We start from the raw sequence: 72,089 nt of genomic DNA, 5'->3' as shown, positions 1-72,089 counted from the left end.
AAGGCAGAGGCACACAGGATACACTGACATATCTCAGTCAATTCTTCTAGAATACTACATATACGTTTGATTGTCATATTATAAAAATATAAATGCTGCCACTTTTGTGATATGGCCCCCCACTTTCAGAATATTATGGAATAATATTCCAAACAAAAAATGTGACATGCAGGCCGATACAACGCATGAACATTCAATATACAATAAGTACATAACAAAACTAAAGTTCAGACAACATAGAGGAGCATAACCCAATATTCCATGATGCATGCAAGATCGTATGAACCCTACAGTCGACTAAGGTAGTCTGACGCGAGGAGCAAACTCTAGCGAAGAACTCAGCTGTTCAGTTGTCTACTTTTCTGCATATATGCCAGCGGCTGATGATCTGTCTGAATGAGAAATTCAACACCATACAGGTATGTCGAGAACTGTTGAACTCCCCCAGACCAAAGCGAGGCACTCTCGTTCGATAGTGCTGTAGGCAACCTCCCTAGCGAGTAACTTTTGGCTCGCATACACGATAGGATGCAGCGTTCCCTCGTATGGCTACAGGAGCACAGTGCCTAAGCTAGTGTCGGAAGCGTCGGTGCGCAGTACGAAGGACTTATTGAAGTTCGGCAGCCGCAAAATAGGGGGATTAGATATACAGAACTCGAGCTTGCGGAAGGCTTCCTCATGCACGGGTTCCCATTTCACAGCGTTATGCCCACCCTTCCGGGTCAGCTGGGTGAGGGGTGCACTTATCTCCGCATAGTTGGGGATAAACTCCCTGTAATAGCCAGTCAATCCCAGAAAAGCTCGCGCTTGGTCCTTGGTGGCTCGGCCGCTTGTATCTTGTCCAGAGTTTTTCCCAGGGTGCCAGCTTGCCTGCTCAGATTCGGTGACCAAGGAAATCAATTTCCGTCATCCCAAGTTCACACTTGCTGGTTCGCACTATAAGCCCGGCCACTTTGATTTTTGCAAAAAGCTGTTGCAGTGTAGCAACATGTTCTTCCCAGGTTGCGCTAGTTATCAGTATGTCATCGTAGTAGTGCTCTACTCTGCGAATGCCGCCGACCACCTTGCGCATCAGTTTGGCGAAAACTGCGGGCGCTGTCTTGATGCCGAACGGCATGAAGCGAAACTGGTAGAGTCCGGAAGTAGTGGAAAACACCGTCTTAGCCTTGGCGTCGTGACCCAGCGGGATCTGCCAATATCCCTTCACGAAGTCCACTTTTGAAAAATCTCTCTTGTTTCCCGCCGTGGCAAAAACAGTATCGGCTCTGGGCATGGGCTCTGAGTCTCCGAACAGAACATCATTTAGCCTCTGAAAGTCGATGCAAAGGCGATTACTTCCATCCGGCTTTTGCACCAGGAGTAAGTGGGAGTTATATGGGGAGACTGACTTTTCAACAATTCCCAGCCTCTCCATTTCTTGCACTTCGCTCTCGATACCTTGCAGTGTTGCGAATGGTAGCAGGTAGTGCTTAACGTGAACGGGTGCGGTTGTCGTGAGCAGGAGATTACATTCGATGGATGAATGGATCCATCCATTGTTTTGCCGGGGACATTCGAAAAAATAGCTGCGTGCCTCTCCATCATGGATAAAAGGACCTGTTTCTTCGCGGCATCAAGATGTAGTGATAATTTCACTTCCACTCCTTATTTCTCAAAATCTGGAACCCGCAGCTTACTGTCCTCATCAGTTTAAATCATGCTGCTGATCACCAGGCACTGTCTGTTGGCAGGTACGTCTCCCCTCTCTTCGTATTTTTTTTCAGCATGTTTGAGTGAAAAATCTCACCCGCTGGCTGTCTCGATGACGTAATCGGCATCCCCTTTCCTGGCGGTGATCTCAAATGGGCCTTTCCACTGCAGCACCAGCTTGTTGCTATCAGCTGGCCACAACAACTGATAGTGACCTGGTGGCCAGGTTCGAGGTTTCGGTCCTTTGCCTTGCTGTCATAGAACTTCTTGTAACGGATTCCTGCCTTTTCAAGTTCTTCATGTGCTAAACAACATGTCTCTTCCAATCTCTTTCTGAGATCGAGTGCGTGCTCGTAAGTGGTCTCCTCTTCGTCTAGACTCGTTCGTCCACACGTCCTTTAAGATGGCCAGTGGCCCACGCACGTGTCGACCGTAGAGGAGCTCAAACGGCGAGAAACCTAGGCTGGATTGGAGAATCTCCCGGTAGGCAAAGAGAAGAGGGGCTAGGTACCGATCCCAGTCTTTTGGCTTCTCAGCACACATTCGCTTCAACTTGCCGTTTAATTTCTCCAACAGCCCGTTAGCCATGGGATAGTATGGAGTGGTGTGCGGCTGGCAGATGGAGAGCAGTCGTGCCACTTCTTTCATCAATTCTGAGGTGAAACTTGAGTCATGATCGCTAAGTACCTCGTGCGGGACACCGAATCTCAAAAACATTGCCACCAAAGCTTCAGCAACATGCTTGGATTCTATGCTTGGCAAGGCCACTGCATCCGGGTAACATGTGGCATAGTCTATCAGTGTCAAGATGTACCTGTTGCCCTGTTTGGACGGGGGAGATTGACCGAACGATGTCAATGGCCACCCATTTGAAGGGGGTGTCAATGACTGGCACCTTCCCCAGGGGCATGCGTGGCACTCTCTCCTTCGGCGTGGTACGCTTACAGATATCGCATGATGCCACAAACCTTTTCACATCTGCAGTGATGCCAGGCCAGAAAAACTCTTCGAAAACCCGCTCTTGTTTTCTGGGCCCCCAGATGTCCTGCCATTCATCCGTCATGCGCCATCTTGAGCACCGTTTCTCGGTGCCATTTCGGAATGACTAGCTGTCGCACCTGCCGTCCATCCTTTTCTGTGTAGCACCGGTACAAAAGACTGCCTTCCTTCTTGAGCAAGATGTCGCTCTCACCATCCCGACACTAAATTCTTGCCAATTTGTGTGAAGCATAAGCGCAATGATTGACTGCTTAGCTTTCTCTATCCCCTAATTGTCGTTCAGCGTCAGGAGTGCAAAGTTTCTGGAACTTCTAAGGCCCCTTTGCGACCTGAGCGCAAGTTACTACGGCGGCAGTGGTTTCGGCGACTAGATCCGTTATCATAGTGGTCCCTTTGACTATTTCAAATGGGATCATCAGGAGCCGTGGCACCCTCCATATAACCCAGGATCAGGTCATATATTGGATCCTGCATGCACAGTGCTACAAGATTTCCGCTGTAACACGGGGTCTGGACCTGCACCTGCGCTTCTGGGAGCATCTTCACTGTTCCGTCGACCAGGTATATGGGATTACTCGTCCCCGTTAGCTGGTCATCTGCTACCAAATCCCTCCGGATAATCACGGTGTTGCAACCGGTGTCACGCAACATGGTGATTGTTTAACCGTCCAAACTTCCCACAACTGCGGGTAACTTTTCCACTAAAAACTTCTGTCCCGCCATTCGCACTGTGCTGACAATTGGAATACGGCTACGATTCGTCAACTCAACGTAGCCGTTGCAAATGTTCTTTTCTACTTCCCTCGGAGGGGAATACACACAGGCTGCCTGGGTTTTGTCAGGTGCCCCTTGCCGACATGCATTCGATTTGTGCCCTCTTTGGCCACATTTGAAGCAGTGGGGGATAGGCAGAGTCGCTGCTCCGGCAGTGCGCGGCATTGTGCCCCGCCCAGCCGCAGGGGTAACATCTCAACGCTCCCCTCTTGCCGGCCTTCCTTTCGTAGCCTCCCGCTTTGTTCGCTTCCTCCCGGCTTTCTTTCCTTCCCCTCGCTAAGTTGACACCGCCTTGCACATCCAAGAATTGATCAGCTAGGTTTATTATGTCTTCCAATTTTTCTGCCTTCTGTTCCTTTAAATAAACAACATTCTGGTGTAGCTCACAAAGCAGCTTGTATCCTAAGGGAATTTCGGGCGGCGCTGCGTATCGTGCAGCTGTCTCGCCGTCGGCTGGTTTGCCACCCTGGAATTTCTCTCGGAACCCCTCGACAGTAAATCTGAATCGCTCCAAGAGCGCCTCCTTGACCTTGTAATTGAAGGCGTCTTCCGGCGTGAGTCGCCTGAAACCATTCAACGCCTCACCACTTAGGCATGAGCTTAATGCCATTGCCCATTGGTCTTCAGGCCACTTCTGGCTATGGGCTATGCCCTCAAACCGCCTGATGTAGGCATCTAGGTTGTCCTTTCGTCAAAGGAAACAAGCATCCTGCTGCGATTCAGTCGGAAACTGGGTTCTGCTATCACGTCGTGACCATCAGCCCTTGCTACGGACTCATCCCCCGCCTGTCGAAGTTCTAATATTAGCTGAAGAACCCTGGCTTCGAGCTCACTAGCCTCTTTTGCTGCTGCGTGTTCCTGTTCTGCGGTTTGCCATATCGTGCCACATATATATGCTATCCTATGATATATGACTTGACATTGTAGCCTTAAATGTGTTAAACATAATTACCTAATTAAAGGCAATTAACAAAGACTGGTAATCAGTGTATTGAAATCATGATGGGTATAAGCTATCCTGTGATCTATGACGACAGCCTAAATTTCAAGTGTTAATCACAATTATCTAATTAACAGTCATTAACTATTAACTAAAGTTCAAATGTTCATAACTATTAACTACCCCGCCCAGGTGGCACACTGGTTACGGTGCTCGACTGCTGCTCCCAAGGATGTGGGAGCGAATCCCGGCCTCGGCGGCAGCTTTTCGTTGGAGGTGAAAAGCAAGGCATCTGTGTGCTGTGCGATGTCAGTGCACGTTAAACCCAAGGTGGTCGAAATTTACGAAGTCCTCTACAGCGTCTCTCATAGCCTGATTCACGTTGGGATGTTAAACGCCACAAACCAACCAATAGCAATTAACTAGTTAACAGTTCTTAACTAAACCGGCAATTAGTGTAGTGAAAACGTGCTCTGTATAAGCTACCCAATGATACATGACTTGATACTATAGTCTGAAGTTAAATCGTTAATCAATTAATTAAACAACAGCAATTAAAATGACCAGAAATTAGTGAATTGCAATCGTGCAACATATAAGCTATCCTATGATTTGATTTGACATTGTAGTCATAAGTTCAACTGTTAATCATAATTATGTAATGGTGACTAACTAAAATTAACTAAAGTTCGAATGTTAATCACTATTAACTCGTTAACAGTTCTTAATAAAAACTGCAATTAGTGCAGTTCAAACATGCTCTGCATAGCTATCCAATGATATATGACGATGATATAATCTGGTTAAATATTTATTCACAGTTAATTAAATAACAGCAATTAGTGTATTGCAATCGTGCTAGATACAAGCTATCCTGTGATATGACTTGGCGTTCTAGCCTAAATTAGCAAGTGGTGATCACAGATCACAATTATCTAATTAATGGTGATTAAAGTTAAAATGTTATTCACAGTTAACTAGTTCAAAGGTTTTAACTAAACCAGTAATTAGTGTAGTGCAAACGTGCTCTGTATAGCTATCCAATGATATATGACTTGATGCTATAGTCTGAAGTTACACTTTTAATCATAGTTCATTACATAACAACAATTAACAAATAGTGGCAATCAGCTAGTGTATTGCAATCATGCTAGATATAAGCTATCCAGATATATGACTTGGCATTGTAGCCTAAAGTTGGAGTGATAGTCACAATTAGCTAATTAATGATTAACTAAAATTAACTAATGGAGAGTTCAAATGTTAATCACAATTAACTAGTTAACAGTTCTTAACTAAACTGACAATTAGTGTAGTGCAAACATTCTCTGTATAAGCTATCCAATGATATATGACTTGATGCTATAGGTTGTATTCACCGTCGGCTGGCGCGTGGGGGACGACGGGAAAAATGAAGCTTTTCCGCTTTCGGTCCGTCATAGCCTTGGTCGTCTGTTGAGGTTTCGTTTGGCTAGTTCGGAAGATCCAAGGTGCTGTGCTGTAACTCTTTAATTTGCTATAATAATGGTCAATTGCGCTGTCTATGGATGCGGCAAATGGTCCTGCAAGTGTAAAAATCAGAGAACAGCACGGCTGTCAACTTTTTGGGGTAGATGCCGGCTGTGGCGGGTCTTGCACTGTTGCTTCTGCTGCATCGTTTTGCTAAAGCATTGCTGTGCTGGCTGTCCCACTTGATGCGATATAAATGCGGTTGTGTATGAGCAAGTGATCGCACTTACTCAATAACAACTTCATAAACATGCTACTTTCAACCCTTGGAGAACCTTTCGGACTGCTGCCCTTGTGCTCCCAGTACGTGTATGCAGCGTAACTGCAAGCCGTTGCACGTTACTAATTAGCTCTTGCTAGCTTTTCCCTGTGACTGTGGGTACCAGACCAGATGCTGACCAGACTGCACGCACTACAAGCGTCGGGCTAAGATGATCGGGATACAGAACAGTGCGACGCCCGTTCGTGCCTGCTTTGCGGCTGTACTAGTCAGTCCCTCAAAGCCCGCTTTCCTTTGGCGTTTTAGTAGAATACATGTTACGCTGTACATGCTTGGGCACCAGGGTATGGCTGGAATGCTTTCTGCTACAAAAAATAAAAACAAAAGGAAAGTGTCATTCGTGCATGAATTCGAACTGCGAAAATGCTGCTTGCAGACGGAAGCAAAGCGGTGGAAATCGCCGACTTAAGGGTCACGTCTACAGTATGCAAGAATATTCTAGTTCACTATAGTCACACAATGCCAGATCGCGATAGTGCTTCACAATTTTGTCCGTTGTGTGACTCCACCACCCGTCAACTTTGGGATGCGACGACCGGGATGCGACGACGACCGTGACCAAAATAATGGCGGACAGCGCTCGTGCGATGACATTATGGTACGATGACATGTGAAATGAAGCTATGGTCAGAATTTCTATTTTTAATAACAGTTAATTAATGAATGCCAAGTAATTAACAATTGTAAATAGTCAAGTGCAATTATAGTCAACACAAGGTATCCAACGAAATATTACTTGATATTGTAGCGCGAAGTTTTTTTATTCCCAATTAACTAATTAACTAGTGTACCTACAATAATTTTATTGCTATTATACTCCCCATAAGCTTTCAAGTTATAGAGCAGCTGTGGTATTGTAGTTAGAATAAAACACAACTACACAGTGCCCATGGACACTACCTATACATAAGGTACACAATGCTCATCAACCAAGTAATGATACACATTGAAACAAAGCGTCGGCTAACCATATTTTCTACCAAGGAATGCCATTTTGGTTTAATTACCAAGCTGTGATCTCCACAAAAATCCACGTGATGTTCCTTATCAGTTAATTCGGCCAATTTCTTCTCTTAGCTCACCCTAGTTCTACATATACAAAGCGTGCCACTTCTAAGCTGGGGACTGAAAATGCCAGGTGCCACAGCGGAACATGTAGGGGAGAGTGCACCAGTCACGTGATATTCTGCATTTTGCGGCTATTTATTGAAGATTGGAAAAAATACATGTGAGGCTCTCTTTATCGCAAATAAATTAAATGGGTGTTTCTAAAGGTGCTGTCAAGTTTGCAAATTGCATTTAATGTATAAAGTGAGTGTTAAATAATTTAGAGAATTATAATTGCAAAACAAAAAATTGCCTGCAGTGTGCAAGATGAGTGGAAGCTCTATGGAACTGGTTATTCTGACCTACAACAAGTTTTTATTTTTTAACCCTTAGCTAAAGTTAGCTTGGATACAAGAGCTTGCTTACTTTATAACGTCGCGTGTGCATACTTGCTTCACAATTAAATTTCATGTCTCAAACGATACAATTATCGCTGTACAAACAGTACACTAAAATATTCCTCAGTTGTCTTTATGGTCGTGAATTTATTAAAATATGTTGAGGAGGTTCGTGAGTGCCAAAGAGTACACCCGTGCTGACATAAACAAGCTTCCTTCGAAGGCAAACTTTTAGTTTGTTCCTACTGTGCTGATGGAGCTATACGCACACAGTTCATTAAAAAAAAGCCATCGTGTTCTCTTGATTGTTTAAAGCACAAATAACCCTGTAAGCATTTCTGCACGGTTTTCAAGTTTGTTCAAGGCTGGTCTTTCCTCACGCCGTAAAAACTACATGGATGGGCTACACATTACGCAGTGCCGTCGTACACAATCACAGGGAGCTAAATTATTGATGGATTGTTGGAAGGCTGTATAATGAGCAGGAATCATGATTGGACATGGAATATATCCTTTGCTAACGTTATGGTCAGTCAGACGGCTAATATATGCATACTTTTTAAGCAGGTCGCACTCTGCGTATATCTGGGTGCATGTTATCAAAAAAAAAAAGCTGGTCCTGGGTCCTAACTACTTATGATTAGTTCTACATTTGCCTTGACACAGACTAAATGCTAATAAGTTCTTTGAGATGTCCTTATGCTCTGTCAAAACGAGTGCAAAAAAGAACGAATAAAAGAAATGACGCTTGGGATTCGGGCAGCGCACAGCGATAGAATCGGATATCTGCACTCAGCTCACCCCCCAGCTGCTGCTGGCGCGAAGGGCCGTGCAGATGTAGGATGCTGTGAGATTTGACTCACCCAAAGTGCCAGCAGCGTGCGGCTGTTCTGCACGGCTGGCAGTGGAGTGCGGCCATGCAGTTGCTCTGTAGAAGTATCAGCAGTACTTAAAAGGGTGATTCTGCGAGAGATCAAACTAATTATTTGATATTTTTAATTTATTTTGTTTTCTGATTTGTTCTACACATTGTACTCAATATGCCAACAGTGCAATTACTTTTTTCCTAATGTTAATATTAAGGGGGAAAAAAAATACGAACGATTGCACGCCATAGGCGGACTTTTCACACACATAGCTCTGTCCGGATTTTACAGACGCAAACAAAAGGGAGTCATTTGAGCAATGGTTAATATAATTTGAGTTGTTAGGCGTCTTTCCGCCATTCTCAGGACATTGCTTCCAAGCAAAAATTCAAAGTACACTTATTTACAAATTATTTTCTTTATGACTAGAAGCCACACCTTCCTCATTTTTTTAAACTGATAGGCACTTATGCAATAATGATCACTAGCTTCCTTATAAATCAGAGAAGTGTAAGAAATCTTACAGAAGCATAAAAAGTTTACATTATTATGTTACATTATTTTGTTCCTTATAAAGATAAGAGAGCTCAAACTTGTCTTTTCTCCAGCATCGGCAAAATCATCTGAATGGAGGTTGTGAAGCAATTACTACTCTCTGCAGCTGCAATAATTCTCGAAATGCCATGTTTGAGACATAGTCGATGCCCTGAGCAGATAACCAAAATGTGATTTTTGCTGCACTACGCATACTCAGAATTTTGACATCCAAAACCAAATAACATGAAATCAAAGCACAAACACAAAACAATATCAATAAAGGAATGCAGACATTCCGTGGTTGATTTTTCATATCAATGAACGCGGGTATCATGTGTCAGGATATGCATTAGTGAATGCTTGCTAAATGTAGATTTTGATCTTTTGATGGTAGATGTTCAACATGACTTAATTTTTTTCTGGTTTAAGGAATGACTGGGGTATTACTGATCTGCAAATGCCATTGCAGTTTTTTCGATCTCCTGTTGTAGAAAAAAGCACATATGGATGCATAGTTGTTTGGCAATACTTTGTGCAATTGATATTTGTTATAAAATAAAAGTTTTCTAGGCTGTCGAGCTTGTGGTGCTGCATCTGTGACCAAATGTAGAGCAGAAAGCATGTAGGAATACACAAGAACACTAAGGTCCCTCAACTTTTGTCCTCACTGGTTATCTCTCAGCAAGTTGAATGGTAAATGTTGCTGAGAGGTGTCTTTTTATGCCACCTAAATATAGATACTCTCACAGAAGGCAGGAAACGATTACAGTAAAGGTAATTTCATAGCGTAACCGTTGCCATACCATCCCCTCTTGGCTCTGTTCCCGGCTGGTTTTCTGGCTATTAAGAATAGAAAAAACATCACATAATGCAACCTAAAGGGGGATACACCCTAGGAAAGATGTTAATTTATTTGAATGTTGTGAATTGTAAAAAAAAAAAAAAAAGATAGCACTCAGGGGTTTTAGAAGATGCTTTGAATGCTGAGATATAGTATTAATCTACTGTGCCACAGAAGCAACAGGAATGATGGGCCTTAAATGCATTCTTAATCGATTTCTTAACGTTTCTACTAGTTGTCGTCAGGTGATGCTGCTCAGAGGACCCTAGTCAAGGGAGTAGTAGTGTTGGACTGTGCAAAGGAAATAATCAATTAACCTAAAAAATTCACTGAGCACTAAACGTACGGGCTAGGTGATACTTCTCACCGCCCCGTTAAAAAGGGAATGCTAATAATTACCTGCCCTTCCCTGCCTGCCTGCAGGCAGACTCAATAATTATCGAGTGACTCTAGACCCTAGTCACCTACCGTTGAGAGAACAGAATCCCGAACTCCATCTACTGTCTGCTAGCACAGCAGACGACGCACATTCCGACGATCACCTACATCACTCGAAGCGAAGCGGTGCGAAAACATTTGGAAAATTTTTTCAAAGTAATGATAATAGTAATTTTGAATGTCATTTCTTGCCATACAATTTGCCTAATGTTTGATTTTAGCACAGTGGGCACCATCGCCATCACTCTCGTGCCTATAGCCGATGCTGCAGCTTTAGCCCCCAAAAGCCAAAAGTAGCGTTTTGAAGTCTAGACTAGTGTAGAGGGACAACGGCGGCAAGTTTGGTTCGTGCGAATATGTTTGCAAACGCTCTATGCACCTAGAATCCTGCGCTAATTATATGTTAACATAATTTAAATATCGCCGTCATTATGAAATATTTTTCTAGATTTCATCCGAAAACACTGCATAACTGTGGACGGACTAGGCGGTATAACTGTATCGCAACTTCAGGTAAGACTCAAAAATGTGAAGAGACTTCTGCAAGGCCTAGAACTATGCTACTCTCTGGTAAGTAAGAAGTTTCTCTTCTAATGTGGCCATCCTGCCTTGTGCAAGTGTTCTAAGGTTGAATTGGAGTTTTTGAGAGCTTATTTCAGGCACTGACAAAGACCAACAATGATGCAAATGGGCACGATGGCTGCCAGTATAGTTTGGCAGCGATGACCGCCGCTCTCAGTCGAGTGAAATGTCCACATGAGATACCTTTTGAAGTGTAAGCTTCACTATGCCAGGTAGTTTGAGCCGTCGGGTATGCATTGTTTTAATCTTCAAGTGTCCTCGATAGATACTGTGCCTTTCTTTTCTCATAAACCTATTTACAACAGAAGCAAAACCTTCACTACCCTTCACTACGTCAGGTATAATAGGTCTTCATGTGACACTAAATTTGCCCTTGAAATACCTTGACATAAGTGTAGGTGTTCAAGATTTCGTAGTGTTTATCCAAATGTATACTGTGCCTTCCTTACCGCAAAATCTAACTTAAACAGAGAGGCAGCCCTGGGTTGTGTAATGTCACCTGAACAACCTTGAAGGTCAAAGCGACACTGCACCTTTCTCTTCTTTGAAACCAATGTACAATATACAAGAAAAAAATATAAAAACATGATCTTGATCTGGTTAGGTGCAGGTGTTCACAATTCCATGGCATCCACTCAAAAGTATAAGGCTCCTTCCTATCCCCAAAACCTAATTTAGGAGCTGTCAGGGTCACGGAGGTTTTCACCTTGAACAACATTGAGGGCCAAATGCAGATACTGCACTTTTCCTCTTATAAACCAGTGTACAATATACAAGAAAAAAAAATATGAAAACATGATCATGACCCAGTTAGGTGTCCGCAATTCCGTGGTGTCCACTCAAAAGTATAAGGCTCCTTCCTTTCCCCAAAACTTAATTTAAATAATAATTATGAAAAAACACAGATTAAAAAGCAGGTGTTAAACAGACCATCGTTGCAACATTAACAACTTTTGCTCTATCACTAGGTTCAAGCCATGCTCATACCCCCCCAATGTTCATTCTCCACAGATTGGAATGAGCTGTATTGGTCTGTTGAACTACGTTTGGATTTATCTGCGGCCCACAAAGAGCCAACCTCATTGCCCAACCGTTGCTGCCTCGGAACAATCACAGCATATGCCGGTGATCACAATTATACAAATTCACCGTGATGAGGTGAAGCGCTGGTAGTCAGGTTTAAAACTAGAAAGCCAGCCCAAGAATTTGTAAACAGGCAAAGACCGGTACCTTAAAAAATTCGGTCCACACCACCTGTGACTACGTTGATCCATGATGTGATTAGTGAGATGCTGCCCAACCTCGCAATCGGGCACCGAGTTCGTTTTTAAAAACCGTTGAGCTTGCCTTTACAAAGTGTGGCTATAGTTTGAAGACTACTTAGCAGTGGAATTAGAGAAAAAATAGCGTGCTGAGAGGACGGTTACTTTCATCGACAGTTTCGTTGGAGGTAGAATGTGCAGTACTGGCTTCTGACCATTAATGCTAAATATTGTTATGGACGAGGAAGCGGGCAGTGGAGTGGGCAGGAGCGCTCATGCTAGGTTCGCCGCGATTCATTAAATCACCGGACATAATCTCTGTTATTTGTGTTCATCGGCTTGCTGCCCCGTAACAATATTTTTGTGAATGCTGCTGGTCTAGCATAGTGTAGCACATATGAAAAGAATCCGGAAATTCTTGCGCATTTTTTCATGTTTTGCAGTTGCTAATATGCAGCATAAGGGCAACTTGGAGTGATGAGAGCTTAGTTGTGTCGTCACCCACCTTAAACTGTGTGAACCCTAACTTTGTGAAGTTCTTATATAGTGGGGTGGCTGCTCCTGACCCTACGGGGCTGGGAATGGTAGGCACCCGCAGTTTCCGGCAGGGGCTAGCCTGCCACCGGTGGTGGTATCTGTTGTAGGCCGTCATTGTACCCACCATTGCTTCGGTGGCGGATGGTGGCTGTTGCGATGCATGCCTCTCCATCGTCTTCTTTTTCTTTCTCTCTTCTCTATTTTCTCCTTTGTCCGCTTAAGACAGTGGAGGTGGCCTGTGTATTTTCTTTTCCTTCTTCCTATAGCCACAACAACAGACATTCAAGCCCTGTTGTAGTGGCGCAGTGGTTAGGGTGCTCGACTACTGTGCCCAAGAATGCGGGATCGAATTCCGGCCATGGTGGCCACTTTTCAATGGAAGCGAAAAGCAAGGCCCCTGTGTGCTGTGCAAAGTCAGTGCACATTAAAGAACCCCAGGTGGTCGAAATTTCCAGAGCCCTCCACTACGAAGTCTCTCATAGCCTTAGATACTTTGGGACATTAAACCCTATGAACCAACTAAACCATATCAGACATTCAGGATGTCTACCAACCGGGAAAAGCGGGCATTCTCAGGGAATTTGGATAATTTGATGATGAAAACCAGGCTTGCACAACCAGATGGGCTGAGCAGGCCATGCTGGCATTTCTGTCAAGGCCGCTGGCACAGTACCAAGTTTGCCTCCCTGCCCTAATGCCTACCACTAGAGCTAACGTAAATGTGGTAAATTTGCCATAATGAAAATAACTTTTGCAAGTTTATTTCAAGGCCATTCGATAATTCGCTTTTTTCCTCGGTCTCGCGAAGTTCGGATTAACGAGCTTCTACTGTATTATAAAAATAGTTCGAGAGTAACCTTCAGTGAGTAGTCACGTGCACTTTACTTTGCGACAAAAAGTTAGTGGGAAATGCTCTAGACTGACCCCTGCATCACAACCCTGCTTGATTTAATCAGAGCAGAGAGGTATGAAATCTTCATTTTGCAATGTGAAAACACCAGGCCCTCTATTATTCAGAACAGCAAGCAACACACTGGCAGACATTAGACATCCCTACCATTGACTGCAACAACTTAGCATATACAATTTACTGAAGTGATTAAAGATGGACTGCATGCAGAACACCTTTACAGAAATAACATCATTCAAGACCTCAAGGACTGAATCATATATACTAATAGACTTTCACTGGCATGAACCAAGAGCTGTTGACCAGAACTAGATTAAATCATTTATTCTATGACAGACTGCATTAAAAAATAGAACAGGATGTTGCAATTATAAATTTCTATAATAAAGAAGTCCTGCTGTAAAAAAAAGGAGGTTGCAGGCAATACATTCAAAGTACTTGTCATATAATGATCCTGAGCATCATTACACTGCAAAAAGTAATGTGTCTGTAAAGAGGCATCACAAATTTAGCATCAAAAGCTAAACACAGTTGACATGTTTCCAAATACATAGATTGAGCTTTCTTTTTTTTACAAAAGTGGTTTTGGTGACACCACAGCATAGACTATGTCTCCAACAGTTACCCGGCCGTGTTTGACATGATAGGTACTGATGCCAAGTAAGGGCTGCGACGTGTACTTTTTGAGTCCTTGCTCAGACTTGTCCACTCGATACCTGCAAGTTCAAAAAAAAAAAATAAGTTAAATTAATCAGAAGCACAAATAACAGATACATTACTTCATTACAGCATAAAAAGCAATAAAAAAAATATGAAAGGGACAGAAAACTGTACTTTAGGCATCCAATTTTTTTTCTCGTTGAAATGGAAAGCTTGCTGCCTAAGTGAACAATTCCACAATGGTTCGTTAGAAATGCTGTAGAAAACTTTTACTAAGAATTTTTCCATCAGTGCATGCACTCATTTTATGTACTGAAAAATTCCATGCAAGTTCCCCCATCAATGCAAGAGCCCACCTTTACTGCTAATTTCACATTTACGTGCCATTCCAGGACAGCCCTCTCCTCTACACAAGTGTTTTCAAATTGGGTGTTTTCGCAATCGTCATATGGCACGTGTATTCTGTGCCGAGCGTCCCGTGCCAGAGAGGTTTTTCTGAAGAAATAATTTTTTGGTACCTCTAACACATTCAGTATCCCACATTTCTCGAAAGTGTGGCCTACGCATTCCTTGGGAATACTAGTCAAGTGTTCGTGATTAGGCTGTAGGGCATGGCCCGCATCGCTGGAGAGGCCAGTGAGAGACCCATGCACAGCGTCGAGTAACCCTTTCACCATCCCTACATCATGCGAGGTGAGATCGATCTCCCAGTTGCGTGTGTGTTGCAGGCACCGTGGTCACGAGGATCGCGATGTCAGCCTGGTCAAACCAAATAGACCGAAACAGTCGGCCAACACCACCACTATATAGCGGCTCCTTTTGCTGGAAGCTGGATGCTGATAGCACTGATTAATAACGAGGCTGGAAGTGCAGTGCGAATTTTGCATATCTTGCGACACTAGGGGAGCCGACAAAACTTTCCAACGAAGCGGTACCTCTTGACTTGCTGTTATGTGCGTGCGCGTGTTAGTCAGATGTAATCATGGATCCCTGCCTTGTCGTGGCAGAGGGGCTTGCGAAACTCGAAGTCGTGAGCTCAGCTGTGTAGGGCCACCCAAGATAGACAGGTCATGGCAGAGAGTTCTGACAAAATGTGATTCACTGGAGAAGGTAATGGCAACCCACTCCAGTATTTCCTGCCAAGAAAACCCTATGGCCAGTCACAATAGCATTAATGATATGGTGCCGGAAGATGAGCCTCCCAGGTTGGAAGGCGTCCCAGATGTTACTGGGGATGAACAAAGGGCGGTTCCTAGTAGCTCCAGGACGAATGAAGTGGCTGGGCTAAAGCCAAAAGGACGCTCAGTTGTGGATGTGTCGGGAAGTGACCGGAAAGTCCGATGTTGCAAGGAAATATATCACATACCAACATGGAATGTAAGATCTATGATGCAAGGTGAATTGAATGTCGTCAAGCGAGAAATGGACAGATTGAACATTCATATCTTGGGTACCAGCGAGCTCAAGTGGACCGGAATGGGAGAATTTAATTCCGGCGACCATTATGTCTTTTATAGTGGGCACGAATCCAAGAGAAGGAATGGGGTCGCGCTCATAGTAAACAGAAGAATGGGCAAAACAGTGCTAGGGTACAACCCCAAAAACGACCGAATGATTTCACTTCAGATCCAAGGTCACCCTTTCAACATAACAGTTATCCAAGTCTATGCACCAACCACTACTGCTGAAGAAGCTGACGTTGAGAGATTTTATGTGGACCTGCAATGCCTTTCAGACCGCACTCCATCATCAGACATCCTTTTTCTCATAGGAGACTGGAATACTAAGGTGGGCAGTGAAGAAATACCCGGAATTACAGGCAAGTTCGGCCTTGGTGAGCCAAATGAAGCTGGTACATCATCCAAAAAACAGCGCGAACAAACGAGGACGAAAGGAAGAAACCACAGGAACAAGCGCTTGTTCCTGTGGTTTCTTCCTTTCGTCCCCGTTTGTTCGCACTGTTTTTTGGATGATGTATCACCAACTCGCCCGCTTAACTATCCTGTTGAAATGAAGCTGGGCAGAGGCTAGTAGAGTTTTGTCAAGAAAACAACCTGATCATAGCGAATACTCATTTTCAACAGTACAAGAGGCGCCTGTACACATGGACTTCACCGGACGGTCTGTACATGAATCAGATCGATTATATTCTTTGCCGGCAGAGATGGAAAAGCGCTATACAAGCAGTAAAAACAAGGCCTGGGGCCGATTGTGGCCCGATCATCAGCTTCTTGTTGCCAAATTTAAGCTTCCATTGAGGAAAACGCAGAAAACTAGAAGGCCTTTCAGGTATGAACTGGATCAAATTCCATCAGAATATGCTGTGGAAGTGAGGAATCAATTTCAAGAAGTAGATCTAGAAGACAGAGAGCCTGAAGAGATGTGACTGATGTTCGTGATATAATACAAGAAGTTGCTACTAAGGTAGTTCCAAAGCAAAAGAAATGCAAGAAAGCAAACCGGTTATCTCAAGAGGCTTTGCAAATGGCTGAGGAAAGGAGGATGGCAAAAGCTATGGGGGAAGGAAGAAAGATACAAGGTTCTCAATGCAGATTTTCAGAAAATAGCAAGGAGAAATAAGAATGCCTTCCTGAACATACAGTGCCAAGCAGTTGAGGACAACAGCGAATTAAGGAACACAAGAGCTCTGTATAAGACAATCAAAGATATCAAAGGAAGCTTCGTGCTAAGCTGGGTGTGATAAAGGACAAACGAGGCAAGGACCTCACTGAAGCCTCAGAGATAAAGAAGAGGTGGCAGGAATACACAGAAGAACTGTACAAGAAGAACCCGGATGTGCAAACCCAACATAAGACGGTTGCGATTACTGATCTCAAGCCGGGCATCCTGAAGAGTGAAGTTGAATGGGCCTTAGCCAGCCTTGCTAAGAACAAAGCTAGCAGAATTGATGGCATTCCAGCTGAGTTGCTTCAAAACCTCAACCATGACAATGCTGTTAACGTTCTGTTTAATTTATGTCAGCAAATGTGAACAACCCTGCAGTGGCCACAGGATTGGAGGAGGTAAGTTTATATCCCCATTCCAAAGAAAGGCAGTGCCAAAGACTTCCAACTACCGCACGATCGCGCTTATTTCGCATGCTAGCAAGGTGACGTTGAAAATCCTCCAAGGTAGGCTGCAGCAGTATGTGGATCGGGAGCTTCCGGACGTGCAAGCTGGGTTTCGCAAGGGAAGAGGAACTAGAGACCAGATTGCCAACCTTCGCTGGATGATGGAAAAAGCAAGAGAGTTCCAGAAGTCGATCTACATCTGCTTTATTGGTTATGCAAAAGCGTTTGACTGCATAGATCACAGCAGATTGTGGCAAGCTCTCCAAGAGATGGGAGTACCAATTCACCTCATCTGTTTCCTCAGGAACCTGTATGAAGGGCAAGAGGCCACAGTCAGAACTGGGCATGGTCTTACTGATTGGTTTCCGATTGAGAAAGGAGTGAGACAAGGCTGCATACTGTCGCCCTGCCTATTTAAACTATATGCTGAGTGCATCATGAGGAAGGCCGGTCTGGACGAGTCTTCAGCTGGAGTGAAGATTGCTGGAAAACGTATCAACAACCTTAGATATGCAGATGATACCATGTTAATGGCAGAAAGTGAAGTGGAACTCGAAGAGACTTCTGATGCGCGTACAAGAGAGTGAGAAGTTTGGGCTTAAACTGAACATTAAAAAGACAAAGATCATGGCATCTTGCCCTATCAAGTCCTAGAGCATTAAGGGACAAGAAGTGGAAGCTGTGACAGATTTTCTCTTCTTGGGCTCCAAGATTACCCCGGAAGGAGACTGCAGCCATGAAATTAGAAGACGCCTGCTTCTGGGAAAGAGAGCCATGGTTAGCCTTGACCGCCTAGTAAAGAGCAGACATTAGTCTGTCAACCAAGATTCGTATAACTCGTGCTATGGTCTTTCCAGTTGTGATGTATGGATGCGAGAGTTGAACTGTGAAGAAGGCTGACCGCCGAAGAATTGACGCGTTTGAATTGTGGTGCTGGCGGACACTCTTGAGAGTTCCTTGGACTGCCAGAAGATCAAATCAGTCGATATTGTCGACCATAAATCCTGACTGCTCATTAGAGGTTCAAATTCTAAAGTTAAAGCTCAGCTACTGTGGTCATCTGATGAGAAGAGAGGAGTCGCTGGAGAAAGATTTGATGTTGGGAAAGGTTGAGGCTCGCCGGTCGCCGGAGAAGGGATAGGCAGCGAATGCAATGGTTAGATGGCATCCTCGAGGCGCTGCAGATGAAGTTATGTGATGTTAGGAAGATAGTGAGAGACCGGAAAGCGTGGCGTGACATGGTTTATAGGGTCACGAAGAGTTGGACACGACTGAACTGAACTGAATTATTTTCGGCTGGTAAAGCATTTTTGCATGTGCCGCCGCCGCTTCAGTCCCATCATTGCAAAACCCAACGTGATATGACTGCGCTTCACTGCATGCTTGCACTGAACAAAAGCCTCCCAGTCGCCGCCGTCTCCGTCTCTGCTCCCCGCAGCCACGCATGAGATTGCGACCGACTGCCGAGCCTCACCTTGCATTTCTAGTGCTTCTCCAGCAAATGACTCAAGAGTGCTTCAACGTAAGCATACACCATTTAGTATTTAGTGTGTGAACCTTAAACTTCTGCAGGAATGTGCCGATTCGCGAATTACGACTGCGCCCCTAGCCATTTGTTTACATAGCTTTTGCAATGATCGGATGTATGCTGCTCGTTTGCACGGCATAAAATGCAAGCTGATCTACCAATGCCAAAACTATCCGCTTCTTTTCGCACCGGTTGCACCTTTATTTCTTCACAAACTACAACTGTGCTGCAAGAAGTGCCGTGGATGCTACGTCCCCTGCCTGCGCGGGATATACACACAAGCGGCACCGACAACTGCCAGCTGCGCTCGCTAGACAGGGTCACATATCGACACTTCCCGCTCAATGTGCACTTTGTGATGTAAGCAATCATTGATTTGGGGTCACTATTGTCAGAACTACACTCGATGGCCACATGCAACCGCTAAAGTTTGTGAATGCGCGCTCTGTAATCACTGAAACTCGACCCAAGCCCCGCGTACTCAAGCTAGGCCTACTCGTCGCTGAATGGGTCGGAAGTTCGGGGCCGACTAATATTTCTGGCCGAGATCATTGCTGATGGTAAGGAGGAACATATAAAGTGTAGCTTCTTGTTTTCCTTTTTCTAACACAGTTAAGCTACAGACAAGCAGAACAATTTGGTTTTTATGGCATAACTGACAATGCAGATGAAACATCGTCCGAATCGGAGCAAAAATTCTCGAAATAATAAAGATTACTATGAAAATTGATATATGTATTTCAGATATCACCCGTGCACACAGACTTAGCGTTTTGTCAATAGAAAAACAAGACCACTTATAGCTAGATTCGAATACTATAAAACAAAGGAACTAGTCTTCTCAAAACAGGAATCTGAAAAGTAGCGGTAAAGGAGTTACTGGAGACTTCTGCCCAGCAACAGGCAGTATCAAAAAAAAATTAATCGAATTTGGCAAATCCAAAGGTGGCGTATCCTTCAAACTTGGTTACAAGAAAATTTTTATCGGAGGAAAGTGCTACGGCTACAACGAAAGTGAAAACGCCATTTATGAAATCAGCAGTTCCTATGAAAATGCAGCAGAAAGCGCGAGTGAAACTCATGGCAGAACTCTCCGGTCTGGTCGCATGATATCTACTAGCTAGGATCATATGAGGGCAGGTGCTTCGAATAAGTCTCGAATGTTTAGTGCTATACGCAAACATCCGTAGCCTTTACACAAAAAAAGATTAATTATGCACGATGATAAAAGACTAATGCTGATATTGTGTTAACAAAAACGTGGCTAAATAGCAAAATAAGGAATAAGAAATACCCATCCAATACATCCACCTTAGAACCGCCTACGCTAACAGAAAAGCGCGTTGGTATAATACACATCTGAACAGATTATCAAACAAGAAAAAGCGTTTGTTCCGTGCAACCAGACACTCTTTAAAACTAACTCATTGGCTATCGTAAAAAAAAGCGGCAAAATGTTGCATCACGTCTTTAAGGTGAGCTAAGATTTCTTTTTTAAACACTACCCTTCCACAGTAACTAAAGGCTAATTTAAAGCAATTTTGGGATGTCATATGAGAGAACACTAATAACACCTTATTATTGCTCACTAATTCAGGGGACTCAGGGCCATCTCACCTCTGTTCAAAAGTACTTAAAACAGTCAGTCATTTTCACCCCCTTTACCCACCACTCAGACTCCAGTTGTGAATGCTACCAATTATCAGCTCAAGGACCCAACATTTGAGTCAACAGGTATCAAAGTTTTAAAAAATAAACTAAAACCTAAATTATCTTGAAGGAGCTCAGATAAATATTACATTTTTGCAAAACACGATAGAATACTGTTCAATAATACTAAAATGCATTTTTTCGCAATCATATACAGTGAAATCTCGTTGATTGATACGATTCAGCTAAATACGCTTTTCGGCATAATACGTTTTCTTTTTTCGTTCCCGACCGATGCTCTATAGAGGTAATGCATTTTTGTACGGCTAATACGATCATTTTGCACATCGGTTTGGATAATGCGATCGCGGAAACGTCTTCTGTAAATCTCGCGCAGTTTTGATTTTCGCGCCAGGAAGCCGCAAAAGTGTCCTAGTGAGATCCGACAGTAGCTGCAGTAGTTGTAACTCCCCTAGCGCTCGTGGCCGATTTTCGATGTTGGACATGACCTTTGCTAGACACGTGTAAGAATCACATTTCGCCAATTATGATGATGACATCAGAGTCAGTCCTTTTGCAGCGGGTGGGCAGAGCTACTGAAATTATCGCATCGAGCGAAACTACAGGCACGGCGGATTGAAGACGCGGCGACATGCGCTTCGTATGCTTGAGGCTTGGCCTGGCTCGGCTCGAGTCCGGCCGTGCCTCAGCACAGCGCCTGCAGCAGTGTGGCGGCCTCTGGGAGCCATTTTCGCAAGCTCGCGCACCAAAAGCGTTGAAGCGCACCGAAGGTTTTTAGAGCCATCTATCCTAAGACATAGTAATCACGGTAAAATCACGTGACCAAGAAGCAGTGATTGGCGCATGCATTGACGATACTGTAGGCTTTGTTGGCTTTGTGTTTGCCATTTCTCGTTGCCATTTTGGTTTTCCGAGCGTTCAGCTTGCACTGCACACTTATCGTTTCTTTTGTTTTGGTGCCGCGTTTCACCCGTGTACTTCATCATGTCTAGGAAGCGTAAAACGTTATCGCTGAAAGAAAAACTCGACATTCTCGTAAAAGTCGACGACAATCTGCAGAAGAAACGTGTCGACCTGGCACGCTAACTTTGTTTGCCTGTCTCCACGCTGAACACGATCGTCAGCAAGCGAGAAGAAATTCGGAAGAACATTCAAGTCTTCGACGCCGGCGTGAAGCAAACAAGGGCAAGATGGAAGGGGTTCTACTGGCATGGTTCAGGGAAGTAAGGGCGGCGGGCGTGAACGTGGACGGGACAGTTGTTCGCGAGAAAGCTGATGAGATAGCACTCTCGTTAGGCATCAAGATTTCAAAGCTTCGGGCGGGTGGCTATATTGTTTTAAAACATGGCATGGCCTGTCGTATAAAACCGTTTCCGGCGAAGGGAAGTCTGCCGACCAAGATCAGGTCTCCAACTGGCTTTCAACTCTGCCGGTGGTGATTGCTCAGTACCAGCCAAGGGACTTGTTCAACGCAGATGAAGCTGGGTTGTTCATCAACCTCCAGCCCGAGAAAAGTCTCAGCATGAAAGGTGAGACGTGTCAAGGCGGAAAAAAAAGCAAAAAAAGAGTCACCGTATTGTTGTGCTGCAATGCTGATGGAACCGAGAAGCTCAAGCCTACCGTCATTGGCAAGTTCTGGAAGCCATGCTGCTTCTTGCGTAACCCACGCCTTCCTATCGTTTACAAAGCGAATAGGAAGGCATGGATGACCGGAGCCCTTTTCACAGAGTTCCTCACCCTTCTGGATGCCCGGATGCGTGCCGAGAACTGTAGAATTCTTCTATTCCTCGACAATTGTGCTGCGCACCCTGTTGATACTTCGTGGCTGCAAAACGTCAAAGTAATTTTCCTGCCGCCCAACTGCACCAGCCACTTGCAGCCCCTAGATGCAGGAATCATTAGAAACGTGAAATTTCACTTTAGGAGCTTGTTGGTCAGGCACTTTTTGGCCAAGATTAACCGGAAAGATGCCAGTTTGAAGGTGGATCTTCTTGATGCCATCCATTTTCTGGCGATGTCATGGGATCGCGTCAAACCAGACACCATCGCCAACTGCTTCAAGAAGTGTGGCTTTTTTTGTGCATGTGGTGATACTGAGGAAAATGGAGATTACGGCGCAGAGATTGACATCCCGGACTGGGGTGACCTCGATGTCGACGTGTCTCCAGAAGAGTTTGTATCGGTGGACGATCAACTGGCGACATGTGAATTGCCCACCGTCCAAGACATTGCAGATGTTGCCGCTGTAGAGGAGAGCGACGACGATGACAACCAAGACGCCGGAGATTGCAGCGGCGATCGTCGGCCATTAAATACTGATGATGCACTCAAAGCTTTGGACGGGCTTCGTGGCTTTGTCGCGTCTGCGGAGCTCAGTGAGGAAACTGCTTCTCGTTTCTACGAGTTCCAAAAAAGCTTTCTGCAGGACCTCAAAAAGCAAAAAGTGCAGCACAAAGTGACGGATTATTTTAATGTGCTTTAATAAAAGCAAGTTCTGTGCCAAGTATGTATTATTCGCGATCTTTTGGAATCCGTTTTGGATAATAAGATTTTCGGATAATACGCTTTTATTTTCGGAGCCCGTGGGAATCTTATCAACGAGATTCCACCATAATCTTGGCATTTTACCTCATGACTGGAAATCTGCTAAAGTAATTCCCATTCACAAATCAGGTCCAGCACACGATCCCTTCAATTACAAGCCTATTTCCCTAACATCTGTACCTTGTAAAATTATGGAGCACATTATATACACACCCATCTTTACTTTTTCGAAAATAACTTTTTCAAGTGCACAATAAGGATTCCGTAAACTATTCCCTTGTGAAACTCTGCTTGTCTCCTTAACTAAAGATTTGCATGCCTATTTAGATTCTGGCTTTTTGACTGACTGTATATTTCTTGATTTCTCTAAAGCTTTTTTGACAAGGTGAGCCACGCAGTACTCCATAAAATAAGCTTTCTAAACATTGAACCTGTTGTAATTAATAGGATCCGTTCTTTCCTCACTTCCCCCATACAATTTGTAATTGCTAATGAAATCAACTCACCCTCTGTCCCAGTTCGGTCTGGCATTCCGCAAGGGTCGGTTCTGGGACAGCTCTTATTTTTGATTGACATAAATGACTTGCCTTCCTGTGTTTCTTCGAAAATTTGCCTATTTGCTGATGACTGTGTTTTGTACCGTAAACTTGCTGATAATTTGATGTCCCATTAATCTAGAATGACCTTAATAATATTAGCGAATGGTGCAGTAAATGGTGCATGCAATTAAACATTAACAAATGCAAATCAATGAGGGTATCTCGAACTAATGTAACAAGTCCTACGTAAATGCTTAATAACTGTGGGGAACTTTAAAGTTGGCTTTCCCTTCCAGCGTCAGCATTAGTGGTTACCATTAACTATCGCGAGATGGCGCCAGCACAAGCGCCACACCTGATCTCGTCACCGCGTACTCGGACAAAGTCAACTTCTCTTCGGCATCGGGACCTGGACACGAGCGGACGTCTCCTCGCGGCACTCCGCAGTCACCGGCGAGGTTGAGCCTCGCGGGACTTATCCCGCTTGCGCGTCTTGTCCGGCCTCGGAGTTTATCCCCTGCCCTAGCGTGGGCGAACACTCGCCTGTAGCCTTGCTGGCGAGTCAGACGACCTGTATTCATTAGTGTTTCATTGCTAGCTGGCACTGTTGTTATTGCAGCAATAAATGCCTGTTTGTTGTCAGCACGTGTTGTTCCTTTGTTCCCAAGAGCACGGCCCGCAGTGGCCAGCGTGAGCTCGACAGCACACGCGATCACTGGGTGGGTCGGCGGTTGTGACAGTCATCCGCGATTAAGTGGGGAAAACGTATTTGGCCCTCTAGTACAACCCCACATAACATCCCATTAGAATCTGTAAAGTCATACCATTACCTTGGTGTAATCATTACTAGTGATCTAACCTGGAAATCACATGTCAACTCTATCATCGCTAAAGCCAATCGTACTCACAGATACATTCGACGTAATTTCTCCCTTGCACCATCATCACTTAAATTAATAATGTATACAACATACATTCGTCCACAACTCAAATATGCCTCATCTGTTTGGGACCCCAGTCAAGCAACTCTCGTACACTCCGTTGAGGCAATACAAAATCGTTCAGCCTGGTTCATCTTAAATAACTATCAAAGGACAGGCAGCGTTACTAACATGAAAGCATACTTACATCTCCCGCTGTTATCTACTTGAAAAAAAAAGCTATCCCACCTCTCACTTTTTCAGAAAATATACTACCATACCTCAAAATTGTGCTCTTTATGGTTTAAACCACCACCCTAAATTTCATTTCGCCATAATCACAGTCAAAAGGTAAACATTCCGCACCCAAACAGTTGCCTATTCTAACTCGTTTCTTCCCTGCACCTGTAATGATTGGAAAAACCTGTCTGCATCTCTAACAAGTATAACTGAAGAAGAAAAGTTTAGATCTGCGCTGCAAACTTTCTTTCTTGCCTAGTATTAAAACTTATTGGATGGTTATTTGCTTATTTTTATTGTATACTGTGTTGCTTATATTTTTATATTTTGTTATTTTTTACACCTATGCCGTTTTCCTAAATTACACATGTACCTCGCTGTTCCTTTTTATGTGCTTTGTTTTTCAGATTTGTATGCTTATTGTGTTAACCTTCTGCTTTATATATATATATACAGTCAAATCTTGATATAACGAATCCTGCATAACCGCAAAAAATCATTCGTTATTTTGAAATATCGTTGTAATGAAAAATCTGCAATTATAAGCCAGTAGTCAAACCTAGGTATGCAAATGACATACCTTGGCAGTGGGCACGTCTGTAGATAAGCGAAACCTCAAATGAAAATGTTGCACTAACTCCAAAGCTGATTTATTTGAAGAAATCAATTATTTTCTTCTGCCGCATGCAGCAAATTTGACCGTGCACTACATTACACCAACACAGCACATACACCTTCCACTCTGCGGAACACCTCGTCGCATGCGTGATTGCACTGAGCGCTGAAAGTACGAACTTTGTCTATGTGCAAAAAAAAAAAAATTAAAAAAAAAAAAAAAAACGAGTTTGATAAGACCTCATCTTCAATGCTCCCTGAAGTTTGAAAATCTTGCCTCGGTCTTTCAAAATGATTGCGGCGGTCGATGGAGCAATGCTATTTGTCTATAGAGGCCGAATCGCTTTTTCCCTGTGTCGAAAGGGCTGCGTTCATATCTTCTTGGCACTTCGCCAAGATTTTGCCAGGCTTTGACATTTTTCTTATATTGCCAGTCTTTGGTGGAGTTTTTTTTTATTGCCGGGCTTTGACAGACATCAAGATATATTGCAAGAAAAAAAAAAGTAAAAGCCGCCAACTCCTACGAGCATGGCTCCTTCATAGGGCTCGGACGGCTCGGGGGCGAGTGGTGAAAACACGTGTACTGCTTCGCAGCACATTGCAGCTCGTGCACACTGAATTCGACTCTCCAGAAGTAAATGCAGCATGTGGTTTCCAAATAACTTGGGAGTCCTAACAGAAACCGTGCTTGAAAAGCTATACCCTTCGTCGGCCGCGAATATCCCTCCGTAGGACAAGCACACCAAACCACTCCCTCGACAGCACAGCACGTCCGACGACGTACTACATACCCTCGGGCGACGGGGAAGCCATTGATGTGCGGGCTGCACACAGATGTCCACACAGCCCAACGCGCCTCCAGTGCCCCCCAGCTTACTGCATGTAACACACTGTTCCCCCACAAGTTTGCCGCTGTCTGCGGAAGCACGTAGGGCGAGCCACAAAGAATGTGCCGCCGCCGCTACTCTCGAGTCCGGCCATGGGCGAGCTCACCATTAACAGTCAAATCGCGCCTCAACTCTGCACTCGGTAGGCTCCAAAGACTTGTCCACTTATCCGGTGATGACTTGAAATGTCCCTGCGCCACATAAGCGAATTGCGATGATGCGACGATCAACACAGCACAGACGTCGGTGGCTGATCCCGGTTATCCATGTTCAGGGTGAGCGGCGGGGACGGCCAGAGGCTAGCCACGCCGCATTCGTAAAACGATAGCGTGGCAGAAGTCCCGGGTTGCTGTCACCCTCAGCCGATGCTTTAGAGAAAGGTTCGGTGCATCCTCGTCGTATCCGCTTTCGTGAAAAGTTTGGTATACCGGCATAACAAAGTCCACACTGCGAGTGAGCGATGTCTGCCATGTTTACAAACAGAGTGGTGGTCGAGGAGCAGCCAAGGCAGCATTATCGCAAACTCGAGATTTTCGAGAAAACTTAAGTTTTCTTCGCGGCTGGAGGGGCGATTCCAGTGGAGGTTGCTTTCTGAAATGAAAAACAGGTCTCAAGGGCCGCTTGAAGTAGAAGTTCGAGTGAAGGCGTGTTTGTGAATACGGTGGTCGTGTGCCTCACAGTTCATGGGTTCAAAAAAATATTGGCAGAGTGCAATTAAGGGTACGATGGCAATTTCAGAGTAACAGCCATGTCATCATCATCATCAGCCTGACTATACCCACAGCAGGGCAAAGGCCTCTCCCATATTTCTCCACCTAACCCGGTTCTGTGCTAGCTGCATCCACTTGACCCCTGCGAACTTCTTAATCTCATCCGCCCACCTAACTTTCTGCCACCCCCTGCTACGCTTTCCTTCCCTTGGAATCCAGTTTGTTACCCTAAGCGACCATCGGTTATCCTCTCTTCGCACTACATGTCCTGCCCATGTCCATTTCTTCTTCTTAATTTCCACTAGAATGTCGGTAACTTGAGTTATTTCTCTGACCCACTCTGCACGCTTCCTATCTCTTAATGTTACCCCTACCATTTTTTGTTCCATAGCCCTCTGGGTTGTCAACTTAAGCAGAACTCTCTTGGTTAGCCTCCACGTTTCAGCGCCATAGGTGAGTACAGGTAAGATGCAACTGTTACATACTTTCCTCTTTAGCGATACTGGTAAGCTGCTAGACATAATCTGCGAGTGCTTGCCAAATGCGCTCCATCCCAATCTTATTCTTCTTGTTATTTCCTTTTCATGGTCCAGATCTGCGGTTACTACCTGTCCTAGGTAGACATATTCGCCTACTACTTCCAGTATTTCGCTACCTAATGTAAACTGCTGTTCCTTCCCATGTAATCAGCCTCTTTTACTTTCGTGGTTTGGTTTGTGGGGTTTAACGTCCCAAAGCCTGCTTCCTACTCAAATCCTTTCTTACTCAAATACAAAAAGCCCTAAAAGCCCTCACAAACTACAATTTAAACCTCACTACTACAGTGGCAGTTTTGTTTGCAAGCATTGCTGTGTATATTAATGAAAAAAAATGGGTCACAGGGCCCCAATAGGTTCTTGTTTGTTGTCTAAACAGCAAACTTCCATGTTAATAAAGTGTAAAGGCATTGCAAGTTTCATCTGCAGAAAATCTTTTCGTAATATGAGTTGTACATGTCCATATTAACAGGGTCCATGTTAACGAGGCACAGCTGTATATGTAAACTTATTTTTTTTTTAGTTATGGTAATTACACAAACAGCCAGGCTGTGTTTTTAAACTGTGGGACTTGGAAGGACATTCCTCTCAGGAAAGTGTGCAAGATGATTACAACATTGTTTCATGAAACAAAAATTTGTTCAGCGGAAAATATGTCGGCTTAACTTGCTCTTAAAACTTTTACACAACAGATTAAAATGGGTCTTGTGGAGCCAGCAAAAACACTTCTAAAGGACAAGGACAGTAGGAAAGAATAAATGCCAATGTACTAGGTAGCAATTCTTGTTCTTGTTTTTCATGCAGCTTCTTCTTTTTCCACAAGCTAGCAATACAGTGCACTCGGATCAAGCCCTTTATAATTTGCCCAAAGTGACAACAGGACAAATTACAGGAAGCAGTGTGTATGTGTGCTTGTAATGCACACTATAGTTACCCACCTCACATGCACTGGCCTCAAAATGCTGCTTATTCTTTCATGATCCCAGAAGCAAGCACCCCCTTCCAACACAAAGCATCTGATAAGAGACTGCAGGACTATTTGAGCATTGCATATGACACAGACATTATTTATACTGGCTCTGCCTATGTACCCTATTTACTCGAATGTAACGCGAGGGGCGACTTTCCATACTGCTCAAGGGAAAAAATGAAACCACGAATGTAACACGAGATAAGCGCTTGAAGAAGTACCTTTAATAGGCATTATCGCCATTGCAGTCTAATCAAAAATGGTCATTCGTCGTCGTCGTCGGAGGCCGAGTTCTCGGAAACCCAGTCTTCCTTTTCAATCTCGTCCTTCCAGACGATTCGGAAGCCTTTGCGGTCAGGCCCAGATTTAAAAATCACCTCCCGCTGCATCCACCCCCCACGTAAGGTAGATTAGTAACGTCTAGCCGTCGAGCTGCCGCAGAATTTGATTCCTTCTGCTATCACAATAGTCTTTTTGAGGCGAGCATCGTACCGTGCACAGCACGCTGCCATTTTGCGAAATGCGATAACAACTGAAGTAACCCCGCTAATCCATTGCGAAAGATGCTACAAGAGCGGGATCAAGACGACAACATGATTCTGAGCCCATGAAAAAAAGCACGTTTTGTCTTTGGATGGATTGGGATTTGGCTGATTTGGGTTCCCCGGTACCCATGTTGCCAACATAACATCGTAAAACCGCGGAAACTAAAACCGAATGGTGGTGGATTCAATATGGCTGCACCCCGGCACTGCTTTAGCCGACCAAATCGCAGTATTCAATTATAATGCGAGGGTAGACTGAGAGCAGAAAATCATGAAAAAAAAAAAAAACTCGCATTAAATTTGAGTAAATACAGTACTTGGTCTCAATACATTACCAACCTGTATAAAGAATGTATTACATTGGCAATCAAGAATAGCACTTCATTTCATATTGAGCACAATGTATGTTGTGCAGTAGATTTTTAGAGATAAAATTACAATTGGCATAGCTCTTGAATCCATCTAACAGCAGTGACAAATGCAACATACATTCTTTACCACGTCAATGAATGGGCATATTGAACAGAATTCTAAATAGTCATGTTGATGTTTTTCAGGCCTCTCTCTAGTGCAAGCAGATGCCAGAAGCAAAGGTTCTGTCATTGTAAATGAAAAGGCAGAAGAATTTCTGCTAGTTTGTTAAGGAGAACACAGTTACATGTTGTTGTATGTGTTTCCAATGTGCAATGTGACCAAAGTGGACACCTGTTTTCCTTGCATAGCAACCATAAATCTACACCTCAAGTAACTATAACTTGGCAAAGCATGACATGGTCTATGTCATGCAGGACATGTTAAAATAATATGTGCTGAGTAATCGATCCTTTGCATACCACGCTGGTGGCAGCCCCAGGGTTTGGTTCCAGGGGGAGCAAAAGGGCTTCCTTTTAACCAAAAAAGAATAGAAACGATTTCCTCGTTTACTTTTTATTTGTAAAATGATACCATGCGCTTTGTTGTTGAGCAATAAATGGCAAACAAAGTAAATGTTTTAACTTAACTCATGCTTTGCATACAACGGTTCTGTGAGCAATATTCATTTATAATCATTTTTATATTTAGCTTACAATATTATAGCTTGAATAATAGTGCTCTGCTTCCAAGGTCTTTATATCTTGATTTGAAAAATGACTAGAGGAAAATTTTGCTTGCTAGAAGGCTTCTGAAATGGGAGGGGGGGCAGTGCTTCAGCTTCCATTATATCAGTTAAGACAACAGCTGCGTCACGACCGTTTCACCTTGAGGTGACCCCAAGAGGAAAGGTTATCTGCCTTTATGCCAGCAAACCCATGCATACCAAGTATCCTGGCTAAATCTAATCAAACATTAAATTAGGTAGAGTGGTCTAGGCTAGTGAAACCAACAGAGAACTATTCACAGTTGATTGCCCTAGTCTCCAGTGGCATTTCATTTGCCATGGTTTTTTTGCAGTTAGCAAAAACTAATTAGTGACTTCTTTATTTATTGGCCCCAGGAGCGAAGCATCAGCTGTAAAGTTGTAGATAGTGTTGAAAAACAGCTACCCGCAACGTTTGCATCCAGGTATTATTTCCATAGCTTTATTCACTGACTTCCAAATCGAGCTACCATACGACTAGCTGCTCACACATATCTCTCGCCCGCATCATGTAAAGCCACACCATAGAGAGCACTTCTGAAAAAAGCTGATTTTGTTCTCTGAGCCAAGTTTCGGGACACTGAAGTGGAATTGCTGTCATGCAGACGCTTTCTTCATTGTTCTTGTTGCTGTTTAAGGTTGTGAACAAACAAAAAATTATGCAAATAGAAAGCACCTTGGCGTAAATATTTCACTCAGCTGTTTTGGAAGACGGTTTACAACTTCCTTATTGATACTAATTGTTCTTGAAGCCAATAATTTGAATGTTAACCATACAGTCTTAATCATTAAAGGTTCTTAAAGGCCAGGCAACTCTCAACAGCCCGCAGCTGGATTAATTCACTGGGCTGGGCACATTGAGTTTTTGAAAGCTAGGACACCTGGTATATAACACACTCCCCCCCCCCCCCCCCCACCCCCCCATGGTCTCTCTCTCTCTATATTTTTTTAGTTGTGTTAATGTAACAGTCACCTTCCGTTTTAAGCAGATCACACAAATACTAGGATTTGATTTTGGGAACTGTAGGATTAAAGGAATATGTTTTATTGTACAAACAATTCTGAAATGAAAATAAATTCCATTCACCCGATACAACATGGCAAACTGCAGCTGATCTAAATACCTCAATTTCTGTCCTGGGCAACAATTACCCTGACTCTATTCCCACATAGCAATAGGATACATGTTTCATGCTGAAATGCTCATGCTTTAGCTTGCATGTTACAGCCCTGAACTGCACCCAAAAAATCGATCAGTTGTGAGTGAGCTGTTTTTCTCTTGATGTAATGCCGCTGAGTCTCCATTTCCTTTTCACACCTCTGTCCCATATTTTATTTTAATTTTCCTTTAGGGGGATGTGGTGGAAATCGAAAGAGAGCTTGCACTTGTTCACGCTTGAGGCTATTCATTGTTAGACCCTCTTCCATAATTGGTATCTTTCCCGGGTTGCGCTGGTTAAGGCTTCACTACGTTCCTTTTTTTTTTTGTAGCCATTTTCGGTATACAGTAAAACCTCGTTAATTCGACCCTCGTTAATTTGGAAAATCGGATAATTCGGACAGCCCATCCGGTCCCGTCAACCACATTTACTTTTCTATGGCGCAAAACTCTCGTTAATTGGGACAAATTTGGCCGCCCTACAGTTAATTCGGACAGGCAGCGGAGCTTGAATGTATGTGTAAAAGGCGGCCATGAGGGCGGCTGACGATGATGATGATGGTGAATGAGGGATAAGCCTGGCCACTATAGCACGGGTGGCGCTGGTGTTCAACCGAAATGTAACAGCACCATACTCATTGCTATAAACATCAAATGGGAAAAGGCACGATGGGATACTTTTTTGTTTTCTGCTGCTGGCCGTACTTTGCCATTTTCCCTTTGTTTTCTTTGCGTGTGCATCGTAGAGCGCGCTTTGTCTCAGCTGTTGCGAGCGTGTCGTACGCAAGGTGTGCGCTTTTTTTTTTTCGCGAGGTGTGTGCGTCAAGCTGGTGCTGAAGTGTGGACAGCAGTCCCCTGTTCTCATTTTTTCCCGTGGAACAAGCCCGATAGCGCTGCGTTCTTAGGCCCCCGCGATGGCTACCGCGGCCCCAGCAAAGCGGGCGAAGTACTGCAAAGCGAAGGTCTTGGGAGAAAAAGTCGAGATATTGAAAGCCGTAAAGGAAGGAATGCCTCGACAAGTCATCATGGCAAAGTTTAACGTGAAGAGGTCCACGCTGAGCTCATACATAAAAAATGAAGCTCAGATTTTCGAAGCTTACGACGGACAGAAGTTCAGCGACAAGCGAAAAATACTCCGGACAGCAGCACACCCAAAGCTAGAAGAGGCACTACTTCGGTGGATTTCTGACTAGCGAAATGCACAGCTGCCCTTGAGTGGACCCCTCATCTGTGCACAAGCAGAAAGGTACGCACTAATGATGGACATTGAAGCCTTCAGTACATCAGAAGGATGGTTTGACCGATTTAAGAAAAGGCATAATCTAGTCTTCCGTAGTGTCTGCGGCGAAAAAGGCGCTGTGGATGAAAGCGTTGAGAACGATTGGAGGGCTCAGCTGCCGAGGCGCCTTGCTGCCTATGAGCCCTGCAATGTATTTAATGCAGACGAAACGGCACTTTTTTACAAGGCTCTGCCTGATAAGACAATCACTTTTAAAGGGGACCCGTGTGTCGGCGGCAAGCGGAGTAAGGACAGAGTGACAGTTTTGCTTGCTGCGAATATGACCGGCACGGAGCGGCTGCCACTGCTGGTTATTGGGAAATCTCAAAAGCCGCGGTGCTTCAAGAATATAAAGCAGCTGCCAGTACAATACCGAGCGAACAAAAAGGCTTGGATGACGTCGGAAATATTTCAAGCATGGCTACGACAACTTGACCGCGGCTTTTCAGTCCAAAAACGCAAGGTGCTGCTTGTCGTTGACAACTGCAGTGCACACAGCAATATGCCCGGGCTCAAAAACATTGAATTACTTTTCCTGCCACCCAACACCACTGCTTCCCTCCAACCGATGGATCAAGGAATTATTCAATACCTGAAGAGCCGGTACAGGAAGCAGGTGCTTCAATGTATGCTCTTATGCACGGAAGCTGGACGCAAGTATGACGTCACACTTCTAAGTGCACTACACATACTGGTGCATGTGTGGAGAGGCACACCACCTGCAGTGATCGCCAACTGCTTCCGACATAGTGGTTTCGGTGATAGCACCGACTCCATCGGTGTGGACGGCTTCGATGCCAATGAAGATGATGAAGACTACAAAAGCGTTCTGCCATCAAATGTTCGGCTGAGTGATTACGTCGCTATCGACAGTGACGTTGTCGTTACTGGCCACCTCACCGACGGTGAAATCATCGCAGAAGCCTTAGGAAGCGAACAGCCCAGTTCCGAAGACGATGACGATGCATGCGATGAACTGCCGCATCACACTGTGACGGAGGCTGTTGACGCCCTGAGAGTTCTGGAGGACATTTGTGCAGGCTCTGCAGACAGCGTACGTGCACTGCACCATTTGGCAGAGGTGCGTAAGATAGTAGTTGCGATGCAAGTTTCTCGCACAAAGCAGACATCTATAACAGATTTTTTCAAAAAATAAAGGTATGTTGGTGTGGGACAGTTTGTTGCGTTTTTTTTTGCCCCTCTCGATAATTCGACATTCGGTTAATTCGGACATTTTGTCCGGTCCCGCGAAATCCGAATTAACGGGGTTTTACTGTACATGCCAGAACCCTCATATCATTCCTTTTTGAATGTTTCAGCATTCATGATTTTAACGCTTGGTGAATGTCGCCATTGCAGACTCTCGTATTCTATCCTCACTGTACACATACACCTCGGCATCGATGGGAACGGTGCGTGATAGTTTTGCAACTCGTTATTGGGCTGACTCGCGCCCACAAAACAAAACGGCTTCATCAATAGTAAGTAGCAATCGTGCTCATTGGTTGTCAACTATGAATGCACGTTCATTCGACAGTGCTCAACTTAAATTCGGCAAAAACATCCAGATAAATCAGCGATGCATACTAGAAAAGTCACAAAAGTGAGCAGACGATTGTGGCGGCAGCTACGAACCGTGTGAGCAAAGGCCCATTCAAATTTACGGTAGTGGCCATGTAAGCACTCAAGAACTCTACTGAAGCGCTACTCATTTGGCAGCTGACGAGAGCCCATGATCACAGCAAAAACCACACCATGGTGATCCTGAGGCAAGCGAACTGCGCCAAGGTGCTCAAATTGGTAGCAGCCCGCAGCACGGATTGCGTGCCAGCTTTGAATATCATTTGAGGGAGCATGCTATTGGACAGAAAACGATGCCCAGGCACGTCAATCGGGACACTGAAACCATCCAGCTGAACGGCCGTCGGCAAAACGATCGTACAACACCCCTTCCACACCACGTCTGCATGCAGACAGAAATCAGGTGGACCGCGGGCTTGCGGAACCGGTCGAAAAGTGAACGTACAGTGGCCTTTAGCTTGTGAATGAAGCTCCCTCTCAACCCTTATTTGGTTCTCTTTCATACTACTGAAGCTCGCAATTCAGCACCTGTAACAGTGGACACTTGACCAAGTTGTGCATTCTTTCTTATTGAGCAAGCAAAATGAAGACAAGGACATAGAAAGGCTAGAGAAGATGCAGTGTATTTTGTCCTTTCTGGTATTCTGCACGCTTACCCAAAGCAAAAAAATGAAAATGAGCCTGCGAACTCGTGCCAAGTGGAAAAATGTCAATCGAAATATCGAAGTAGGTTAACTGAGAAAAGAATGGTATGCTTACTTTCGCAAGGTCGTCAAGGGCTCCTGGTCAGTCCTGACGCCCGCATCTTGGTCAACGGTTGTGAGGAGGCACCTGAGTCATGGTCACCAGTTGGATATCGTGAAAACTCTTTTTAGAGTACAGTGGGCATGGTAAGAATAAGAATTTCACTGTACATAATTAAAGGGTTAGAGACAACAAAGTAAAAGGCTGTGCAAAACTTGTCATGTACTTCCTTCTTGTGTAAAGACCATCACAGTCAAGTATTAAACTCAAGGGAGGCACAGAAAACATTTCAATTCTCTTAAAGTTTGAGAAAATGCTTGCTCTCAAATCGTGGACCCATCGCTAATGCATTGACTGTGACTTAGATTCAATGAAAAAAGCATAATTAGGTATTTGTGATCTCACTGCAAAATTTTCTGACATAAGAGACGATGCTTTAGCTTTTCAGATGTGTTGCGTTGGCTCTTCCATTGTGCCCATACTGTATGCGTATACCACTGTGACATCATTTTAACAGCTCTAACGGAACGACGACAAGACAGCTCACTGTAGCCAAAACTTTACTTGATGATCATTTTCAGTCACTAAAGTTTGCGAAGACTGTCACTGCCGGCACAGCAATTGTCAGCGGACTAAAGCTTTATGGCAGACGACGTTGCTGTCAGTTGCTGTAGCCAAGACTGGAGTGGTTGGGTGGTGCAGCAGTGTAGCACTCCTTGGCTTCGTACCAGAAAAGACAAATGTTACCAGGACTGCCTGCTATGCTCGTGTAACAGTAGCATGCCTGCACAAGTGCGGAGCTTTTGAAAACGGCGCCTCCAGCAGGTACGCCAGGTGATGAACTGCGCTGCTTGCTAATTGCCCTACTGGTCGCCAGGCCTAGTCGGTTTCAGCAGATGCACTTCAGAATGGGTCAACACTGTGTCTTTCGTCACCGCTTTACTAGGAGGCGCATCTCAAAATTAGTTTGATAGGATGAGTGTTCGGCAACCGGCCTCAATTGGCCTACTTTTCTCTCCACAAGTAGCGTCAATGACTGCTGCTGGCTGCTCGCACCATTGCTCGGCGGACTGGGTGACACCGGCGCTTCGTGGTGAATGTATGCGCATTCTGTGATGTAAGCAACTGTAGATTTCAGTTTACAGTAGCCATAATTTTACTCGACAGACATTTTCATTCGCAAAAATTTTTGAATTTTCTCTTCACAGTCACTAGTCGCACATATGAAAGCAGTGCTCAAAACAGTGCACGAAAGTGGTGCCTCGATTACTGCGATGCAAACTATAACTCATGACCAATTACACACCTTCCTTTATAGTTAAAGCCTCTTCCACTATTTAATTTTTCCCAGCCTCTTGTACAGCACAGGAATCTGGGCGAAATTGTAGCAAAGCAAGTGGCCCTCAACGTCGGTGCTGCTATGAGCAACAAATTTCCGCGGTGTGAAACAGTGCTGCCAAATCTTGGAGAACAAATTGGTAACAGCTGTTAGGGGGTGACAACAACACGTTTCTGAATAGTTCGTGTTGACGCAGCGTGACAGGATCACCAACCCGATGCAAGCATCATATTTGTAGATGCAGTTGATCAACAGTTTTCGCAGTGGGACTACGTCACTGTGGAGTCACACTGTGGCGAGTATGTGCCTATTTGTTGATGTCACAAGTTTTTGGTGCACGTGACATTTCAATGTTGTCTTCTGTTTTTTGACATCTAGTAAAAACCTGGCAACTATGAACCAATTTCAAAACTGCTGCGTACTAATACAGTCAAACCTTAATATAATGAACCACAATGTAAAGAAATTCGCAATGTAATGAAATTTTTTTATTTCTCAATCTCTGCCCCATTGAAGACCATCTGTTTTTTGCACGGTTAAATGCAGTAATTTTGTACTACACTTTCAATTTAACAAGGTCCTCAGGCATCGTGTTCATGTACAAGCAGCCACCGTAACAATCGAGTGAGAACTAAAACTTCAGATGAAACACACTGAATTTGACATTTGCCCTTTTAAGCGCATATTTGGCCGGCAGTCTGGAATCCGCGAGTGAAGCAAAATAATGACAGGGACATACTGCCCCGCCATCTGACGTGTGGATACAAAACTCACAGTGCAGAAGATTTAGGATTCATCATGCCATGACATCACTGGCCAGTCAAAACAACGAAGCACTAACCGAAATTTACTCGCGAAATAACCCCCCCCCCCCTTTTTTCGACGTGAGCTTGATGGGAGGGTTCAAAACATGAAAAAAGTTGAGATTCTTTTCTTCTTTTTCATGAGTCGTCGATCATTCTAGTCATCAATTATCAAAGAAAGCATGCAGTCAGCTGCAATCATGATGCCGGCTTTCGGCATCCTTTGCTTCCAAAGGTGTTTGCTGCTATCACACGTTTTAATCATTCTATGGTAGAGGACGGTGCCCATCCCAATTGCTGCTTGATAAAACGAACGTACCGAAAACCAGGCTTGCACAACTGGCTAAGCCGAGCAAGCCACTGCAGGCACTCCTTTCAAGGCTGCTGACACTCTGCCAAGACCCGAGCGATTTTTGACGTCCAATGCTGGGGGTGCGAGCATTTTGCAAGTAAATACGGTAGTTTGACGCCCAATGTTGGGGGTGCGAGCATTATGCGATTAAATACGGTACTGAAAACGTAGCTCATTTGGCATGGCAACCTTATTACTGCCACAAGCACTAGCAGAAAAGGCAATGAGAACAGACTATTACCTTGTGGTTCGATGTGAAAACGCCATCACTGCATCGGCTATCCTCATGCGCTCCCAGTGGTCCTAAACAGAGCAGAGCTGCTCAGCACTACGCACACAAGTCAAGAGCTCAGCAAGCCACATGTACTCATTCACCTCTGCATGAGCTTCACACTCATCAATAAAGAAGGCTGGTCGAAAATTGTGCCGGCCAATGTTGCTGTCTGCAGGAAGCCTTGATAACAGGACATCAAGAGATGCCTTTGAGAGGACATGAAACGCCGACTCGTCATGGCAAGCAACCTGAAAAACATTCCATGAACAACATATGGCATATGCATTCCACTGCATAAGGTTCATGTATACAAGTGTTACACTTTCTTTTTACCCTTTTCATTAGAAAGAAAGAGGGAAATAACAATTAGGAACCACATAAGGAAGTAGAGCTTGACTCTCATGCCCATCTCCTCACTGTGGAGAAGTTATTTCTACAGCATTCTACCAAATTAAGAGAAGACGCCGAGATCTTGCCCTGAGGAGTCAGTGGTGTGATCATTTGCAAAAGAACAGGCTTGTAACTATACCCGTCACATGTCGTGGAATGCCATGATGCCTACACATACAAAACAAAACCTGCCAAAGTGTGATTATAATACAAAGCTTACAAACAGCTATTAACCCTTTCGCTGTCACGAATGTACCGGTATGCTTTCGCGCTTCCCTCACCGACGTACCAGTACGTTCTCGTGCATTCAAAACTTCGCACCTAAGTGCAAAGCTGGCACACTTGGACAGGCTGCGCCATCTGTAATATTTTTTTACAAGTTCGTACTTCCGCCCACATTGTGTTGGTACGTATATACTGAAGAGTATGGAGCGACCGCGCCCACCCCCGCCATCTTCTTTGCTGGTGGGTGCGGTCACTCCGCACGCGCTACTCTATCATGCTAAGCGATCACGCGGCGTGCATGTTTCGTGGCGCGTGCGTGTGGTTACGGGTTCAAGGGTTGTTCTGCCATCTGCCGCAGGCTTGCAGGTTTTTATTTTTATTCTGTTGGTGTGTCTGCTATGACGCGTCACGTTCAGGAGCTTGTGCCGTTGCCTTTTCAACAGGTCGACACATGACTTGATCACTGCTTTAGCTCTCTTTTGCTACACCCTTGCTTGCGGCTAGCAGCAACAAAGGAGGTTTTTTTAGCCTCTTTCCATGTCCCTCTGTCATCTTGATTTTACAAAGTGCTATTTCTCTCCGTTGTGCGGGCCGCCGAAAGTGTGCCCGCCATGCGCGCGGTTACTTTCGGATATCTGACCGCACGGGACCTTCGACTGCGGACTGGAGTGAAGGCTCTTTTGATTATAAATACGAGCCGAGCTCAGATTTGGACTCTCAAGAAGTATTGAGCAGTTTTTTCTTATATTATCCTCATTTATCTCATTTATCTTATTTATAGTAAAGCTGACAATGATGATGTTAATTAACAACACCTGCAGAACACTAAAATGTGCATATTTCGTTGACTATGTTATTTGTATAGCAATCGTAATAAAAAATAAATCACTATGCTCGTTTTCTGATATGCTCCTTCCCTGAAACCAAGCAGACACTGGGGGTGCGTCACGGCCAAAAATGCCCGACGGCAAAAAAGTTAATAAAGAATTCTGCAACAGTACTGTAGTTTTAAGCTATCGTCTAAGAAATGCACTCCTGAAATAATTCTTTACTCATCAATAGATGCATTGCTGGTGACATAATCAAGTAATTTCTTTTTGCAGTTGCACTCACTCCAAGATATTTTCTCCCACATGTCGGGCAACTAGCCTCCGAAAGCAATTTTGCACTTCCTCCCTCTCCCAAGGAGAAAATAGCTGGTTTGGTTTACATCCAAAATGACTTCAACTATGAGGGATCTGTAGTGCAGTGTTTCTCAAATGGGGGTCTGCGAAGCGATTTTCAGGATTCGTGAAATCGCGCTCACAAGGGGTGGGTCACAAAAGTGAACTGTGCATCATGCTACGGCAGGGGTTCGTAAACTGGATATCCCAGCACCCTTCGGCTCCTCAGAATGCTTCCTGGGTTCCTCAAGCATCTAAAGCCATGCATGAATCAACTCCTGAAATTTTATCCATTTTATTTTTTACCGATAAACAATTGCAGTACTAACCATAAGAGGTTCATAGAAATATTTTAAAGCAGTGATATATGAGTTTAAAGGCTGAACATTCTTGCACTTTTCCACCAAACCACTATTTCAGTTTATACATTATGCAGGCACTGGGGCAGTGTTTGTATGCTTTTGTCATACCAGCTCGCAGCCATGTTGTTAAAGTGTCAAACCTCAGATTTCACTTCGTTATTGTAGCTGAAGCAAATCTGGGTCATATATTCTTTTAACTTAGGAAACAAGTGGTAGTCACTGGGTGCCAGGTTCAGACTATAGGGTGAGTGGGTGATTTCTCATCTGAAATGTTGCAGGAAAGCAACAGTTAAACTGATGGGTGATGTGGGACAAGCATTATTGTGAAGTTAAGTCTCATGCCCTTGCTCAACATTCCTCTTGTTTGATTCTGAATCACCAGTCTTGAGTTTTTTCAGTGTCTCACATAATACCAGAGAAGGGCAACCTCGCGAGGTCAGGCTGAAACTTCATGAGGTTGCCCACTTCTGTTCAAAGTTATATCAGAGTTCTCGATACTATGCAGCTCTAAGAAGCCTTTCTTTAATCACCATTGGATGCTCCAGTTGCCTAGAAGTCTGACAAATGTCCAATGTATTACTGTTGCTGCAACACGTAAGGTGACGAAATGGCCCCATGGGCAACCTCATGCGGTTAGGCTGAAACCTCATGAGGTTGCCCACCTCTCTGCCAGTGCTTGCATTATAGTTCCAGGAGCCACTAAGTCGACCAATAACATGCGCTTTTGATCCCAAAACAGTTGCCATGACTTTTCCAGCAGACTGCTTCACTCAAATTTTTGTGATTTAGGTGAACAGGAATGATGCCACACATGTGATTCCTATTTTGTCTCGGGTGCGAAGTGGAATGCCCAGATTTAGCCACCGCAGTAACAATGGGATACAAAAGTTGTTCCTTTCTTGAGCATTGCACCGAAAAAGTTTGCGAGAAGATTCAATGCGTTGGTGTGGGTGGTTCGGTGTCAGCATTCACAGGACCTATCAAACACACCTACCAGTATTTCAATTTTTCTGTCAAAATTCTATGGATGAGAGTAATTAGGACACCTCAGGAACCAAAATGCAGTGATCACCGAAAGTGGTGCTCCCATCTCACTGCATCATTTATTCAACCTTCGCAGTTAAATTTGGGATTGAATTTCAGTGCGACCAGCTGTAAACTCTTTACGTCACTTACAGATGTTTCTGACATCCGTGCATGAGTTTCCATACACTTCCATCAATTGAAGATTAATTTTGACAGGTTGTAGGCCTCGTGCACTCAAAAATCAAATAAATGCATCAACTTCGCACTTGGTGATAGCAGCCAGCCGGAGCTCCATTACAAATGGTTTCTGTGCCAAGAATGACCAGCCACATGGGCAAGCAATGGCTTGTTTGGTGGAGGAAAAAGCAACATAGCAGTGTGGCCAACAATCATGCTAAGTTTTCCTGTAGCCCCAGTGCCTTGCAGGCCTTACTTAGGGGATTACCCTTATACTGCATTTGTTTATTGTTGACCATTATACTTGTACAGCCAATCATTAATTAATCCTGGCCACTTTTTGAAAGGCCAGGTGGCTGCATTATCTTTTCGGCATGGATGTCAGTCGGAAGGCCTGACATGCACCATTTTAGCCCCTTTTGAGAACCACTGGAGCTTCACAAGGCTAAAAATGCAGAGGACCTATGCGCTGTAATAAAATGCAATTAGTATTACAACACTAGACCTAAGCTGCATGATACAGTGAGAGCAGTGGATCTGGAATGGTGCTGTACTAGCACTTACTGCAGAGGCCATGCACCAGCAAACACGGGATTAGGTCTGACATGGGATTAGGTCTGACACAGAAAGCAGCAAAGTCAGATAATAATAGAACACACTGGCCTGGCACAAATGCAAACAACAAACCACAGGGAAGAGCAGAAAAATTTATATCCTCATATTGAAAAACAAATGCCCCAGTGTAAAACAGAGCAGATGTCAGAAAACAACATAGCACCCTACAATCAGTATAATGAACCAGCAAATGCTTGGGCACCTTTTCTGCCTCAGGTGCATCTGCCATGTCACCAGTAGGATACGTGGACAAAAACTGTAAAACTGACAATGTCAAGAAGGTCCACGGATGGGCTTCGATTTTAATTTCTTACCATTAATCACCGTGCAAAAGGACAGTAATATTTTGCTACAATGATAACTGCCTGATCTGCACAATAAACATGCTCGCTCCAAATGCCCTATCATAGTGGTGAGTCCTTTAGCCAACAATCTGCTAATGTAATATTTTTCACAGCCCAAGCTTCGCACTCTGAAACTTCACAGGAAACAAACTGCTTTGGGGGACAATGGCTAAGACTATGGGGTACAAATTATTGAACTGTATTATATACCAGACATGCCTGCCCAACTACTGACATCATGCACTATTATGCCAGAGTCAGCATCACTAGAGACCGAGTATAAATGCACCTCAAGGCATGCTGCTGAGACCAAGCAGACAGGAATCCTTTTATCGCTGCCCTGTTAAAATTAAAAGAGAGGCATTCATATAGAAAAAAATGCATCATACCACAGCTGGACGGTTTACTGCTTGGTCAAGTGTCTCCTGGTCAAGAATGATCCTTACAAGCCGAATGCCATCTTTCTGGAGGTACTTTCTCAGCCATCGTGATGCTTCCTCTGACACTTCCACAGCTGTGTAGCTGAATTTCCGCATCCTGTATTCAATGCACGAACAGAACAAGCAATCAGTGGAAGTCTGCAACTGCAATCTTTTGAAAAAAAAAAAAAAGGCTAAAAAATGTGAGGCAATGCAGGCCGGATATATTAACGCGATACCTTCGACATCATATAAGCTGACTATGCAAGTGCTTAGCTCATCCCCCAAAAATATTCACATCAGATTTTTAGACAGCTTTCCTAATTGTCATTCCTGTTATGATAAATAACACAAAGCCTTACACAGCTGTGCTACTGAAGACAAGCAGTGAACTAAATCGTCCGCATGCTTTTCAGGAGTATCTAACTGGTGATGTGCTGCGCCAGTTGGTTACTGCCAGTGCAGTGACCTGCTTACACCAGCAAGACACTATACACACGTGACCACCACTGTAGGCTGCACATGGAAACACTTCTCTCGGTGGTCCCGGGAAATTCGGTTCTATCTTCAGCCAGCACTAAACGCTTTGCCATTGCTTTGCGTCACATAAGATAGTGATGGTTACCTTGCAGTACCTCAAGTTTGAAGCGTTCTTTCCAAGCATACAATTTCTGCATGAAAAATACCTCTAACATCTGTTAGCTATCTCTCATAAAGCATATCAGTACTAATGCATGAGTCATCCCTGCTGTTCTAGTAATCAGCATTATCAGCAGTGAATGAATGAAGTGGTACACAGTGCTGGCATTGCATCTGTAATGTTAAAGTGACTTGGCATTTGCATTTTGCTCTGTTTCCCATTTCAGCACTCATCCTAAAAAACTCAAGATTGGACCAATTCATAAGTGAGGTGCTTGGAAAGGCGAGTCTGACATTAGCTAGAGCAGATCAAAAACATACGAGTCATGGGCACTCTTTGGCCAAGTTGCCCTTGTGCAATTAAAATCAAATCATCACGATTGCTAGCACAAGTGGGTTTAAGGATCACATCAACATTGCTGAAACTGGGGCGCATTTAAGCAGAGCTTGGTTCATAGACAGTAGCCTTTTATAAAAGCCCATGGTGGAATTTCAAGCATGACACACAAAACCAGACAAGCAAGTAGATGAGAGGACTGGTAATTTTTTACTCGTCCTACCCCATGTGTTGCATCAATTCTGTTCTAAATAAGTGTACATCATGGGAGGTCTTCCACTGCTAAAGCGCCTGAAAATGTGCAATAGGTAAGAAATGCAAACAATGAAGAGTGTCGAGAAACCAGATGATGGCCTTAACAGCTCGCTGCCCATCGTTATTGATTTGATTTGGCTTATGTGATTTTGACGTCCCAAAGCAATTCAGGCTATATGAAAGAAGCCATAGTGGAGGACTCCTGAAATTTAGACCACCTGTGGTAATTAATGTGCACTGACATCGCACAGCACACGGGCGCCTTGTTTTTCGCCTCGATTTCTCGAAAAGCGGAGGCCGGGATTCGATCCTGCATCCTTAGACACAGCAGTTGAGCGCCCTAACCACTGCACCATTACTGTAGGGCGCCCACTGTTTTTAGAGTTCTGACAAGGAATAAGGCAAATGAACAAACAATCAGAGCTATGGAAATAGAATAAATCGTCTGGCAGCAGATTACAATAGCATGTCTTCCCATTCATCATGTTTTTAGTAGTGTTTTCTAATGAAATGAAGCATTAGCCAGATTTGCTAGCGATACAGTCCAGAGATGCTGGCCACCTACACAGAATGTCTCACTACTGCAAAACAAGTGTTGCTTAGCAATTGAACCATTCAAAAGGTTTAAGGCAATTGATAAATATAAAAGGAAATACAACGCATCAGCTAATGGCCACTCAAATAGGGGACTTTGCCACAAGCTTTGAGAAGTGAGAGGAATGTTCAATTACACATCACTGCTTCAAGATGGAAAGCATTTTAAGAAATAAAGGGTTGATACAGTGGGGGTTCACCTAGCTCTGTCCCATTAAAGAGAATCTTACCCAGGAGAGTGAATTAGTTACCTTAAAGGTCCACTGAAATGAGTCACCAAGAAGGGTAAACAACGCCATAACACTGATATATATTGAACCACCCATCATCATCATCATCATCAGCCTGACTATACCCACTGCAGGGCGAAGGCCTCTCCAATATTTCTCCACTTAACCCGGTTCTGTGCTAGCTGCATCCACTTGACCCCTGCGAACTTCTTAATCTCATCCGCCCACCTAACTTTCTGCCGCCCCCTGCTACGCTTTCCTTCCCTTGGAATCCAGTTTGTTACCCTAAGCGACCATCGGTTATCCTCTCTTTGCACTACATGTCCTGCCCATGCCCATTTTTTCTTCTTAATTTCCACTAGTATGTCGGTAACCTGAGTTATTTCTCTGACCCACTCTGCACGCTTCCTATCTCTTAATGTTACCCCTACCATTTTTCGTTCCATAGCCCTCTGGGTTTTCCTCAACTTAAGTAGAACTCTCTTGGTTAGCCTCCACAAAAAGTGAATTTTTGCGGGAGAATGAACCACCCATCATTCTCCCGCAAAAATTTTCGATCTAGCTTCTGCAACACCAGAGATATCGGCGATTAAAAATGACCCTTTAAATCTTCCCTCTCAACTCGTACGCCGAAGGGAACCATAAAAAAATAAAAAATACAAGCAAGTTCAAAGCTCCGCCCAGAAATACGTCACTTCGACGAACTTCCGGTTGTCGCGCTCTCGCTTGCTGGCGTAGTCGCGTCAACCCGTCCTCGCTCGCACACGCCTGAGGAGTTCACCAGTTCACGCAGCGACGGTTAGTGTAACCGCGAACCCGTGGTTAGCCCATGTTACACGGTAGACCAAACCATGGTTACACCACTAACCGCGGTTATCGCAAACCGAGCTTGGCGACCTCGGTTTGCGTCGTTAACCAAGGTTATGGCGGCATCTGTTGACGGCTACTCGTCGGCGCCCGAGTGCGCGAAACGTACGAGTGGGTCTGCTTCACAAAGTTATTCATTTGCCCACTGTATCATGTTGAAAGATTGATGAATAGAACATGGTGCCACCCGACGTCTTCGATTACAGCCGACAGCGCAGCGACTGCGTACTGAAGCCTTGTCTTGCCTGCAGTATCGTTTGAACAGCTTGTTGGTGAGCAGAACGTCAAAAAATGCGTGGCCTTAGCTATGAAAGTACACGAGTTTGCAACGCTTGTAGTGCGTGATGCCGCGAGCAGGCTGAGGTATGTTCCACAATTACCGTGGGGGTGGGGCGCGCGAGCGTGGCGGACGACGGCGCCGTGCACGACCGTCCCTAGCCGTCGCTAGGCCTAAATTGTTGCACTTCGAAGTCGCGGCGGTTGGCGCTTTGGAACTGATCAACGCTGTCGTAAATCGCCTACTTATGAAACACCCTTATAGTGAATCCTATCCTGCCATAGTAAAAGAATCATAGGATTAACTCTGGCGACGCATTAATCACAGGGCTAGTACGAGCAGATCGGATGAGCCGTAATGCACCAGCAGCAGCTGGCTTGAGCAGAAACTTGCTTGTATCACGGCTATCGCTCTTACCAGCAATTTGCTGCTGGCCAGTGATCCTCACGAGAGCTTCATACTTGATATCTGGCTCAGTATTCCAGATGGCAACAAATTTTAGCACGCTTTATTTCGGACATGGATGCTAACAATCCGCTGCGTCGCTCGCGTACGGTATGCGGGAGGAGGGGCCACAGCGGCGTTGTTTACGGCGGTCGAGGAGGTGCTGCCATCGTGCGGTGCTTGACCGTGCTGTTGACGCCTCGTCGGATGACACTCCGGTACTCCTGAAACCACGTTATATAAATAAGATATTTGTAAATGCAGCTTCGTTCCGCCGATCACTGCGTCGCTTCGGTTGCTGTACTTGATGGGCAATGGCCGCCCTAACCGATAAGGGCGGCGAGCTGTGTAACAACAGCCCGCACAGAGCAGCGCACGAGCAGACGACTTTCGCAGCTACCGGAAGTGTGTCCGCGACGTCATGGCTGCAGTGGCCGCAGCGAATGGCAGCTTCTAGCAAGTCTTGCCAGTCAACTCACCCCTGACGTCACGGTTTAAGCAAATAGTTTCATGCGACACCGCCAAGTGACGACCTCTTTGCCCGCGAATTTCAAAAAATGCTGTTTTTAAAAATTAATAATAAATCGCTAGTTTGTTCCAAGGAGTTATACTTTGGGTTAATGCTCAAAAGTATTTGTTCTACACACTGAACACGTTTATCAGTGGCTTCTTGGTGGCCGTTTCAGTGAATCTTTAACTGTAAAGAGAGTACACCAACGTGTCACAGCAGGGCTAGTGTTCCTATATATGCTCCTTTCAGGGTGCAGAGCTGCACAAAGATGTGCGATTACGCTCCATACTGTGCTGTAAAACCGCTTCTCACGTGCCAGAAACTGTGAATAGGGCATTGCTGGTGGTGTTCAGCATTTTGCTTGCCTTTCCTAGATGGCAAGTTACAACAAATCAGAATAGTACATTTCTCTTGTCTGATATCACAGCCGCTGATGCAAAAGTGCAGCATTCTCTTGAAGGAAAACGCAGTGCCTAAGTTCTGCTGACAGTGTCCCATGAATTTATACTCCAGCCAAGGTGCAAAGCATCGGCTGTTACAATGCGTCTGCCGCCACCTAGGGTAAAGCTTCTACATGCTCAGTTGCATCCCTGGTGATAGTAACACAGTAAACACTGCATTAAATAAAGACTTAACACAGCTTGTGCCACCAGTGTAACCACGCACTGCTTGCCGACAGTGATTGAACCAGCACCAGAGCACACATGTGGCGCCTCACAGAGATCTGTGCATGCGAAGAAGCTGGCAACAGTGAATCAAACTGAAACATATGATGAGCAATGCAGAAAAAACAGGCGAGCAAGTCTATTCGCATTGGAAGCATATAAAGAAACACTAAGTAGGACTAGTGACAAGGATGGCATCACTATTGTGAAAGCTGGCAAAGATAGACTATATAACTTTTCGGCACCAGGAACAGAGTCAATGTTTCAGTGTGGGCTTTGCCCTCCACCAGTGGGATAAAGCCTTGCAGTATGCAGTGTAATCCACTTATAACAATACTAGATATAATGATATATCATTATAATGATCAAATTCTTGGGATTTATCAGTTTTCCCATTGCCCTTATGTAAAAATAAACCATGTATACAGATCGGTTATTGGTGGTACATCGGATACAATGATCACTTTAACGCCACTCGGAAAATGTTTATCACAAAAATTTGAATGTTTGATAAAAAATAAATTACTGCGAAAACAGACTGTTGTAAAGAAATCCATGGGGTCCATTGCATGCAGTTAAAGAAATTAGCACTGTCATCATTGCAATCACTGCCTGTTGCCGCGCAAAGGGTGCGACCGTATCGTCATCGCTGAGTGTGTGTCCCTGGAAGATGGCACTGACCACAACAACGCTGTGACAGCTCTTGAGATGAAACAGTAGATTAATCGGAATTTCTGACAGGGTTTCAAGGTTTGAAGCCTCATGAAAAAGCATGAGCATAAGCACTCAACAAATCAAGGCTGCGGGTATCCTGTTCCAGTCGCTGTTCAGTTTTGTGGATGCAAAAAAAACTGCTGCCAGCATGCGCATAACTGGAAACGATGCTCACAGTGATTGTCAAGCCGCTCAAGCGAGAGCAAATTTCAGACTTATTAAGCATGCTTAAATTATTTTATTGCTACTGATGAATCCTGCAATAAAATGCTTAGTTCTCTTTACGATGATTAGCATTGTTCAACCTGATTCGCTTATCACTGGTAAGTAGGCAAGCCTATATGCATGGGAAAATACGTGGGTGTGTGCTTTTTTTTCATTCCTCCTTTTCTTTTTCATTGGTCCAGATATAACGATAATTGGCTATAATGATCAAATTTTCCAGTTTTCTCATTATCGTTATAAGTGGACTGCACTGTATATCCCCTGCCTTAGCGTGGGTAAACTAGAGTTGCTGGTAAAATGAATGACCTCAATTCCTTAGTGTATGTTGTTGATGCAGCAGTAAATGTCAGTTTAGCATCAGAGTGTGACTTTCCTTTATTCCCAAGGGCATGGACAGCTGCAGTTGGCTTCTGCTCAGCAGCACTTGTAACCCCGCAATGGGACCAGCAGTTTGAGCAGTCAGCTGGAAAAGCTTATTTGTCCCCCTATTTCAGCCTCACATTATTTCCCGTGCAATGCAAGCTCCATCAAGTCAGTTTTCAAACTTTATCAGAGTTCACAGTAAGAACAAATAAGCAACTTGAATCAGCACTGCTTATCACATTCATTAGCACAGTTGTTTCCTTTGGTAATGACGATCACATTACTAGCCACCAACACAGTCGCACACATAGCTTTCGCACTTAATATATGAGGTGCTTATAAAGAGCACTACTAGAGCTTTGATAATTTGGGAGATTTTTTGTTGTATCAGAAAAAAGGGATTTATTATGCAGTCCGTATAACGAATTACTTGGTTGAGGTGCAGCAAAACAGTGTATCCAGTATTTTGCACACTCAGCTTCACTCAGCACTATTTAAGCTTCTCAAAGTTTAGATGAAAAACAATGTCTTCATGTTCCTACAACCTAGAGGAACAGCAGCGCCAGCAGTCCATATGAAACATTAAAAGCTTCCAAAGTTTCATTTTTGCATTCGGTGAGCAATGGGTCCATGTCAGCGTACAGCAGATCATACCTGCGTAGCCACAGCTGCTGCCCAACATTGAATCCCGAATAACATTCCACACAGAACACCAAATGGCACTTCCACCTTTGGCTATGCCTCTTGTCCTTTCATTCACCACTAATTTATGGCAGCAGGCATAATGTGACAAATTGGGCATGTTGGTACTAGTCTTGAAAAGATGGCAGTGCAAAAGGGACAAAGCCTTAGATGAGATGACAAGGATGGCGATGAACTTTCAACAACATTCTTGTGAAAAATTTACGCATATGTACACTCTGTGCATGCTGTTGTCATATTCAACGCATGCACAGTTAGGTGAGCCCTTTGTCTGAGAGGGTGATAGATGCAAAAATACCAGTTCCAATTCCACAATTCTCGTTTTACATGTTCTTTGATCTTTCTATAAAGGTGCTCTTAAGATCAAAGGAAGAGTTCTTACAGGTCAGGCAGAGGCCAGCCACTGCCTGACTTATAAGAATTGTTCCATTGATCTAGAAAGCAAAAAAGAACAAAGCATGTGCGACGAGAAGTCGTGGAATTGGAACTGTTATGTAATCTGGGCGAAGCTTGTGTCAATTTGCATCTATCACCCTCCCAGACAAAGGGCTCATCTAACTGCACATACGTTGAATATGACAACAGCATGTACAGAGTGCACGTATGCGTAAATTGTTCACAAGAAAGTTGTTCAAAGTTCAACGCTGTTGTCTTTGTCATCGCATCTAAGTCTTCGTCCCTTTTGCACTGCCATCTTTTCAAGACAGAATACTATGTTGAACAACCTACCTCACAGTAAAAGAAGGCTTGCTCCTCTCATCAGGGTCAGAGGCTTCAATAACAAGTGATGGGTACCCTTCGGCAAAGAGTGTCAGCTTGCCATCATCAAAGGTCATCTGGATCAGACCAAGACGAGGCTCCTCACGCATGGAGACAAAGTAATCTCCTTTTACTATCAGTAAGAGCCTAAAAAAAAGAGGGACAGGCACTATCAATTGGGTAACAAATGAAAAAAAAAAAAATCAAATTGAGAAATGGCCCAAATTAGCCGCATAAAAAAAGCAGCATAGAAAAGAATACGACAGACTTCACTTAATAGCATATGCCTTTACTTTTGCACGAACCCTACACTATAAGAAAAAAAAAATGAAAGCTTGCGCCCTAAATGGATCAACATGTTCGTGACCATCAAAAAACTGGAAGATGGTAGCTCCAGGTAAGACCATATCCTTTCCAGAACTGTGAAAATGCTCAGGCTGTCAGTATTAGCCGAGTGCACAGCCATTGTCATATAATTCTTGAAAACATGACAGCATGAGAGCACACAGAGCCCTTCCTGACTTTCAATGGCTAGATTCGTTTAAAAAATCACTTTAAGAACATGCACAGTGTGTATGAAAAGTTTCCAGGCCAAAAGGTCTACTTCTTTTGAGCTGCTTAGCTTTACTCAAACGGGCCCTTGATAGCATAACAGTGTTAATATTCTAATGCGAGAAATCCCCAGAGCTAAATTTAAAAGCTCTGTGTGGAGTCTATAATTCATAAATAATTTTTAAAAAGTGCTCCTGGTGACCACTCAGAACCATTCGCCCAGTGACGCCAATGGCTGGGTGTACCCACTCATCAAGCATCCCAAGTGATGCACAAGTGATGGGACACACTAAGGCACCGTGGTGATTTGTTTTATTTCTTCCTGCTCAGTGACAAGCATTGGGAGACGAGAGGAGCAGTGTCATTTTCCAACTCCAATATGTGTGGTGTTATTGAATAGCGTAAAAATTCTCGTGCTATGGAGAGCACTGGTGGAATACCTATTGCTCATACGCATTTTCTATTTTCAGCGAATAGCTCTCCATGAGCTTTTTAGGTGTTAGATTTTATAACTAGAAAGTATGATAGAGTATATGGGGTTAAAAATCTGGAAGCCACTCAGGCTGTGAGGGATACTGTAGTGGAGGGCTCTGGCTAATCTAGATGACCTGGAGCTCTTTAATGTGCACGGATATTGAACAATCCAGGGATACCTTCACCTCCATTGAACTGTGGTGTCACAGCTGGGTTTGAACCTAAGCACTCTTGGGCTTAAGAATGGGAACCTGAGCTAGTTGGTTCGACATTGCTAACTGTGGTGAATGCATACCTACTAGCCTTTTCATCTGGAATTTAAATGAGCTAATTTGGCTAATTGCAAAGCTTACACAGAATAAGAAAAGATACCTGTAATCTCACAACAAAAAAATAAGATATTGTGGGGGACACTTAAGCTCAGTCTTTAAGGGTATTACACGATAGCGTAGGTTGCCAGCCCACATATAAAGCCCTGCTTTAACCAAGCCATATGAGCATGCCTACGTGGCATAGGGCTAACATGAATGCAAGAGTCCTGGAAGGGTCATTCTGCTATCACCCTCCCACATGAAAGAAGAGAACAGAGTTGGCAGCTCCTGCCAAATAATGTAACATCAGGCAACCCTATGTCCAGTCAGAGCTCGGCCAAGTCAGCTGCCAGCTACCACCTGCCAGTGCCATGCTCGTGAACTTTCGCTCACAACAGCAACCGATTTTGTGGTGAATGGGGCCTTGAACGCTATCATGTTAAAATTCCAAATACCAAAAATTGTTTTAACTTCTTTCAAGGAAAGGTGCCCCCATTGCATTAACCATTATGTGGAGGCAATAGTAGACTTCACTGCAGTAATATAATTACATCCTTGCAGCTGGCAAAAAAGGCCGAATAAGCCATGTACAAAAAAAGAAATGTGATGCACAATCTTCAAGCAGGAGGAAGGAAGGATTGCAGTAAAATTTTACTGCACACACAATAAAATGTGAATGCAGGGCAGCTGACAGCCCATTTGTACTGAAGCATAGTATTTTTGTTATTAGTTCAGAGACAGCACTCATTATTACAACTGAACATTGTATGCACAACTTCAAGATAAAAAAAAAAAAGAAGCACCAAACCCAAATGGTTGGTTTGGTTTGGTTTATCGGGTTAAGTGTCTCGAAGCAACTCAGCCTATAAGACATGCCGTAATGGAGGGCTTTGGAAATTTTGACCACCTAGGGTTCTTTAGCGTGCACTGGCATCACACAGCACATGGGCGCTTCGCTTTTCGCCTCCATCGAAATGTGGCTGCCATGGCTGGGATTCAATCCTGCATTCTCGGGCATAGCGGTCAAGCGCCCTAACCACTGCACTACTGTGGCAGGGTAAAACTCGAATGGCTTTACCAGTCTTCAGTAAACAACGTAAAAATTTGTAAAAATTTATTATTTTCACTTTTTTTTTTCTATGTTGCATATAAATTTTCCAGGAAAGTGGTGCAATAGCAAACAAACTATAACCTGTTGGCCTAAGGAATCTCCTGCCAAAGAGCTGTGACTCTTTCTGCAGCATCTCCACACATCGGGATTAAAAGTTCCAGCACAGGAAAACTGCACTAAAATGATGTGAGGAAATTGGCAGACAAAAAAATTGTGATGAGTCAGGAACAAAGCCAGATTTTGGATGAGCATGCATCCAAGAAGGCTACATAATGAGAAAAGTGAGCTGGATGGCTAAGAAAATAGAGAAGGAATGTTAGTTGTGGAAAAGGCAGTAAAGTTCTAACCATGATTAAAATCTTCAGATGTGTTAACAGGTAGCAGCAAAATCACCTCAGACAAAAACTGCCACTAGATTCATAAAGGTACCAGCCGATCTAACGCGAAAACAAAAAGAAATGTGTGTGTGTGTTGTGTTGGGTTTTATGGCGCATAAGCAACTAAGGCTATCATGCGCCAAGAGCAAGGTTAATGTATGTTTTGGTTAAAAAAAAAAAGGAAATGGATATGTTAAATCTATAGTTTATTTAAAAAGTTTCCTTCTTCTAGGAAACTGAGAACAGATGCTAGGTTTACAAGTGCTCTTTCTCCTAAAAGCAAGGTGGAATGGAATGGGATGGTATGGTTGTAAAATATAGTAAAATGTTTTCTCCGTAGTGCCTCAAGTTTTGAGCATGTAATTAGAATGTGGTTTACAGTGAGTATCTCGTCGCATTCTTCACAGGTCGGTTTGTTATGTTTCATTAGCAGAAAGTTATGTGTAAGATGTGTATGTCCAATACGAAGACGGCATACTATCACTTCCATAAAACGTTGTTGATGTGTGCTCGATTTCCATTCTCCTAGTACAGGCTTTATGAGACGCAACTTATTATTTTCTTGGTTGTTCCATCTGGACTGCCATTTATTCATCTGTTTATGTTTTATTAATTTCAAGCAATCACTATGTGGTATGTTTACTTTCTGAATCAATTTGTTGTGGGCAAGTGCAGCACATTTGTCTGCTCTTTCATTGCCGTCAATGCCTACGTGACTAGGGACCCAACAGAACACTATGTTATGTCCTTGTGTCGTGATCATTTTTACATTATGTATTATGTCACCAATTAGAGGCATGGCAGCATTTCTGTGATTTAAAGCCATCAGTACACTCAACGAATCGGTGTAGATGACACTGTTCCCAATGCCTTCATTCACTATTTTTTCTACAGCTGTCAGGATAGCATAAGATTCAGCTGTAAAGATTGATGCGCACTGAGGAAGCCTAATTATTTGTTCCCAGTTCTCATCAACTACGGCACAGCCAACATAAGTAGAAGTTTTTGATCCATCTGTATAAAACTCTGTATAATTACTGTACTTTTCTTTTATTGTGCGAAATTCTTGTATAATATGCTCTTTAGGAGTTTGGCTTTTGTTGAAGAGTGTTAGAGTGAGATCACAGACATTTGGAAGTTTGTACCATGGGGGTAGGGGGCTGTTTTTTGGTGCAGTGCCGGGCAAGGTGTCCAGAATTTCTAGCTCACTGCAAATGTCTTCGAAACGCATTATCAGTGGCCTCGTTGCTTGTGGTTTATTTGTGAAAATTACTCGTGAGCGGCATGTTGAGACTATTGGATAGCAGAGGTGTTTTTTCTGTGACCTTATTCTAAGGACATAAGCACATGTGAGTGAAGCCCTTCTATCCTTCAGCGGAGGCTCATTCGTCTCTGCATACAGACTATCAACAGGGGATGTTCTGTAAGCGCCGCAAGAAAGGCGTAAACCTAAGTTATGTACCGGGTCCAATTTCCTTAGATATGATGGTCTAGCTGACCCGTAGACTATGGACCCGTAGTCCAAGCTAGACCGCACAACAGATCGATATATATGTAGAAGACACGCCCTATCAGACCCCCAGTGTTTCCGAGAGAGAACCTTCAGTATGTTTAGAGATTTTATGGCTTTCCTCTTTAGGATGTTTATGTGAGGCAGGAATGTTAGTTTTCTGTCGAACGTTACACCCAAAAATTTATGTTTGCTCTTTACTGGCAACTCAATCCCATTTAGGTGTAGCTTGGGATTGATCTGTATACCTCGTTTCAGCGAGAACATTACTGCCACTGTTTTCTGTGGGGAAAATTTGAACCCATTTTTAAAATCCCATGAGTCTAGTTTATTTAGTGTTAATTGTACTTGTCTTTCACAAATTGATATATTTGAGGATGTGCAGGATATTTGAAGGTCGTCGACATACAGCGAGAACATAATGGATTTTGGGATTACCTTGCTAATAGAATTCATTTTTACAATAAACAAAGTTGTGCACCCCTGAGGTACCCCATTCTCTTGAATAAAGTTCCTCGAGAAGGTGGTACCGAGACGTACTTGAAATGAACGACCTGATAGAAAGTCCTTCAGAACATTTAGCATCCGGCCTCGGATGCCCAAATCTGCTATATCGCGTAGGATCCCGAACCTCCAAGCCGTGTCGTATGCCTTTTCCATGTCAAAGAAAACGGCCAGGCAATTTTGTTTATGTATGAACGCTTCCCTGACAGTATTTTCAAGACGCACTAAGTGGTCGGTCGTTGCGCACCCTTTTTTAAAACCACACTGATGAACATTAAGAAGTTTATGAGATTCTAAATGAAAGTTAGTCGGATGTTTAAAACACTTTCAAAACATTTTGCTAAACAGCTGGTCAGAGCTATGGGTCTGTAACTGCCTGCTGAGGTCGGCGGCTTTCCTGGTTTCAGAAACGGAACAATAACGGCTTGTTTCCAAGCCTCTGGGAGTTTACCCAGAGTCCAAATTTTGTTAAAGAATTTCACAAGTGCCTCTACAGAGGATTCGGACAAATGAGCCAGCATTTCGTAATGAATTTCGTCAGGGCCAGGCGCAGTCTGTTTTCCAGCAGCAAGGACGTTCTTTACTTCTTGGAGTGTAATAAAACTATTATATGATTCATTTCTGCCCCCACTTGTTGGGAGTTTTTGTTTCTCAGCTATGGTTTTGTATTTTAAGAATGTTTCTGTGTAGTGTGACGAACATGAAACGTGTGTGAAATGTTCGCCTAGTATATTGGCCTGTTCTGCTATGCTAGTCTGAACACCAGGGGCTGTGAGGATGGGAATTGTAAACGGGGAAAAGTTTCCACTGAGTTTACGAACTTGTTCCCACATTTTCTTAGACGTCATTGAGCTATTTATTGATGTGACATACTTCTGCCAGGATTCTTTTTCAGAGTTGCGACGGATGTGTCGAGCTTTAGCTTTGGCCTTTTTAAAAGCTGTAAGATTTTCGTGTGTAGGGTACCTTCGGAAAACACCCCATGCTTTATTTTGTCGCTTTTTGGCCTCCTTACATTCCCGAGACCACCACGTCTTGTGTTTTTGTCGCACCACACCTAAGGACTGTGGAATGGCGAGGTGAGCGGCAGTGATAATGCAAGTTGTGAACAACTCATTTAGTCTGTCGACACTAAGGGCATCTGAGAAAACTGCTCCTAGATTCGCCTCTACTTTAAAAAGCTCCCAATCTGCTAAGTGAAGTTTCCACCGTTTCGGTTTGGTCGGCATGACTGATGGTGAGGATGATAAGCTGATTATTGCTGGCAAGTGGTCGCTACTATACGGGTTGTTCAGAACATCCCATTTAAAATCATTAAAAAGGGAAGGTGAACTAAAAGCCAAATCTAAAAAACTCATTTTTCCTGACCTTGGTGAACAGTACGTGGGCTTACAGGAGTTCAATAAGCAAATGTCTGAACTAAGAATAAAATCCTCGATAAGCTGTCCACGTGTATCACTTTTTTCACTTCCCCACAAAGGAGAGTGTGCATTAAAATCTCCTACTACTAGGTAGGGCTCTGGTAGTTGGCAAAAAAAGTTTTCTAGATCATGGAGTGTTATTTTAAGATTTGGTTCAAGATAGACAGAACACACAGTAAGAGTTTTAAAGGTAATTATTGTGGCTGCTACAGCTTCTAAGGGAGTGTTTAAGTTAAGTTCTTGAGCTGGAACTCCACTTTGCAATATGATGGCCGCACCACACGAAAGCCTGCTTGCTTGCTCTCGATCTCGGCGGAAGACTTGATATTTTTTCAGTATATTCGAGTGCATGCAACCTAAATTTGTTTCCTGTACACACAGTGCAACTGGCGAGACTGTATCTAGAATGTCTTTTATGTCATTAATATTCTTTAGAAGTCCTCTACAGTTCCACTGTACCAGGAATGCCATCTTATTTTGTTGAAAGCTTGGAAATTAAGTTAGGTTTTTTCCAGGGCCCGTGATTCGGGCCTTGTCTGTTTTTGTTCGTTCCAAGGAGCTCCGCCGTCTCTGTGACGAAGACGGCAAAGAGCTGTCCTGGCCTATGTCCATTACCTCGTCTGAGGTGCTGGACGAACGTGCCAGAGGCACGTGTTCCTTTTTTTTAGACCTTGCCTTGTGGGCAGAGGTCTTGTGGCCCGCCGACCCTGAGGGACGCGTAGCCTGTTTTGGGGGTGGTGGAGGAGCGGGAGCTGCTTCCACCGGGGCAGGGGATGGCACTACCTCAGCCTCGTTTGAGGTCTGGGTAGGTGCCGAAGGCCGTTGTGGTGCCCCGCCCTGTCGCACCACATCGGCGAGATTTGGTTTCGCTGTGAACTGAAATGTGTTCTTGGTTTTGTTGTACTGGGTACGTGCCTCTTTGTATGTGATGTTCTTTGTTGTTTTTAGTGTTATGATCTGTTTTTCTTCTTTCCATTTTTGGCAGGATCGAGAGTATGCGGGGTGATCCCCCTCACAGTTTGCACAGCGTGGGTCTGCGGTGCAGTTATCAGAGTTGTGGTCGTTCGCAGCACATTTCGCACAAGTTCTGCGGCCACGGCAACTTTGCGAACCATGGCCGTATTTCTGGCAGTTGAAGCATCTCCTCGGATTTGGGATGTACGGTCAGACGTTTATTTTGATGTATCTGACTTCAATTGACTCTGGGAGGGTGCAGCTATTGAAAGTCAGAACCAGATGTTTTGTAGGGATCTCCTTGTTATCCTTTCGGATTTTTATTCTGTGAACCGCTATGACGTTTTGGTCTGCTAGTCCTTCTGCCATTTCATCTTCAGTGAGAGCAATGAAGTCTATCTCAGATATTACTCCTTTTACAATGTTCAAGGATCGGTGGGGGGTGATGACGACGGGGATGTCCCCAAGCGACATAATGTTTTTCAGGTTGGAGGACTGGCACTTTGTTTGTACTTCTAGCAAGAGGTCACCATTTGCAAGTTTTGATACTTTGTATCCAGGGCCCAGGTCTTTAGTGAGACACTTTGACACTATGAAAGGGGAGATTTTTCGAGCGGGTTTTTCTAGCTCCTCGCTATGTATGACATGGAACTTTGGGAAAGTCTCTTTTGTTTTCACAAAGAAATGGCTTGTAGCACCGGTCCGCCCTCGTTTGTTTGGAGGGCGATCATTTGTTTGGGAGAAAGAATCCATGAAAGGGTTTGTGTTTTCGGTAGTTGTGCCTGCCACCCACCATGGAGCCCAACGAGGGGACGGGACAGGAACTTGCAAGAAGTCCTGCCCACGCCAGCAGTACACCGCTACTATAACCAAATATGGGCAACTCAGGGTAGCTACTCCACACAAGGTTAACCCTCGCCGCCAAGAAAAAAGGAAAAACAAGAAATGAGGAGGAGACAGGACAGTGCTGCGAAAAGAGATAGGAAAGTGAAAGATGAAGTGGAGGACAGGAAAAGGCGACTGCCGATTTCCCCCGGGTGGGTCAGCCCGGGGGTACCGTCTATGGGAAGCGTGGGCCAAAGTAGTGTGTTGCCTCCGCCGAGGGGCCATAAAGGTCCAAACACTCGGCATCGGCTCAACCACCAGGATCCCCTTTTCCCCAGACACGGCGATGCCACGCACGGCTTAGCGTGGGTGCTGGGGTCCGTGGTGTCGCACAGTACACGCAAACACCTGCTTTAACAGGTGCCCCCTGCGGGGAAAAAGAAATGACCAACACCTGCACGAATGTCACAGCTTACTGTTCTAATGGAACCATGCCGAAATCTTAAAAGTTCTGTAAGCAGCAAAGCCACCCATAAAAAACGGAAAAAGAAAAACTGACACTACCTATGGCCTATGTAACAGCAGCAAGACCCCTGTCGTGCAGCTGGATTTGAAATCAGCAGCACCTAAGGGACATGCAGTCACAGACTCATGGTTGACTGAGACAGTAAACTTTGTTAGTGGCAAGGACAATGCGATGCAATCTACACACTTAACAAGGAACGGTAGGGCCACTGAAAGAAGCTTTGGGCTATAAATTACATGGACAAAGAGTCAGGTGGCACTAGAGGGATGACGACCATGAAGCAATGATATGACAAGCGCTTGACTACCTTCACTGTACAGTCATGAGCAAAAGTGGTATACAACACTCAGCCAGTGACAGAGCTCGGGAAAACTGCGCAAAAATGCCGCCCAGCGACAGTACAAGAGACAGCGACAGTGACGCATGCGGATAAAATGGTGCACTGCCACTATTGCTCCGATCACAGATAGCTGTTGATAGATGAAGTTGACATGCAGTTTTCGCGAGCTCCGCCACCGGCTGAGTGTTGTATACCACTTCTGCTCACGACTGTACATAACAGATGTCTATGGTACTTACAGTTACCAACACTGATGAGCAGTGGTACTACAGTTTGAGAATGTTTCCATGACCCGGAAAAAAAACTGAGAGGAAATTACTCAACCAAAAACATAACCAAATATGTAAACCTGGAACCCTGATTCAGGTTCCCATGCATCAAAAATTTGCTAGGTGAGTATGCAAACAACTTAGAGTGGAAACATTTTCAAATGAGTGTGTACGTCATTTTTCAGCCAACGTGCAATAAAAAAAAAAAGACATATTACTTTAAAATGCATACTTTCTTTAGCGCATTACTATGCACTGAACATTAATTCTAGCAAAACTGCACAGCCAGTGACTGAAGCCTTACTGCGCACTGTGCTCATGACAAGTTCCACTCCCTGCTAAGCTCGGGCTTTGGCAATTTTATCTCTTTCGATTTCAAGCCTTGCTGCACAAAATTCAGAAAGGTGCTACCGTGACAGTTACACTTTTGCAAAAAAAACAAACGAAACATTGGAAAGGCCAGCAGAAAAAGTGGCAACCAACAAAAATTTGAGGGACATTCAAGATACGACAGCATTATCGGCTCCAAGCTGCGGCTTTCTTGTTGATCCTCGCTTGCATACATGCACTTTGCTACAAGTTTAAAGGGGCACTGTGACGTTCGCCAGACAACTGATTTCAGCCGGCCACTATAGTTCTTTATACCTTCCCGATACCCCAAAGCCCCATCATAACAGCGAAATCGTAGCGCGTAATATTTTAATCCGCTTCAATAATCCGCGTTTTGGCACCGATGTGAGCGGCACACGACGGTGAAGTTCGTTAACGGATGTGACGCTACTTTCTCTAGGGCGGTGCTTCGCTAATTGGTCGGGCATGCACTTTAGATTTTACATTCGAATGTTCTTCAATCACTATGCAGAAAGCAAAAAAATGGTGTTTTAATTCCACGTGTGTTCGTGGATTGCTTGTAAAGATGGAGACTGTAAACTCAGATAAATGCGGTGTTGTCAACAAGCGCGATTGAGTGTCTGCTTGCTGTGATGATGGTGATGGTGGCTTTGCCCTTCGTAGCGGGTCGCCGCTGCCTTCTGGCGCGGCGGAGGCAAAAATGAAAAAAAAAAAAACAAAAAAAAAACAGAGAATGAAAAAACGTTTGCCAATACGCAGTCCAGGCTCTACGGTCACAAGCACAAAGGTCACTCCCACGGGCTCCTCAAATCCCAAGGCAACTGATAGCATTCGGATCTCGGAGGTCAGCAGAATCGCTGGACAAGCCAAAATCAAGTGGTTGATCATTTCTAGCGATGCCCCACAGAAGGCGCTAGTTGCGTCGAAATTGCTCGTAACGCACGTTCGCTTCTCAGCTGTGTGGCTTCGCCTTAGCCCGTGTATGCCATTCTCCCGTCTTTGCCTTTCGCACTCGTTCTCGAACTTTCGCACAAGTAGCGCTCGAGTGATGCGTGACAGCAGCAGTGATGGACGCCGGTGGAACACCAAAATGGCGAAGCAGATTTGCTGACCGTCGGGTCCACCTCGTCGACACCCCGCAATTGGGTTGAAAAACATTTATTATCAGTATTGAACCGTGAACGATGTGTGGGCACTACACTTGGATGGCAAAGATGATTTAGAGCAGTATTTGGTGGGCTAGGCTAACTTTGAGCAGACCAAGGGAGCAGACGAAGAAGCCAGTCCTCATAGGTGTGCTTCGCAGCGTCGTTACCATGGCAACTATGCTACCAAAAAGTGCGGCTGCAGGTTGGGTTGGACAGGCAACCATGGTGGATAGCTTCCGGTACGTCAGCAGAAAGCTGCGTTCCTGATAGGTTCCGCCCGAGTCGAGTGCTGGGCGAGCGAAATGGGAGAGGGGCTCCCTCTCGCACCAGCTCAGACGCGTGTTTTTTTTTCTCTTGTATTTAGAAATTTATAAACCGAATAATTTTCATTTCCGTGCGCCGATTTTTGTAATCCTTTTTTTACTGACATAAGTACGGTGCAAAAAACCTAGAGGTTGGCTGGAATTGGCCTTACGCACGTCACTGTGCACCTTTAATCACCAATCTCTTGATTTGGGCCTCCATTATTTCACACACACCCATTAGCATGCAGTCATAAGCTGCCTAAGCGGGACACCGCTCAACATAGACATAAAGCCCTACTTTAACTAAGCTGTACGAGCATGCCTACAGGGCATAGAAGGAGTAGCATGTCCAGCTCAGGATCCTAGAGTTCCCATCTTCAAGGAGTGGCTTAAGTTGGCACAACACAACCTGTCGACCAAACAATGCGGGCATATCACCTGCCAACTACCACCTCTGCCTGAGGCATGCCCATAATTGGATGAACAGATCAGTGTTTGTGGACACTCTCCTGAGAAATGAAAGCATGGCTCAATAAATAAATATTTTGCCTTACTTCATGATGTCCTCTTGAGACTTGCTCCTCCCTGGAACTAAAGCTGTATTATTGCCTTGTTCGCCAGCCACATCTGTCCCTTGGGTTTTCCAGTCACGGCATTACTGCACTGAAACTACTTAAGCTCTGTAAAATTCTCTAAACCCTTCCTTTTATTATTATCTTAGCAAGCTGTGCATTTCTCTTGAATGACATACTTCACTGACCGGCTTCGATAAGCTATCCATTACTCTGAGCATTATTTTGTCTGTACACTCAGTTCCACATGAAAATTTCTAATTTACCTCATTTTCAGTTTCCCTTGCTTCATGTAAGCCTAAGTGCTTCATTCCAGAAAATCTGCAAGGCCAGCAGTAGATTATATTCAAGTCCGCAATAGTCGATTTTAATAAACCAGGGTGTCTAGCAAACCCTTATTTTCAATATCCCTGACTTTTTAAGGTTTTTCCCGATTATTTCAGTTCATATTACTTGCTAAAAACTGTAGCTGCTGATGATAATGAGCATCGAGGAATAATTTCCAATAAAGAGCTATTTATAATTCATATTCTACAATTTACAATAGTGAAAGGCTGTTATTAGTGCTAATGGCTGATAACAACATCAAAAGTTTACTAAAAATTAAAAGCGCACTGATATTAGCCTCAGTAGAGCTCTTTGATACTACCAGTTGCAAAGCTTCCTACAGGCCCCATGTATAAAAAAAAAAAACGGCAGTTTTGATTGGTCAAAATTTGGGTGTATGTAGAAGTATCTCGATACGAGGCACCCTCGGTCGGCAGTGCCCGCAGCCATTAAAAGAAACTGTGTCGAAGTTGGAAACTTTCAGATTGTAGATAAATATGCTATCATCTGAAAAATAAAATTAGTTTAAGTCTTGCAGTAGCGAAAATTCTTAAAGATAACAGCTGTAAAAATAATTAAGGGGATATGTGAACCTTCGTTTAATAGTCAAAAATCGATTTTGAGAAAAACTCATTTTTGGAATGTTTATTCTTTCGAGCAAGAGCACTCAAATTGTTAACACTGAATTCGGCCAGGAAAAGCGATAAAATTGGCTTTCAAAATGTCACGGCAGGTACGAAATGCTCCCCGAAAAGAGAAATTTTGTTCGAAACTCCCGCGCGCGTTGCAGTTGGCCGTTCACCGCCACCTTGGGCTTGGTTTGAAGCTGTTTTTTTTGTGCGCAATTTGCGCTATCTCAACATGGCTTCAGTCAAATGGACTGGCTGTGCGCACCGGTTTTCTGAAGGCCGTTTATGGTATCTGCGTAGCTCTTATGCGACGCGCTTTTCAAGAGCGACGTTCCGTGTCTCCCATTGGCTGGCGTGATCGGCGCAGCATTTTGTTTGTTTTGCTTTGCCGCTGTGGCTGCCGCTTCGTGTGCGTCTGCGTTTGCACTCATTTTTTTCGACGCACCACTTTGTCCAGAGTTTTTGTAGCGAAACCTATATTTCCGAGATGCAGCGATCTTGCCATGGTACCAATTTCCACCGTGGTTGCCCCGCTCTCACCGCTGCTGCCTAGCAACCACCTCCTCGCCATCTAGCTTGTATACGACCAGAGCATTTCGGCATGTGTAAGAAAGGCCACTAGTGTGCATGCTCCGTAACCAGAGAGGAGCAACAGGCGCGCTGTGCATGACATCAGAGCGCATAGCAGCAGCAGAGACAATGAGTGTAAGAAGGCGAAGAGAGCAGCGGAGACGCTCGAGAATGCCATTTGGCATGCAGCTGGAGAGGTAAGAGGGTAGATATCAGCTTTTTCGCGTAGCGGTGCTGTTTAAAAGCGGTTGGTTCGTCAGCGCCGCCATGTTTGGAACCATGGAAAGACAGTCAGAAAGGCTTAAACAAGCCAGGCTTATGTGTTGAAATGAAAACAGGCGAAGGCAACGAGCCGAAGAGACCTAGCCAGGCGACCACACTAGCCTAGACGTGCAATCAAAATTAACCAAGTCTAACCAAGCTATGCCTTAGCCTTCATTATGTACAGTGAATGCTTGTTAATTCGAACCTCGATAATTCGAACTACACTACTTGGTCTGGCCAAGCTCCATAGAGATCTGTGTACAAAAAAGCCTGTTAATTCGAATGCAAGTCAGTTCCGCAACGGATAAACCGAACTACACGCCGCCACGTTTGGGTGGCTTGGCACACAGCACGTGCAAAAAAAAAAAGAAAGCCCCGTGAGCAAAGCAGCGGCATAGTTAGAGTATGGTCCCTGGCTGTGCACATTCATTACGAGGACAGAAGATGGAACCAGGTAAAACCATGGAAGAGTGGGTAAAGCCTAAATAGCGCCATGACCCCCGCGGCGGCGCCAGAGGTAGGCCGAGTGTAGGGATTGTTGGCCACGGCTGCCTGCTCTCTCTTGTGCACAATCTCCGAAACTCACAACTAAATACTAAATAATTCAAGCCCTGTTAATTCGGAAATATGGATAAGCACTGTCGGTGCGGTCCCAGCCAACACTCATAAAAGGCTGACTTCAGACCGGGCGGTATGGGTTACGCAAGATTTTTTTTTTGCGAGAGTAGTCCAACCTTCCACCTATCGGTCGTCAATGACAGTGCACGCTCAGCCACAATCAGGACACCGGCTTTTAGTATTGTTTGCTGCTATCGCATGTTCCAATAACTGAGTGGTAGCAGATGTGCCTGCCCCAATCGCCCATGGCATGATAATGCAAACACACAGTAAACAAGGCTTGCCCAACTGGACAAGCACTGGCACACTGCCAAGTTTGCTTCCACCACTTGGTAGAACCAAAGACAAAAGGTAAAGGCATCGTGCTGTTATCGCAGCATCTCAGCGCGCTGCCAAGAAATATGTTGTGGACCATGATGGCGTGAAACAGAGGGACGTGCTAACGCCCGAAGCCTTTTTTTTTTTTTTTCAAATTCATAGGCAGAAATTGGGGGTGAGTGGGTTCATTATGAGAGTCACGAATCGGATTGTTATGCGAGTAAATACTGTAAATTTACCGTAATGCCAATGGCTCTTGTCAGTTTTTTTCAAGGCCATTCGATAATTCAAACATTGAGTAAGTCGAACGTTTTCCCCGGTACCGTGAAGTTCGAATTATCAAGCTTTTACTGTATATCCTGGCACAGCCGAGCTAAGCTCCAGCCAATTTTTTTCCTTGCGATCGAGATGCCAGAAAACAGTTAATTGTAAACGTGCATGCAACGAGCCTTTGGAAGCATTAAGAAACAGGCGTGAAACAAAAACCAGAAGATGCCAGCTCCAACTGCGCCATCAGAGCCTGCGTTACAGCCGGCGCCAGACTTGTTAGATATGCAGGGAACATTAACCACGGTGCCCGATGACGACACCGCGGGTTCAAATTGCAGCGTGAATTGCATTCCGGATCATGGTACACTTCAAATTGACGCTGGCACCGCGTACTACTCTATGGCGGAGCTGGCGCACTGTGTTGAGTGGTCGGCGCAAAATCTGTTCTGTCAGGGAAGTCAGCGACCCAATGCAAGTTTCAGCTCGGCGTCAATGCAGAAGGCGATGCCGGTACTGAGTCCGTGATTGTGGACATGAAAGTGTTAAGCAATTTTACTGCGCACAGGAAGCGTGGAACCTGCAGCGAGATCGCGAAGATGTGAGCGGTCAACCGCTTGAGTGTCACAACGGACCTTTTCAGGCCCACACAAATGCTTGCAGTGGTGGCGATCGGGCCTCCCTGGCTCCGGACCACTAGTTCCCACAAGAAACCTCCAGGGCTTAAAATACTGTCCTTGCAACTGGGCACTCTACCTAGCCCTGTCCTCTCGTCGGCTAAAACCCATAACCCATAACTTTATGAAAATATATTTTACAATTTCATCGTGCATACACCTTCAACATTTTTTAAATAATGTTTCCTTGGATGGAATGGGGCACTGTTTTGATTTGCAGGGGGACAGATAGGGAACAATTGGCAGTTGAAAATTCCTCACAAAATTTTCTGCAGTCACAGTCTAAACTTCAAATGCAATTTCCTCAACTTCCTATTTTTTGCTAACATGACAAGCCTTACAGAACTTTTCATTACTTTATTGTGGCATAATTCTAATACGTTTTATACCGCTGTCACACGGGCATTTGGAAGGCCCTGGAACCGATTGTCTATCGGCTTGAAGGCCTTCGAACACTACCACTACCACATGGGCGTTTTCAATGGCCATTGAGTCGACAGTCTATCGAGTCAATGGAACAGCTCAGAACTCTATCGAGATCTCGAAGGCTTTAGAACATCACGCAAAGTTGCTAGCGTTGACCTGAGGAGCGCCAGACATGCTCGTGCATAGCGCGTTTACGATAGAAAAACATGAAGCGGTATTACTTTATACCTTTAATTTACGCAGTAAAATCAGTCTGCATAATAACTTAAACATAGCATCACTCTTTTGAAGGCATATTATTTTGGTACTCTCTACCACTGTAACCTGCGCCACCAAAAAGAGCAAACACAATGAAAAGCACAGCTGCATGAACGTCAACAACATTACGTTTGAAAAAAAAAAGTTGCTCTTTAATAACAACTAAAAGCCTGCAGTTACTAAAGAAAGGTAACAGTTATATTTCATTTTGCATTTATAGAAAGAGTAATTCTTTAAGCAAAACCGAAAGCAACAATACTGACGCCATAAAAGTTTGGCGTTAAACACCAGAACTATTTCAGCAGCCTTCAAGTTTTGCCGTCTAGCAGCGGCACAACTACTTCAGAGTTCAATTGCGATTGAAAATCTCAAAGGCTATTGGCTTAATCACCTTTGAAAATGACCATGTGACAGGGGTATTATACCGCTGAATTTAGGAGGAATTGAACTGTGCAGCTACGCTATTTTTATGTCGCTAGGCAGATATCAAAGTTTGGTTACAGCAATGCCATCTAATTATATTTTTAAATTATGGTGCATCAGCATAATTGGACGTTTTTATATAATAATGCACTCACTGACAATATAAATAGCATTATAGCTCCGCATGGCAGGTCTTTGGCTACAGCTACATTTTAATCGGAACAAAATAATATTGATGGAAAGGGCCTTACTGACCCGTAAGAAATTACCTAAAAAGGCATCAATTATGTTCCCACAGAATGAGAACTAATTGAGATAGAATGAAATAAATTACATTTTTGAAAGCAGCAGGAAGAAATAGATGTGCATGCCGAATTTTGTTACGATATCTAACAATAACAAATTTGTTTTTATGACAAGGGGAGACCTCTTAAGATGAAAAAGAAGAAAAAAATGATTTCCAAAAGGCAATGATGGCAATAGCAGAAAGCTTCTATCGACTGTTTCTAAATGGCGCAACAGTTCATAACCACCTGAAAAATGCATACAAAAATTAGCCATTTATTGAAGTTCCCAACTGGTATGATTTAAAAGCTCTGAGCCTCAGAGCATGTGAGCCGCCCACACCACAAAAAACCAAGCCAATCGGAGCAAATCCAATCTAATAAGGCTCCACGCGTGTGCTTGGCAGCACAGCTCGCCGATCCGCTGGCCTCTGCCGGCGCAGTTATTCCTGCTTTTGTCGCGTACTACTCTCATGCAGCGCATCTGCATATTTTATCGAGTACCCAATTCACATGCATATTGTTTCTTCTATTGTGGCAGCTCAGCCATATTTTGGCGTCAAAGTAATATATCGTGCCTTGTCTTGCGGCATGGCCACGCGCTCAGCAAAAAAAAAATAAAAATAAAAAATCTGCACGAATGACACACTGGCTGTGCACCAGCTTAAAATGAAAATGCACTGCAGAATATATTGTGCCATTTTCCCTGACTTGGCGAAATGTTTCATGTTTTCCCTCACATTTCACTGTGTATAAAATTTCCCTGACAATTCCCGGTTTTCCCAGTTGCTAGACACCCTTAAAAACAGCGGAAATGAAAGCAACTACAAAAAAAAAAAAAAAAAAGTCTAAACCATGCAAGCCTACATCAGACAACAGTAATACCCCAGCGAGTATGTAATATATATTGCAAGACATCTAATATAGCTTTGTTTTTCAAAAGGTTTTTATTTCTTATAGCTGACGCAATTTTCTTCTGACTTATTTTATTCCTGATACAACCTAAAGCTATCAACAGTCTGTAAAAAGTCAATATCTGAGTAAATAAAACTATCGCATTGATAACATAAGTAAACCATACTTTCAATAAATGAAGCATATGTTTGAATTTACTACTTTACTATGATCAAACTGCATTTCAAATGCTAGATGTTTCCTCTGCTCCTGTGGCCTATATACGATTAACAATTTTTTAGTCGCAGTCCTGGAACTTCCTCCTGCTTGTTTAGTTTCATCCTGCTGTTGGGGTCTACTGCTAGCCTGTTGCACTTTGCCAAGCGGTGCACAAGCTCAACTCGAGAAGACACCTGACAGTGGTACTACAAGACCCTGCTACTCACCTGCAAGTGCCTATAGAAAGCTACAAATGACATACACTAGGGCTTCTATGCACAATCCTCTCATGGCCTCATTTGGTGGTATGTGAAAAACTGGATGACGCTGCTTAAGAACTGAAACAAAGTTTGTCCAGTTTTACATCGCCAAAACACTCAAACAAAGAAAAAAAAAATCATTGAACATTCACCCTAATGGTAACACAATTTCCAGTTAATGCTGATGTGGTATGAAATGCTGAAACCAGTTCAAGTGCTGGATAACTCTACATAAAGGCATAGCAGTAAAGGTGTACATAGACCATAGGCATGCATCATGTATGTCCATGCATGTAAAGTGTCAACCATAGGCATTGCATCATTGCTTATCCATCCGTACAAGGCTGGCAGTCATCGTAGCAGGTGCAGCAAGAGAGGGTGGAGATGCTGCATTGACCATGAATGATGGCTGCAACAAGCAGTCATGGGGTATTGAGTCGGGGATAGATGGTGGTGGGATGCAGTGTATGTGGATCATGTCAACACCACAGTTCCACTGTTCTCATGCCACTTTGAAACAATTACTGACCAGCAAGCAAGCAAAAATTGGGGGCAATATTCTAACCTGTCTTTGAGTTCCTTGTACACCGGGCCCGCCACAGTACAGTCCGCATAGGGCACCTCTATTCCAGCGATTGACTTGATGGGATAGATAAAAATGTTGGCTAAGCGTCCCACGGGCACAAAGATGTTCCTACTGGAAGCCCTGTGCCTCAGCAAAAGGTAAGTTGAGGCTGCAGCAGCTCCACCCACCGCTAGAGCTGTCAGGGCAATGGCACCCATCTGCGGGGCTCTCAAGACTGAAGATGCCATTGCACACCTTGTGGCCAAAATATACAGGGCCCCTCCTGAAAAAGCACACAGAAATAGCCTTTCAAGTTTTGAAAATGGGACAGAGTCCATAATGAGCACTGAAATGTTGCTTGGGAGACTGGTGGCTAATGAACAGAGACAAACTGCCTCAACATTATGAAAAAACATAAGCTATGCATGCCTTGTGGTGATGGCATAATGTCACTAACAAAGGTGCCTTGAAAATTACTGGCTCAATAAAATCTCACACCTACATTTCCATGATTTCACAGACAGCAATTGTAGCATGAAATGAGTACTGTCACTGTGCACCTGCACTCAATGGCAACTTCACCAAGTAAATGAGAAAGTCTTAAAGTACATCCATATGTAACTTAATGGTGTCTTATTAAACATCTGCTAACATAAACACATAGCCTTTCAGGGAACTCGCGCATTAAAAATTCGACAATAAAGCACTGCCAATGGTTCCAACCTAGCAATGAATGTAGCCTCTGGCTTGTATATCCTTAGGAAACAGCCCTTTTCCAGATTTCACTTAAGTACAATAGCAAACCAGGTATGTCAGGTAACTCAAGTGAAAGAACAGGATGTAGCAATGTACAGTTGAAGGCAGAGGGTGATTTAGTCAAAACTCACGAAGAAAGCCACAAAAACTGCACACATAAATTAACACTACTGAAAAATATAAACTGGTGCCCCAGAAACCAAAATAGCTAAAACAATAAAACTTGGGGAGCACTGCAGAGGTCTGAATAATAGAAAAGCAAAAGTATGTGCAATGCTTGCTCTTAAGTGGCTCCTAGAGTGCAATGACTCAACGCTTTTCAGTGCTATGACTACAAACTAGCCACAGGCTCCATAGTCATGCACACTGAGTCTCCAATCTGACTCATGATACACTATAATGACTCAAATGATTACTAGGTATGACATGACATTTATATACTTGTGATTACATACACATTCATGACTACAAGTCTCATCTTGATGTGACATCATATCACATGCTGCATTTTGCTTCCATATTTTGCTTCCATGTTTTCACAAATATAGCCCAAATAAGGCTTCCCTTTAAAAAAAAAAATTGTTCAAGCATTACTGCCGCTTGACAAACAGTACTTGAAGGAACTTCAGGCTTAACGGCAAAATAGTGCTGAAATAAAATTTGTTCCATCAGCATAGGTCCAGTAAACATCTACAGCCTTTCCTATGGCACACACACATCCCAGAGATTTTGTGCACAATGCCTAATAGTGGATTCAGCCTTATCAGCCATTTGTGGTTACAAATGAATACCACAAAAACCTAACAGCCGGACAATGCAAATGGAGATGCTTAGTCACATTTCTTGACAAGACATGCACATGACAATGTCCTGACAGACAGCAAAAATGTTTTTGTTTTGTTTTTTCAGACATAATTTCGTTACTTTGTGTGCAGATTATTTCCCGTGTTGTAAAGTGCCTCGGTTCACTCTAAAACATCACTGGCGACACATATCACAACAGCAAACGTGTCATTACCATTGTCTTTTTCAAAAGAAAAATGCAGCACCTATTCAAGTTTATCAAATAACCGACTTTTCTACTACAACATGTTCTTCAGGTGGAAGCCCGAACAGCTTTGCCAAAAATGGCATAAACACCTTATTAATGGAAGAGATGATGCTTTCACAAGGCTGCAAATAGCTTTAATCACTACAATTACGATGCGGCCGCATGGATACTCCGGAATCAAACGTGGACACTGCCTCTGATCAGATCACCTTTCTTTTTTCGTACAGGTGCGGACATAAGTAAACGAGCAACCTTTTTAGCTCAAATTAAAATCAGGCCTTCTGTATTGCGGATAAGAAAACATTATTTGTCCAAGTGAAAGCGCACTGGTGTCTACTACCAGTTTGTAGTACATACCACGACTGCCAGTTTCAATGATACAACGCGTGAAAATTTTTAGAAGTAAATAGCGTGCTCCGTTCACTTTTGTCCGCTCCGGTACACTTTATGTAATGAACCAATGCGATTCATGTTTCTCTGTAAAAGCAGAGTGCAGGTCTGTGTCACGCAACACGCCACACGTTCGCACTTGATTTCGGCCTCGGCCCTAATTAAAACAGTCACCTTCCTTAGCTGTCGTGGCTTCAAAGCTAGTACAAGTGGCCAATACTTAAAAAATGAAGATAAAAAAGTAACCTGCGCTCTTTACATGCCTAATAGATCGTTTGTCAACTTGATATGTACACATACATACGCTTCGCTGAAAAACGGGCAGTCAAGCAGATCCCGTAGACAGCTGCTCGCCAACACTTACTGAACACGCCACAAGATGTAACGCAAAGGTCACGTTCCTTATCGCCTGATAGCAGCAGCCAAACTGACAAACCAGAAAGACAAAGGCGCGAGGCAAATGAATGCCGTCCACTGCGCTAGCACACGTGCTGCCGATACCGCACAGCAGCAAAGCAGAGGTCCCCTCTTCGCTGCACAAGAGCAAATGGCGATTAAAAAAGCACACAGTCGTTCATCCGAAGGTAAAGACGCTCAAAAGCACAGACGACGCAAGCGCGTATACTGCAGGACGAGATAACCGAACACTCAACTTCGCGCAAGCACAGGCACCGTGCACACTCCCTTGCGCCTTGGCCCCTTGGCAACAACGTTGTTTCTTCTCAGCGCCGGGAGTGATAAACGTGGATAAACCTCACATCGGGCTAGACAAATCTCAAGACATCCCACACCAGGGCGGAGCCTTGTGGCCATCACGTGCCCTAACGTCATCGTTTGAAGAGCGTGATAAGCGTGAGGTCAGCGGCGACGGCGAGTGTCGTCTGCTCATTGCGCGCTGCAACGTTGGACGCTCGAGTTCTTGCTCCGCCGGATACTCCAATCAACAGCGGTTCGAGTCTTGCGTACACTGGTGACGGAGCACAAAAGCATCCCGAGCCGTTTGATACCATTATTTATTGGTTTATGCAACATACTGAGACGATAGTAAGACAGCGGGGCAGGTTGGTGCATAGCTGTCAAAAATTTAAGCGCAACAGAGACAACACACAGACAAGATAGGATAGGACTATAGTTCACTATAGATAGGACTGAGACGAAACTGGTCCGCATGCGCACACCTTGTGGCGCTGGTTATGCAGCAGTTATATTATTTTCGAAAATATTCTGTCTTCACTAAAATATATCAAAACGGCTTGGGGTCGAAGGAATTTTCAAGTCCAGCCGTCACACAAATTATAAAAATATTGTGATTGCAAGTACGTAATGCAAGTACGTAATGGAAACAGT

At 44.1% G+C, this 72,089-nt stretch overlaps 1 protein-coding gene across 4 annotated transcripts; it reads right to left on the bottom strand.

The window, feature by feature from the left end:
• Positions 1-14,166: 14,166 nt before the first annotated feature.
• On the bottom strand, positions 14,167-71,514 carry LOC146172512 (mitochondrial amidoxime-reducing component 1-like). 4 transcript variants are annotated; one of them, XM_084585843.1, is made up of 8 exons: positions 71,043-71,514; positions 68,546-68,828; positions 49,967-50,143; positions 42,385-42,532; positions 37,795-37,941; positions 37,661-37,722; positions 34,941-35,012; positions 14,167-14,325 (listed from the first exon to the last, which is right to left on the bottom strand). In XM_084585843.1, exons 2-8 carry the CDS (start codon positions 68,791-68,793, stop codon positions 14,181-14,183), a joined length of 999 nt encoding a protein of 332 aa, XP_084441969.1. In that variant the 5' UTR covers positions 68,794-68,828; positions 71,043-71,514; the 3' UTR covers positions 14,167-14,180. The 4 variants fall into 4 exon arrangements, with proteins under 4 accessions (XP_084441969.1, XP_084441970.1, XP_084441971.1 ...); XM_084585844.1 differs by having other exon boundaries at positions 71,047-71,514; XM_084585845.1 differs by having other exon boundaries at positions 71,107-71,513.
• Positions 71,515-72,089: the final 575 nt, after the last annotated feature.

This window comes from Amblyomma maculatum, unplaced genomic scaffold (assembly GCF_055883805.1).
Source record: "Amblyomma maculatum isolate TAMU_Amacu unplaced genomic scaffold, ASM5588380v1 scaffold_13, whole genome shotgun sequence".
Classification (NCBI taxonomy): Eukaryota; Metazoa; Arthropoda; class Arachnida; order Ixodida; family Ixodidae; genus Amblyomma; species Amblyomma maculatum.
This window is presented reverse-complemented; position numbering and strand designations above follow the sequence as displayed.

Coding starts and splice junctions, on each gene's coding strand:
- LOC146172512 (XM_084585843.1), bottom strand. CDS start 68,793: ATGGCATCTTCAGTCTTGAGAGCCCCGCAGATGGGTGCCATTGCCCTG. Junction 37,942..42,384: donor CAGTAAACCGTCCAGCTGTG/GTATGATGCATT, acceptor AATGTTTTTCAG/GTTGCTTGCCATGACGAGTC. Junction 35,013..37,660: donor TTTTCACATCGAACCACAAG/GTAATAGTCTGT, acceptor ACCATGACTCAG/GTGCCTCCTCACAACCGTTG.